At 39.8% G+C, this 71777-nt stretch overlaps 3 protein-coding genes and 1 non-coding gene across 8 annotated transcripts in view; all 4 read right to left on the reverse strand.

Annotated features, from left to right (window-relative positions):
* Positions 1-6851, reverse strand: part of SAXO1 (stabilizer of axonemal microtubules 1) — an 11540-nt gene extending 4689 nt beyond the window's left edge. The window contains exons 1-3 of the mRNA XM_042826963.1: positions 6780-6851; positions 3664-3843; positions 448-650 (exon numbers count right to left, since the gene is read on the reverse strand). Coding sequence (XP_042682897.1) covers positions 448-650; positions 3664-3843; positions 6780-6835 — 439 coding nt within the window. The 5' untranslated portion in view covers positions 6836-6851. The remainder of the gene's footprint in view (positions 1-447; positions 651-3663; positions 3844-6779) is intronic.
* A 15685-nt stretch (positions 6852-22536) lies between these two features.
* Positions 22537-41827, reverse strand: HAUS6 (HAUS augmin like complex subunit 6). 3 transcript variants are annotated; one of them, XM_042826957.1, is made up of 17 exons: positions 41611-41827; positions 41290-41385; positions 40552-40630; positions 39330-39462; positions 38637-38784; positions 35978-36043; positions 35801-35852; positions 35382-35555; positions 34531-34715; positions 33868-33985; positions 33203-33287; positions 32578-32659; positions 31204-31267; positions 30349-30534; positions 29352-29487; positions 27879-28889; positions 22537-24334 (listed from the first exon to the last, which is right to left on the reverse strand). In XM_042826957.1, exons 1-17 carry the CDS (start codon positions 41745-41747, stop codon positions 24270-24272), a joined length of 2817 nt encoding a protein of 938 aa, XP_042682891.1. In that variant the 5' UTR covers positions 41748-41827; the 3' UTR covers positions 22537-24269. The 3 variants fall into 3 exon arrangements, with proteins under 3 accessions (XP_042682891.1, XP_042682889.1, XP_042682892.1); XM_042826955.1 differs by lacking the exon at positions 22537-24334 and having other exon boundaries at positions 27397-28889; XM_042826958.1 differs by lacking the exons at positions 22537-24334; positions 38637-38784; positions 39330-39462; positions 40552-40630 and having other exon boundaries at positions 27397-28889.
* Positions 31360-31489, reverse strand: LOC122164746. The gene has a single exon (XR_006170310.1).
* Positions 41828-43144: 1317 nt separating the features above from the next.
* On the reverse strand, positions 43145-55638 carry PLIN2 (perilipin 2). Of its 3 annotated transcripts, none has more exons than XM_042826871.1 (9): positions 55547-55638; positions 53295-53351; positions 53004-53199; positions 52286-52368; positions 51583-51868; positions 51102-51286; positions 50282-50416; positions 49331-49621; positions 43145-43376 (listed from the first exon to the last, which is right to left on the reverse strand). In XM_042826871.1, the coding sequence occupies exons 2-9, from the start codon at positions 53322-53324 to the stop codon at positions 43242-43244; spliced, it is 1341 nt and encodes a 446-aa protein (XP_042682805.1). In that variant the 5' UTR covers positions 53325-53351; positions 55547-55638; the 3' UTR covers positions 43145-43241. The 3 variants fall into 3 exon arrangements, with proteins under 3 accessions (XP_042682805.1, XP_042682804.1, XP_042682807.1); XM_042826870.1 differs by lacking the exon at positions 43145-43376 and adding an exon at positions 48056-48526; XM_042826873.1 differs by lacking the exon at positions 43145-43376 and having other exon boundaries at positions 48718-49621.
* Positions 55639-71777: the final 16139 nt, after the last annotated feature.

Genomic DNA, 71777 nt, shown 5'->3' on the forward strand with positions numbered 1-71777 from the left:
ACGGAGTCTGAATGTCCGTACTTCCCATACATGTCATATTAACTCTGCAGCACACAAAAAAATTGATGCCACGCTTCATGACCTGCTCAAACCCACTGAATTCTGCACATCTAAAGTGTTTAATCCACTGGCAAAACAACGTTATGTTCAATATATCCTAAAAGCAACACTGATTTATCCACATTCTGGAGTTCAGGGGGCCTGTTTCTACTCAGATGCCTGCAGGCCTGCCAGACATGGAAAAGAGGTGAACTCACAGATACCCAATGTTGTCACTAACATGAGGCCGACAGCCCCACCTTGTATCTCTACGTGAAATTTTTGTGAGTCTGCAGCACATCCAATCTGTTGGTGCACCTGCACAGAACTGCACACTGTTTTTCAACCTGCCTTCTTCAAAAATGAAACTGCTTGTGAAGTCCTGAAAGAAGTTGCAAGAATACATACCTTTATAAGTGGATTTTGTGTTCATCTTGGCAGTGGAGATTTCTCTTGTCTCACAGGGGAGGCAAGGAAGTACTTGACAGATAGGGTAGGAGTTATAGTCTTGTTTATAAACAGAGGTCAAATCCATGCTCTCATCACTCTTGACATACTTTTCAGGTTCTTTAAGTTTCTGTGGCAACACTTCATGAGCTACATAATCTCTCCTGTGAATAGTAACATCATTAAGTCTTGGTTTAAGGACAGAATCATGCTCTTCTCCTGGATACATACAGAAATTAATACTTCCCCTTGTCACCACAGACTAATAACATCTGGATAGCACACAAGCTGTGAAGGAAAAAAAGCAAGCTCTTCAGTTTTGGAAATCTGGACTGTGAAAAAGGAACTTAAGCAGCTTTGGACAGTCCAAAGCAGGCCAGATCTGTCAGATTCCCTCTTCTCTCCACCCAGTGAGGTTAACAGTCTCATACAAATCTCTCTCTGTTCTACACTGGAGTAATAGAAGAAGACATACACTCTTTTCAAAAACCCAGTAATTACTGCAGGCTACCTGGTATGCTTGGCAGAGGGAAAAATAGCCTTCTTAGGCAATGTACTGTACAGCAATTCAGCTGAGGATGGGGAGGTAGTAACAAGTTTAACAGCAAGACAGTTGCTGTTGTTGAGGAGTTGTAGGAGATAAGTATCAGCACAGTCAGGCAGTCAGCTTTTTTTCATGTATCACATAAAAGAACTATTCTAAGATGTTGAGGTATTGTGTTCAAGGATTCTCTAGCAGTGGGAGAAATTTTCCACTCTGAGTATTGCAGTACAACAGAAATTGCAGTGGAGATAACAGAGGACAGATTGATATGCTGATAACTCAGCATTCCTACAACCAAGGCACCATAATGAATGGTACTGGCTGCAACTCCTGCACTTTAATCAGGGAGGCTTGTTGCTTCTATGTGACACCTATCAGCAAAGGCAAGAGTGAGATAGTTCATGAGTGTGTCCATGATGACAAAGAAGGTGACCAATAACATCAGGCAGAAGCTTTTGTTAGGGGAAAGTGAAGCTGTCAGGTTCATGTTAAAGGGTTGGGTTCCTTCTTGATGCATTTTTTAATTTGGGCCAGATCTTAGCAGATCACCCTATTAGAAGCAAGGAAGGGCCTTGAAAGTTCATTCCTTTAGGGAAATGGGCATAGTGCAAGTGCAGGGATTTCTGCTGAACAATACAGTGCAGCGGTGTAGCTGAGAAGCATAAACAGACCAGCACTCACAGCATCACAGAATCACAGTATGGCCAGGATTGAAAGGGACTTCAAGTATCATGAATCTCCAACCCCCCTGCCACATGCAGGGCCACCAAGCTCCCCATTTAATACTAGACCAGGCTGCTGTGGGCCCCATCCAGTCTGGCCTTGAACACCTTAACATGAGCCAGCAATGTGTTCTTGCAGCTCGGAAGGCAAAAGGATGGGGCAGCCTGTTCCAGCACCTCACCACTCTCTCTGTAAAGAATTTCCCCCTGACATCCAACCTAAATCTTCCCTGCCTCAACTTAAAAACATTTCCCCTTGTCCTGCAGTTGTCAACTCTTCCAAAGAGTTGATTTCCCTCCTGTTTGTAGGCTCCCTTTAGGTACTGAAAGGCTGCAATGAGGTCACCCTGCAGCCTTCTCTTCTCCAGGCTGAACAAGCCCAGCACCCTCAGCCTGTCTTCATAGGGGAGGTGCTCCAGACCCTTGATCATCTTTGTGGCCCTCCTCTAAACCCTCTCCAACAGCTCCCTGTCTTTCTTGTGCTGGGGGCTCCAGACCTGGACACAGTTCTGCAGATGGGGCCTCACAAGAGCAGAGTAGAGGGGGACAATCACCTCCCTGTCCCTGCTGGCCAACCCTCTTCTGATGGAGCCCAGGATACCATTTGCTTTCTGAGCTGCAAGGGCACACTGCTGGCTCATGTTAAGTTTTTCATCTATCCAGATCCCCAGGTCCTTCTCTGCAGGGCTGCTCTCAAGGACCGCTCCTTCCAGTCTGTGTGGATGCCTGGGATTCCTCTGGCCCAAGTGCGAAACCTTGCACTTGGCCGTGTTGAACCTCATCAGGTTCACCTGGACCCACCTTTCAAGCCTGCTGAGATCCCTCTGAATGGCATTCCTTTCTTCCACTTTGTCAACCGCACCACTCAGCTTGGTGTCCTCAGCAAACTTGCTGAGGGTGCACTCGATTCCATCATCAGTGTCATTGATAAAGATGTTAAAGAGCACCGGTCCCAGGACAGACTCCTGGGGGACGTCGCTCATTACCAGCCTCTACCTGGACACAGAGCCATTGATGACCACCCTCTGTGTGCAGCCTTTCAACCAGTTTCTTATCCATCTAGTGGTCCACCCATCAGATCCACATCCCTCCAATTTGGAGATAAGGATGTGGTAGGGGGCCATGTCAAAGGCTTTGCTCAAGTCCAGGTAAATGACGTCGGTCGCCTTTCCCTTTTCCACAATGCCGTCATTCCATCACAGAAGGCCATCAGATTGGTCAAGCATGACCTTCTCATGGTGAAGCTGTGCTGGTGGTCTCGGATCACATGCTCATGTGATCAAGCATGTCATCCAGGAGGATCTGTTTTATGATCTTCCCAGGCACAGAGGTGAGACTCACCAGCCTCCTAGTTTCCTCCTTACTAGTCACCAGCCCCTAGATTCCAGGGTCCTCCTTGCTCCCTTTCTTGTAAATGGGAGTGATGTGACCCTTCCTCCAGTCATCCTCCACTCCAGAGAGCTAACCTTGAAGTACACACCATAGCCCCTTTCCAATCATCAGGCTTTACCATGTTCATGCCCTATTGAAAACTACTCATTCAGGTTACACATGCAAAGTCTCATACATAACACAGAACAAAAGAAAAATGCTCCTCTAGTATGATCCATGGTTTCCAAGGCAATATTCGTGTTTGTTTTCCAAAATACAATGTGGACAAACTCCAAGATCATGACTCTACCACTGTGCTCCATGTATTCTCCAGTCAGATCACATCTCAATCTTGGAAAAGTGCAAGAAAAATGATTGCTTGCCTCCACTAGCACAGCTAATTACAGGTGTTTGTACAACACCAGCATGTAAGTCTTCACCTTTTCCTGAAGACAATCATTTTTGTTTTCTCAATTACCCATCTCTCACACACATATTCTCCAATGCACAATCCTTACTCTTATTCACTACTTCTCATACTTTGTCACTGAAGTGCCTTCCATGGGTGTCTTTGCCGTCTTGTATTCTGCTTTTGGTTTGAAAGAGTCTCTGGGAAGAGTGCTGGGATAAAGAGGGTATTTCTCCATGTACTCTGACAGTGCACATGGCTTCTCACTCTTCTCAAAGGGCTTGGTGAGTAGATGTGGACAATGGTGACATCTGCAAGGGAAAAAGTAGAATAGAATTTAGTGTCTTACTTTTTTTTTATGACAGCAAAAATAATGGATTGTTTCTGCTTTCTCCTGTAGCCTGCAGCCACGAAAGACAGTGAAGCCAATAAAAACAACCTAAGAAAAACAAGTTCACCTAGATGAAGAAAAAAGAGCACATTAATCTGAGATAAGCAAAGTACCTCATTTTGTGCTGGACTGGAAATTATATTTAACATTTCTTTTGTTCCATTTCTCATTAGTTTATTCTACTTTGCACTCATATTGAGCTTAGTTGAGTAGATAAGTGATAAAAAAGGGTTACATGTTGGGAATACCTATTCACTCACGTTTGGGCATGACTGCTCTGACAGGCACAAATGCAGAAAAATAGACACATGAATTATAATGATCTGAATATGCTTTCACTATAACGAGGTATATTTGTCCCAGGATCAGCCAGAGTATCATAAAGCTATCTCCTGTGGAATTCTCTCCAAGGTTTGTACTTTGATATGCATGCACTTAGCAGTCTTCTGAACACCTATGGAATTGCACTGAAGGCTAAAATAATGATATGAACAATTCCATCATCTTCTTGCTTTTTACTGTTCTCTCAGTACTTTACAGAATCTTTTTTTTTTTTTTTTTCTCAAAAAAAGCCTGTAGTGAGCAACAGTGAAAGTACTTCCATCAGCTTCAGTAGATCAACATCATAATGCACCAGGACAGTCCTTGCTTCTGGTGAGAGGTCACTTCTAACAGAAGAAGCTGTAGTGCAGCACATATAACACCCTAAGGTGTTAGGGTAGGAGGACAAGGCTTCTATATGAATAAGAGAGTCAACAAAAGGGTGAAGAGAAGAATCTAATCATTTGCCCTCATGAAATCATTTGCACCTTTCCGTCCTTGTGACCCTTCTGAAAAGCATTTGGTGACAAAAACCTTCCTAACACAATTTGCACTGTCTCTTTCTGGCCATATTTTTGGTCTTTCAGAACTCCTAGGAATTATTCTTCAGCCTCCAAGGGAAAATGATCTGCCTGCACTTTCTTCTTCAGGTCTACTGGTTTCACACGCTTCCCATAAGTGCATTTTCCTACGCCTTCTCTCTTAAAGTCTGTGACACAATATACTAGTCTTAAGCTTGGGTTTGCAGAGTGCCCTTATGTCTGCTTTTTATGACGGAATTCACTCAAGCACCTCATTCACCACCTTCCAAGCGCTGTATATGCAGACAGACAGTGTATATGGCCAGTGGTGGCATTTTGCAAATCAAGATTTAATGACACTTCATTAATATAATCAGATAGTATCCCATTATGGCTCATCCACATACACAGGGCTTGGAAGGTCTCTTGCAACACCAGGTTTCCAAATATTTTGGAGCAGAGGCTTTGTGCAGCTCCCTGCCTATGGTAAGCAGGCTGTGCTGTAAGCACTGAATCCTGTGCCCTGAGGGACTGAGCCTGCCCCCTGTTGGTACTGGCAAGACAAAGGATCCTGCAGATCAGCATGATGAGGGTAGGTAACCTAGGTGCCCCTTCAGAAGACCTCTCAGCAGTAGAAAGGGAACAGGTTTGCTGAACCAGCATTTATCCACTTGCAAACACTGCTGGCAATGCAAATGCTGGGGTTCTCCTGAAAAGCCCTGGATGGAATAAATGCCAGGATCTCCAGCAGACACCACAGCTGCCAATCAATTTGTCTTCAGTGGGGCCAGCATAATCTTGCAATACAAATGGCTTTATACCTCAATCGTCCATTCACTTTTTAGATATGTTTCTGCTTTCCCTGCTGAACTTCAAGCATGAAACAGCATGAGATGTTACAGCATCAGAATGAGATGTTACAGAGTTATTTATTAGGAAAAGCAATTTTCCCAGAAATTAATCCTTCATAACATGGCAGAAAAGCAAATCTGAATCTTTTGTCTGCCATTATTTTGTACTAAATTGTGACGCATGCCCACAGATATTAGAGTAACACTAACAGAATACAAGCAGAATATGATAATCTTCGATAACTCACTACCACTATATGATATACATAATGAAAGCTTCAATTATACATTCAGAAATATATTCTTGGAAATATTTTACCAGAGATTGATGTAAATAGCAGAGACTCTTAAGAACAAGGAGTGGAAGAATTCTAGACCTTGGAGTTTGCTAAGCTTTTCTAATCCTGCTGGCATAATAAGTATATATTAAAGAACTACACAGTTCTCCAGTACTGAAATCACTGTTATGTGGCTGAATAAAAGGGACATAGCCTTACAGTTGCTGGTGTTTCGCTTTTGTCAAACTGCACCCTGTCTTTTAAATGCCATTGAGACCGATATTTTAATACTTCTAGTCTTGAGTGTTAAGATTATTTTTCTTCTTTGGCTTTTCTTCTTCTCTGAAGGATCCTGTTGAAATCATTCTTTATTATGGTCTAACATATTGAACTGCACAATATTTGTAATCAAACATGATAAGGAAAGGCATAGGTTTTGTAGGCTAACTAAGAGTTATGGAAGAAACCTGCTTGTTATGTGTGAGGCCTCAACCATGTGAAAGAGCATGGCTTGAGGAATTGTGTTTTTTTTTCCCAAGTCAATAATCAGTGCCCACTTCCCTGTATCTATGAGAGCTCCATTGCTGCAATACATTTTTAGGTACAGTTTTCCCAAGCAAAAACTAACATCAATGTAAGTTCTGTGTTCTCAAGAAAAAATAGCAAACCAAGACTTGAAAGTACATTAATGTAATGATCACTTATGACCTGTGGTAGGCGTGTTGGTTCTCCTACCAATTCTGAAGATCTATCTCAGATTTATCTAGATTTCAAAGGTATTTAACAAAATATATGCAAGCCTGGAGGAAGGATTAAATAAAGACCAAAAAGACAGAAACTGCACTTTAAAAAGCTTAATAAAGAGAAATAAACATAATTGGTTACATCACACACTGAGCTGTTCGCTGTGCTGGCTGAAAAAGGTCTGGAAGGCAAAACATTCGGAACTAAGAAGTTATTTCCACAGGAGATAGTGTAACTTGTTGCCACAGGCTAGCACATGTTTCTGTCCCACAGACAGGATATTTGTAGCTTTCCGGTGTAGCTGTTTCCTCCACGTTTAAGGATGTTGGATTTGGTGGACAGCAGATCATATGTTGATTAGCAATTCATATTTCTCTACAGATTCTTGCAGTGCATAAAAACAGCATCCACTCTTGGCTCACAAAACAGAAATCTTCTGCCCATCCTGCTTGTTTCCATCTCATAAAATGCAGCCAAGCAGTTAACAGCACGTCGTATCTGCATGGCTCAGAGTACCTCTGATAGTCAAAGCAAAATGGAAATCAGATAAAAATACATTTTGAAGCCTTCAAGAGCTACAAAACTTAACTCCCAAATAGGAAAATGAACTTTGCACTACCATGTTTTCAAAGGAGTTGTGTTCATTTAATCAGAAGCTGAGATTCAATACATAAAGAATTTATCAGCTCATGTTAAAATCTTGTTTGTGCTAAGAATGGTTAATAGTTAACCTGAAGCCCAGGACCAGAGCCAAAGTATTTGATTTCAGTTTCACAGGGGTCTCCCCAGTCAGCACAGTTCTTTCTCAGCTGTAGATGAAATACAGCATTCTGCAGAGATGGAGGAGGAAAACTGCGGAACACATGAATTTCTCAAGATTAACTTCTTAGAAACATCTGATTTTTAAATGTCTGTGGTTACCACGGAGGACTGACAGTACAGGTGGAATGGTGATTTCTATTATTAACATCATAATTTTATCAGTTATGGGGATTACTACTGCCACAGAGGTCATGAATGCCATGGTATTACTAGTTAAGAGGAAAACACAGGACTCATAAATGGCTGAACTGTCGTTCAGGACAATATGATTTTCCTTTGCAATCAAATCTGGTGATCAGATCAGCATGTAAGTAGTACATATTATAGCACTCCCTTCTTCGCATAGTCTGCTTCTTGCACCTTCTCTGGCTTCCACAAGTGATCAGATTGAATCAATATCATAGAAATCTCCTGTCTGTGGGGAACTGTAATACTGTCCAAAGAAAAACAGGAATATCAAAATACACCAAAGAAATGGGATATGTTCTGTAGCAAGAACTGATGGCCAACAGCAAAGAAAATCACTGAACACGAGTCTTTATTGGTGCAGATCTCTTCCAAGCAATGGAGATAAATCAGAGGCCTGACTGCATTACAGATGGATGGACAGTAAATAGATGTCTATGAAGGGGAGTATCCATTTGCAAAGTGTGAAAGCATCACATTTAAGTATTGCATATGGTAGTAGTGTCAGAAAAAAATGAAATCATATTGTGGCCAAGGTATATGGAATGCACAAGGTTCTGCTTTTAGACAATGAGCTGTTCCAAAACAAAAAGTAAATGACAGTAAGTACTAGAGATCTTGTGATCATAACAAAACCAAAACTTCATCCTGACACCTTTGGGAGGTTCACTGAATTCCCACACAGCTCACAAGCTTTTTCCTTTCCGTCATAATAGAATGTTGAACTCTCAATCCCAGACTTCACTTGTTTCTCTGCACATACATTTACCCATCCTATGTTAATCCGTTAGGATAGATGGATCAGTGATAACCTACAAATGAATGTAAGTGGAGGAAGAGAGGTTTGACACATTTGCATGTACATTAGTCTTTGATGTGAGTTCAGGTAAAAACTTTAAAAGAAGAGACACACCCATACGTAGATGTTCAGCACTTAACAGTAGGAAAATAATGAAAGATGAGAACTCAGGGTCCACCAAATTCACCTGCATCAGAATGCCACCACTGGAAACTGTCAGTGATGTCAGTAAGCAGGCCAATATGGTGGAAGAGGTCAAAACTTTACTGTTAGCTATTACATGTTGTTGGTTTTGTCCCTTTCAAAATCCACATGCACTAACTGTGGTCATCCTTTTTAATCATAGAATCATAAAATCACTCAAGTTGGAAAAGACCTTAAAGATCATTGTGTCCAACCATGACCTAACGATACTACCCTAACAACCCTTCACTAAATCATGTCCCTGAGCACCACATCCAAATGGATTTGAAGCACATCCAAGGATGGTGACTCAACCACCTCCATGGGGAGCCTATTCCAGTGCTTAACCAGCCTTTCTGTAAAGAAGTGTTTCCTAACCTAAACTTACCCTGGTGCAACCTGAGGCCATTTCTCCTCATCCTGTTACCTGCCATCAGTTAGAAGAGACCGATCCCGCTCTCACTGTAAGCACCTTTCCGATATTGGAAGACAGCAATAAGGTCTCCTCTCAGCCTCCTTTTCCCCAGACTGAACATCCCAGTTCCTTCAGTCTCTCCTCATAGAGCACATTCTCCAAGCCCTAAACAAGCCTTGTAGCCCTTCTTTGGACCTGCTCCAGCACCTCAATGTCCTTTCTGTACTGAGGTGCCCAAAACTGAACACAGTACTCAAGGTGAGGCCTCACCAATGCTGAGTACAGGGGCACGATGACTTCCCTAGTCCTGCTCACCACACCTTTCCTGATACAAGCCAGGATGCCATTGGCCTTCCTGGCCACCTGGGCACATTGCTGGCTCATATTCAGCCGACTCTTCATCAGTACACCAGTCCAGGGAAACCTTCTGTACTGAACTCATTTTAATCCTCATGGTGACTCCTGCCCTTATTCACATTGTTATCTTACTTCCTGCATCTGATACCAAGAAAAAAGCTTTGATACAATCTTCCTGACAATCTCATCTCAAATGTCCTTGATGAGCAAATGCTTTACTGTTTCTTTAATCAATCAATATGATTTTAATAATAATGAATGCAATTTAGAAGGCTTTGTTGATTTACTTTAGTATTTGAACATTCGTAGGAGATAATTTGTTAAATGTATTTCTACTTCTTTCATATATGTGTAACATATATTGTTAAGCATATTGTCATATTTAGAGTAGAAAGGAAGTTTTAAAGATCTTGACTGTCACTATCTGTATGAATCCTTCTTTTTTATTGTTGTTGTTTTTTGGGATTTTTTTGGCTCAAAACTTGCTCTCTGAGGTATTTTTTGTGATAAGACTCTAGGAGATGAGAGATGGGTGTCATGTGGCAATCAACATCACTGTGTGGACGATTCTACTTTTGCAAGCATTTCTTTAGAGCTGTTTGCCTTTGGAAGAGATTGCTCAGGAATGTTTACTGGCAGAATATCTAGCCTGTGACCAAATAACTCCTGTTTGCTATGGGAGACTGGGGGATACCATTGTATCCTGTGAAGGCAAGACACAAGCTGATGGCCTCGCTGCTCCCTTTTATCTGCTGGCAAGGCCCAGAACAAAGGAGTTTCGGCTCCCAGATCCAGAAGCTGCTACTCCAAGGAGAGCTGACTCAACCACTTTGGACTTATAAATAAGTTGGTAATACCACTGAGAAGTTGCCACCATTGCCATGGTCACCATCGTCTTCAATGGAATAACAACAGTTGATGACCCACCACTACTGAAGTCTGAACTATGAACCACGCTGGATCCATGTGGTGACTATCTCCCTCTTGCTTCCCACAAAGACTCCTTGCTTCTTCTTTCATATCTTTTCTATCGCCCTCCTTCCCTTCCCCATTACCCTAATTCATAATAGTGTCCATCCTCCCCTTCCCCATCTCCCTGATTAAGATCTGTAATAAACTTGTTGGACCAACATTTGAACTATTGTTTCTTAATCTCACCCTGGGTATACGGATATCAAAGAACCTCCTCTCCCTCCTATAAATTGGAGTGAGAAACTATCTCAAACAAAATCTGTGCAAATGCAGGAAATATTGTAGACTACATAATTATTATTTTGTCAGAATTCATTCATCCTATCTTGGAGGAAAGAACAGAGAAACCGATGCCAAAATTCAGTTACAAGAGTTCCTGGAGCTGTCATTGTGAGAGCACATACTAAACATTTGTGGCTGCATTACTTTTGGCAGCTGACCCAAGGCATTAGCAAAAGAAAGATCCAACCAGACAAATAATTTCTATAAATTATTTGTGGAAACAGTATTCTTTAAAACTGGAATACTCTCTTGGTAGTAAACAGGTTGATAGCTGTGTCCAGGGGTGCTATATTTGGATGGTAATGGGTTTAACTCTCATAGAACGAATACAATGATCTCAGTGTTCTCCAGCTGGGAATTAAGCTTCTTACCCCTCTCAACCAAGACAGCAGACATAGTGTAATTATATCTGTCATAAAGTACTAAAATGTCATCCTTACTTCATGCCTGAAAGCTCTCAAATTTCAGGACATTAACACAATCACTGCATATCACACTTTACGCAAATTCATCATGATAGGTTTTGTAAGTTTCTACAGCGTGATCTACTGAAGTCCTTCCCTGTGTTTGCACACCCACTGCACCTAATCAGCAGTGATGGAGCACATATCTCATTCACATCTTAGATTGTATAGAACTACCACACATCAAGTAGAGGCATGCACTTGATATTCGTCTGAGACGAGACAGAGAGCAAGAAAGGCATTTCATATAAACTAAAAAATAAGCGATTTAGATATTGGCCCTCACAGAATTAATCCGTAGCCACAAAGATGAACTAGGTTGAGTAGGCAGTGTTAATGCCCCAGATGAAGTAAGCTGCTTGGATGTTTAAAGTCAATACTATTACCACAGATAGTTGCCAACCAGCTGTGTAGGTGTTTAGGATGCAGACCAGCCGAGTGAACTCTAACTAGGGTGACAGAGGCAGAGACAAAAGAAGGACAACTTACCCACTCAGTACCACGCTGCACAACTGCATTTCAGGGCTATCAAGGACCACAAAACAGAAGCTTTAAAAGTGTGATAAGCAAGTATCAGATGACGGCAACTTCCCTTCTAGATTGATGTTAAGAGCCAATTGTACAGATGTAATATTTTATGTTGTCTTCTTGCGTGTTCACACTACAGAGGAACGAAATTCATGCATATAACTATTCTAGCAGTTTGGACTTCATAATTTACAAGGGCTGCTTCAAAAGTAATGTTTCCTATTCTACCACAGTGGCTCATGATGCCAGAGGCAGACACTGGAGATATGGCAGCAGTATTCCCACCAATATTCCATTACATTTTGTTGTTATGTGACAGATGGCAGAAGAGGGGTGGTAGGACAAAATGGTGTCTGACATGGAGGTACATACAAAGCAAAAAGATGTGGGTCACATACACTGGTGCAGATTTTTACACGCACAGCATGCAGGGTCTTGTTCACCTTTTTCATCCTAAACCCAGTAACTCCTTTCCAATGTGGTAAATTAACCATAATTCATGACTGCAGTGGTAATAAACACTGATGTGGCAGACAGAGGGGGAAAAGCAAGAGAGGAGTTCACAGAGAAACAGACACTACACATGAATTCATGAATTAAGATTACTAACAGAAATGAATTAGCCTACTGTGAGTGTTGGAGTTTGATTGCCTTTAAGGTCCCGTCCAACCAAGCCATTCTGTGATTACATGACATTATTATATCTCTGCTCATAGCTTCTTTGTCAGTAAATCTCACTTCACCTCTCAGCCCTACCCCAAAATGAGTTACCACTGTCTTATTTTTACAAGCAGAGGCAGAAAAAAACCAAGTCACACTGCAAAAGCTGCCAAAGACAACTGTATCCAAACCAATGCCTGCTGAATTCTGGTCCCATCATTCTGTTCCATGCCCTTCATGTTGCTTTTCTTTCCCAAACACTACACCAAAAGAGTACCACAACGCTAACTTTTTGACAGTAACAAAATACAATCAGAACAAGCCTAAGGGAGCCAATTTCAGTACTCTTTGTTCAGTCTGCCCTGGACACTCACAGAATCACAGAATCACAGAATCACAGAATCACAGAATCACAGAATCACAGAATCACAGAATCACAGAATCACAGAATCACCCGGGTTGGAAGGGACCTCAAGGATCATGTAGTTCCAACCCCCCTGCCTAGCAGGGCCACCAAACACACACATTCAGATCAGGTTGCCCAGGACCCCGTCCAACCTGGCCTTAAACACATCCAAGGACGGGGCATCCACAACCTCCCTGGGCAGCCCGTTCCAGGGCCTAACCACTCTCCTTGTATAGAACTTCCCCCTAACATCCAACCTAAATCTTCCCTCCTTCAACTTGGATCCATAGATCACTCAGATGTGAAGATCAGCAAGCTATGTTGTCATAGCCTCTGCAGCCATTCTGCCTAAGAAATGCTGCACTCTCCTGCAAGCCAGGAGTCAGAGTCCAGTCACAAAGGCGGTATGACCATTGCTACGTGGGACGGATGCACAGCTCTAAACCAGAACACATCTAACTACACTTAATGGTAGGGATCTCCCTATGCAAAGCTTCAGAAATACTACTTTTCGAAAAAATAATTCCACTGGTCCATTTCTTTTTTATAAAATGGAGAATTAACTTCTTTTTTTCTTGAGAAAATACAGTAATTTTAATGGAGAGGCATCTGGAGAGGTCTTTAAAAACTGTTGTAGACATAGAGGAACTGAAGTTATACCTTTTACAGGTAACTCCCTTTTACATTATTGAAATAAGGAGCTATTCCTCTGCAGTTAGTAGATTTAAACCAGTGTACAAGAGGACTCACTTAAGAGAAAAATAACTTCCTGTGTTCTTTTAACAGGACCTCAGCTTAGTGCCATGGTAAAAATGAATGCTTCTGCAAAACATATTCTAAAAGCATGATTTCACCAACAGATCCAGCACTCAGGAAGCATAAAAAGTGCTGATAAAACCAGATCTCCAACATCTGTTTGCTCTGATCCATGTCATTAGACTAATTCAGTTGGAAGCAACTTACACAGGTCATCTACCCCAAGTGCCTAGGCTCTTTAGAGAGAGAGAGAGAGAGTGAAGTTCAAGAAAATTAATTAAGGCATTATTTAAATGCCACTTGCACGCTGATGCATGGGGCATCAACCACCTCTCCAGGAAGTCTGTTCCAGTGTTTGACCATCCCCATGGTTAAAAAAAAAAAAAAAAAAAAAAAAAAATTCCAAATGTCCAGTCTAAAGCTCCCCTGTGGCAATACTTTGCCAATCCTGTGCATCATGTCATTCGTAACCAAAAGCCAAGCCCAGCACCTTTCTCTGCTTTCTCTCCTCAGGGGGCTGCAGAGAGATGAGATTACTTCTCAGCTTCCTCTTCTCTGGACTGAGCAACTCTAGTGCCCTCAGCTCCCCTCACTGGACAAGCTTTCCTGCCCTGGTGCCTTCCTCTGGATGCTTTCAAGAACACTGACATCCTTTTTATACCGCGGAGCACAGAACTACAAGTTGTACTCAAGGTGAGGTGTGCTGTACTGCACACACCCCAAAATTCGACTTGCCCTCTTGGCTGCAAGGGCATGCTGCTGGCTCTTGCTGAGCCTGATGTCACTGACACCCAGATCCTTCTCTGCTGAGCTGCTCTGAAGCCACTCATCTTCCAGTCTGTGCCTGTGTCTGGCACTGCTCCACCCCAGGTGCAGAACCTGATATTTTCCTTCATTGAACTTCATGCTATTTTTTATTGCTCAGTGCTCCAATCTATCGAGACCCCTCTCCAAGGCTTTGTCACACCAGGGAGTTTTCGAATGCCTAAAGGCAAGCCAAGAATGAAAGGGGTAATGAGAGGAGAAGAAGATTTACAACTCACTCACTCCTGCATTACATTTGTTTCTCACTCTGAGAAGGCAGTTTTCCACCATCTCTACTCTTGCATTAAATTTACAATCTGAAGTAAGGTAAAGCCTGGTTAGCAATACAGCAATAAGTCTGGTAAAACAAATTGTAGAGAATGAAGAAATAGAAGTGCAGGCAAATTTTGGATGTTGAAAGAAACAGTCATCTGCCTTACCAGGACAGAAGATCTTAAGCTATAAAATATTTTGATGGAGGTAAAAAAAAAAAAAAAAAAAAAAATTGAGTAAACTAAGCCTAGGAAATTTTAAGGCTTCTCTCTGAATGAAAAAATTCCAGCCATAAGGAAGCTGTTGGAAATCCTGAAATTCTTAACATGTTTCCATTTCTGGAACTAACAGCCATTTTTTTGCTGTTGGTGGATGAAGAGTTTTCATAGTTTCAAAGAATCAGCCATTTTGGGGAGAGAATAATTTCCTAGTCAATTCTACTCTTTAATAACATGGCTTTTGCATTCTGATCTGTTTGATTAGGCCACTGGAGTTTCACTAGTTCCAAATTAAAACTAAGTCCATAATTACTGAGAGCCTTTCTTGGTCAATGTTCTTTTATCCTAAGAAAAGAGACAAACAAGAAAATATCACGTACATGCCACAAAGAGGGTTTTTTTTTACTTCAACTCAGAAAAGGCCTACATTTCAGGTGGAAACTCCAAGCAGTCTCACTTTCTGCCAACAGATACAAGCACTTGACATCAAAGTGGACCTATTCGTTGTAGGTTCATCACAGGGCCCTCTAAGCAACAATTGAACAGTGGTACCTACCATATCTTGTGTATTTATATACATTTGTTACAAGTACAGAAATGGTAAGTGAAAAAATTAGCAATAATGGACCTCATGTAGGAAAATTTGATTTGGTTTCTGCCATGATTATATTGGGTAACTATATTATTATTGCATGTGCCTATCTGTGCTCTAGTTCTAAAAATACAGATAACAGTTGATAGTCTCTTTATCATGGACGCATGTGGACTAACAAGGTTAGGTCCCAGAGAGAGAACTATGGCACAGAAGAGTTCTTGGAGAGTTACAAGTTTTCCTTGCATCTGTGCCATCAGTAGTACTTCCTAACAACTTCTACCAGGCTGCAGCACAACAGAGTATTCAGTCATGAGGCAGTTGTTTGAACATTTAAACAAAGAGCAGTAAGAATTATGGAGGGATTGGAATTTGCATGAAATACTTGCTCGTATACCTTAAATTTTGCTGAAGGATATATGGCTCTCTAAAGACCAGCCTAACTTCTCTGTATACTTGTCAATTATACATCTGAATAATCATTGATTATACAACGGACGTTTACACAGTTAAAAGATTATGGCTTTGCCTTTGTCTAGCTCTATCAGGGCATACTAAGAGGGCTAATTTTTGCTAATGCATGTGCTAAAATTTGTCACCTTAATTTCCTAAAAGCTTTAGAGAAACATAAGATACTTACAGATCAAACCTGAGATGCTCGTAATAACGGTAAACTTGCACAGCGTGAATTCCACATCCTTTTCAACAGCCTGCTGTAAGAATTTGAGTAGTAGAATCCCTTTACCAGAAAAGCTCTTCTCGGATTGTAAACAGGATTTGTAAGACTGGACAAATTCACCTCTGACAATCTTTAGGCTGATTTAAAAATATGTTCTTTTTTAATAATAACCAAATCAAATAAGAGTCACTGTTATGATTCAATAGGGGAAAAATACATTCTTTTAACTAAAGCTGCCACAGTATTTTCTGGGTTCCCCCACCTGAAAACTGCAGCTTGCATATTTCATTGAAGATTTTAGCTTTTAAAACCTTTTCCTTATGAAAACGCATACTCTCAAGCACAACATACCTAACACAGAAGCCAAAGTATTCCAGGCTTCCCAAAAATATGGCAAGAAGTGCAGTGCCCAGCACCACATTTGGTTTTTTGGCCAGAACAGAGAACAAACTAAAAACATGAGTGCAGGGGAATTACATATGCCTTCAGGCCATGCTCCTGTTCCCTAGGACATACAGCCACCCTTGGGAGCTCAGATCCAGAGCAAAAAAAGAGCAAGGGTGGGCACCACCAGTGCTATTACTTTCCCTTTGGATCAAGGCTTCAGCAGCACCATGGGTCTCTCTGGACTTCTCTCCTGAAAATGTCTCTGAGTGGTGGACCTAGATCATATGATACTGAGGACAGTAAGAACCTCTTAATCTATGTTTGAACAAGACACGATGGGTCTGACCAGGTTTTGTGTGGCATCAACAGTGCATGGATATGGACTGCAGTTTCCTGATTGGCTGTACAGAGGAAAAGGAAAAACAAAAAGAGACTACCACAAGTCTACCAGAAGCAACAGATGCCCACATACCCTCACCTTACTCAGATAAGGAAATTAAATTAGCAGCATTAGGCAATGGTACTTTATGCCTGTTAGACCTGCAAACAAAGACTCAGTGTTGATTCAAAGATGCATAGGAGATGCAAGAAGGAAAAATGACCTCTTGTTCTTTTTCTTTTGCTTTGCCAGATCATTGTCAAAGAAAGAATCAGCACTGGAAATATTGCACCTTCCCAGCTCAAAGATCTAGTCGAGCTGCAAAACATTTCAAATCCTGACTGCAAGTTTGCACCGCTTCCTTGTGGTGGTGTGAAATAGGCCTTGAAGCTCTTCGTGACAGGACAGATCATCCCATACAGCAGTTCCTGCCCCACTGACAGGCCTGGACCAGAAAAGGTAGAGGCCAAACGCTCTGAGGAGGAAGATAAATATTTTCTCTTCATTCTTCATCTTCAGCCCTGTGCAAGATCTGTAGGACAATCCTGTTGTCTCTTTTTCCTGAATAGTCATTAGAGCAAGTGTCTGAAAGTGAAAGTTTCCCTCTCTTCTATTGAAAGAGATGGAGTGCAGTGTTGGCAGCTGTAAATGTGGAATGAGTTCTATTTGAGTTTGAAGTAAAATTATGGTTAACAGGTTGTTCACATCAAATCCTAGTCACTTTTCTCTTCAAAAATGATTAGCTATTACTAAAAATGGAAGTCTAGAAACCTTAGCTAGAAACCTTAGATCATCACAAGTCATTTCATAGACAATAGGTTCACAGCTGTCACAAGGAAAATTAAGCTCACCCAGAAGCGCTCTTTGTAACTCTCTTGACTGCATCCAATGGCACTACAGTTAACTAAACAGAGTTGTCACACTAACCTCATACACCGAATGTGTTACAAGTAAGAGACCAGAAAGGGACAAGCTGGAACATTTGGCAAATATGCCTTGTTCACTGAAGTTGAAAACATGGTTCTGCAGATTTCCCGTCAAAAAGACTTTGCAACAGACAAATAAGAGGAGGGAAAGAAGCTACAAGCTGAAAGCAGATGCTCTCAGATGCACCAAGAGATTGAGAAACATGCTGGGAGCAGAAACAGCAGAGGAGTTACTAAAATCCAGTGGACTTTTATGATGGAGTGACTATATCAGAGGACAAGAGAAAAAAGGAATTGATATCACCTACCTCAACTTCTGTAAGGTTCTGACATCATTCCACAGAACATCCTTGTCTTTAAATTGGAAATAGATGGGTTTGAAGGTTGGACTATTCAGTAGATTAGGAATTGGCTGGATGGCTTTATCACAGGATTCTTGGTGAATGGCTCAACTTCCAAGTGGAGCAATATCCCTTCAGGATCCACCAGTGCTGTTTAACATCTTTATCAACAATCTAGACAGATCAAAGTTCATCCTCAGCAAATTTGTGGTTGACACCAAGCTGAGTACTGCAGTTGAAAGGATAGAAGGAAGGTTGGCATTCAAACGGACCTGGACAGGCTTGAGAAGTGGACCCACATGAACTTCATGAAGTTCAACAAAGCCAAGGGCAAGATGCTGCAGCTGGGTCAGGGTAATCTCAATCAGTACAAGTTGGGTGATGAATGGGTTGAAAGCAGCACTGCAGAGAAGTTGAGGTTGTTCAGGCTGGGGAAGAGAAGGCTCTAGAGATAGCTTTTTGCAGCCTTTCAACACATCAAGGGGGCTTATAAGAAAACTAGAGACAGACATTTTACAAGGACATGTAGGGCAAGCAGTAATGGTTTTAAACTGAAAAAAGGGAGATTTATGTTAGATATAAGAAAGAAGTTTTTTATTCAAAGGGTGACGAGACTCTGAAAAAGGTTGCTATGAAAAAGCTGTGGATGCCCTGCCCTTGGATGTGTTCAAGGCCAGGTTGGATGCCCTGTGATCTAGTGAGAGATGTCTGCCGACGGCAGCAGGATTAGATTGCATGATTGTTAAAGGTCCTTTCCAACCCAAACTATTATGTATCTATGAATATTTACTACAGTAACAATTCATTTATTGCTACAAGCGGAAAAATAACAACAACAAAAAACCCACACCTTTGTTTTTCTGGCCACCATAGCTTACTTTCCACAAAATATCTGCCAGGGCTACTGAACTCCGTATTTTTCAGTCAATATTCACTTAGCCTTCTCATTGAAAACAAAAATTCTTTCTGAACCATACAATAGGAGAAGTGGAGAAAGAACTGGAACTGATGCCTATTGCCACGGAAAATGTCACCCATATTTAACTGAAGTATATTGCCAAGTAAATTAATTCTAGGAAAAGAATGAAACATTTTCCTGAACTAAAAGGCAATATACAATAAATGCAAACTAATTTAAGCATCAGCTCTACCTGCTTTGATTTTTCTTCCAAAATAAATGCTCTTGAAAGGCCACCAAGTGAAACCCTAACACTGAGGTTTAGAAATAAATGCCAACATTTACAGAGGACTGGCAGACCAGGCGCAGCCTGACCTACAAAGCCACAAAACTACTTGGCATGCAGAACTTTGAAATGTCGGTTTTCATGCTGCGGCCTATGGTAAACTAGTTGGTTCCAAATATTTAGCAAAGTATCTCTGTATTTATCCAACAGTAAGCAGTCAAAATATTTGTGACTAACGTTAACCTGCTGCCATCTTCTGGTGGAAAATTCAGAATAATAAGAAACAAGGGGCAAAAACAATCAGCTCTTGCGAGCTGCTGTTATCTTGGGCTTTTACTTTATGGTAAGCAGATGGGTCACGACTCATGCAGTAGAATTACTTTGAGAGAAGCAAGCTGTTTAGAATAGTCTCCTATGAGATCACAAAACAGTGATCTCACAGAATAAGGATCCTTTTCACAAATCCCCTTTTCACTGTGCCAGACCTAGAATAATCTGAACAGTCTGTCAGAGAAACAAAGTGTCTTCAGCAGTAAGTGGTAGCTATTATTCTACCTGTAAAAACAAACCAATCCAGCAACACTAAGATATGCTGCAAAAGACACCTATTTACATTCTCTGTAAGTTGAAGACAAAAAAAATAGAAATAAAAAATAAAAAAATCAGGAATTCAATACTGAACAGTCAAAAGAAGGTTATGTTAACCACGCCAAGAATATAAATGGGTGCACTCTACTCACTTCTCCTAGTCGTGAATCTTGGCAGTTCCTTGCGTTAAATGTATGCAGCACAGAAATGCTCCTGACAGTATGACACATCCTAGGATATGAGAAACCACTGCGTCGTGACTCCAAGGGGAAGTCTAGGATTCACAGCCCCAAGTCATTTCTTTCCACATATGCAATAAGGAGCAGCAAGCACCTCATCATACTATGTCTAAACTGAGAGAGGGGAGATAGGTGGACAGCTGTATCAGACAGAAAGACATCAACAATTTGCAAATCTTTGGACCATTTAAATCCAACCAATCTATCGTAACTAGATCACAGAGATCACAAGCACATCAAACTATAACTTAGAGAGCCACTATTTCAAATATTTACAACAACATGGTTGCAGAAAATATTACTCATAACACACTACTGTCACAATTCAGCTGAGTATCAAATATTGCCAGGGGTACAAAACTCAGGTCTGAAAACTACACTGGCAAACCACGTAACAAAAAGGCAAACACATGATTTGCAGGTGGCTACCAAGTTTCACAAAAAAAAAAAAAAAAATACAGTACTCATATGCAGTGCAGTCATTTTCCTTAAGGGAATACAGACTTCCTGGTGCACTCACAAACATGCTCTGCCATAGCCCTTTCAGACAAAGAACGAATTCTAGAAAGGAAATTGAAAATTGATTAAAGACCGCAAGCTCCTAGCTGACTTAAGAAAGCCAACATACGTACAGTACCTGTCTTCAAAACCCTGCCAAGAGCAGTTATCTGTGCTGCTGTAAACTGAACTTATTTTTAGTAGAAAGACTCAGTCAGTCTGATTGGAGGATTAAGAGGAGAATGACCAACTTCTCTCATTAGAAGGTACAGTTGTTCAATGGCCCACTAATTTATTTTTAAGCAACTTCATGATGCTACTTTTCTTTGATATTCATTCTATCCTCAAAGTTTCCTTCTTCAGAAGCTTAGGGCTTTAATACTATATTCCATTTTCCAGAACGCTATGCTTCTACATTGCCATGTTCTGAAACTATCGGAACGTCTAACACCACAAAAACTCTTCTTGATCCATTTGCTTTACCATTCAGTAAACAGAAATTTTGAAATAACAGATTAATTTTGTTCTCGTACCTACCCACAAAAAGGAAGAAAATTTTGCCAAAATGATAAGCTGTAAATTGATGAAGTGAGGTTTGCTGACAATTAGCAATCCCCATTATTTGAGAAACAATGCTTATAGACATATTTGAGTAAAACTCCTCTTGGTCTTTACTGATAAAACCTTGGTATTTTTAAAAGCCGTGGTCTTTACTGGTAAGACTAGACTTCAGCAGTTCCACTCGCCTACAAGCAAACAGTGAGAAATTCCTTAGATGCAAGGCAGTTTTATTTTTGCTATTTTATATAGAATCACCAAGGTTGGAAAAGACCTCCAACATCATCCAGTCCAACTGTCCACCTATCACCAACATTTCCCATTAACCCACATCCCTCAGTACAACATCTAATTGTTTCTTGAACACCTGCGGGAATGGTGACTCCACCACCTTCCAGGCAGGCCCATTCCGGCACCTGACCACTCTTTCAGACTAGTATTTCCTAAGATCCAGCCTGAATCTCCCCTGGTGTAACTTGAGGCCATTCCCTTTAATCCTATTGCTAGTTACATGGGAGAAGAGGCTGAACCTCACCTCATCACAAACTCTCTTCAGGTTGTTCAAGGGAGAGAAAGGTCACCCCTGAGCCTCCTCCAGTCTGAACAATAACAGTTCCCTCATCTCTTGATATTTGTGTTCCAGACCACTCACCAGCTTCATTGCCTTTCTCTGGACACACTCCAAGATCTCAATGTCTTTCTTGAACTGAGGGGTCCAAAACTGAACATGGTACTCAAGGTGTGGCCTCATCAGTGCTGAGTACTGAGATACTGGAAATTGTTTAATTTCTGTGATGATCTGATTCCATGCGCCATATTCTTAGCCATTACTACTTAATTCAGAACTGCCAATGTGGCAGCAACCCACATTACGGTTGGATTTTTCGTAAGACAGGCCACATATTATCTACATCCTATTTAGCTGCTCTTGCAAAATATCTATCCTAGCAGCTTGTGTAGCTTCTGAAAGATTAAGTGCCTCAAAAGCAAACATATACATTATTTGGATTGAGTAAAGGATCCTTTTCAATCCAGATCCAAAAGCTTTAAGCTTAAGGCCTTCATACCAAAACCAATACCAAAACAGAATAATCAAATCACTGTTGCCTTTCTTTAACACAGGTCTCAAAGTCAAAAACAAAAGCTTATCAAATAAAGGAATACTGCATACAGAATGAAGAATGGAAGGAGCAGAAGCACTTGCATCTTACAAATAAGACAAATAAAAATACTTTTAAAATGCAGCTTGGTAACAAAAAATACTTCTCTTTCTGGAGTACATGTATTTATTATTTATTTGTTATTCATCATGTGTAATACATTCCAATCTGACATGACCTCTGTATCAGCATCTTATACATTCCCTCTTTATAATTTTACAGCTTTAAAACAAAGTTTTGAGTCAATATTTTTCCCCACTTCATCTTTTTTTTTTTTTTTTTTTTTTTTTTTTTTTTTTAAACTTGCAAACATGAGAAAATGGATCTTATGTTAGAGGGCATAAAACTAATTATTGCATTGAATGTCTGCATTTGCAGACATTCAAAAGACACAAGTACTAACAAATCTTGCTGCTTTCAGTAGTCTCATCTATTTGCAGAGTTCTCATCTTTTTCATAATTCGCACATTTACAGAGGAAGGATAACTTTCACTAATTTAAAGCACTCAAAGTTAGTAGTATGTATTTGAAAGATGTATTTGAAACCACACTTGTGGCCAAAAAGTTAAATGCTCTCCTCTTAGAGAGGCAATCCATGTAAAAAGAAAAATGGGAAGTCTCCTTGCCATTTGTATACCTCTATGCTATGAAAAACAAAAAAGAAAACCAAGAATTACATCATTCAGTACATCCCATATGGAAAAAAGTATTTATAATTTTCCATTTGTAACTTAAGAGCAGCGAATAACATCTGTAGCACTAATGAGTAGTGCATCTTGCTAGCAGGGAACTCCCGTTCCAAGTTCCTTTCCCCATATTCTTACATACCCACAGGAGCACAGCTGACAAACGCACGTCTTCATGGATGGCACTGAGTGCAAAGGCACAGGCGACGCTGGATGCATGTTTGGTAAGAAAAAGTTGCGGATCAGGTCTTTCCCAGCAGATGCTCTAAGCAGAAAACCTCTTCAGCAGCAATTTCTTGAAACAATTATGTCAAAAAAAATCTGGGAACTTCGAGAAGCAGATCATACTGTCAGAGCACGTCTGAACTGATCAGCTCCTTCCCTGGCTTGCGTGACCAAGCTCCTTTGCTAGCATCCTGACCAGTGCACTGTGGTTCCTGCTTTCAAGCATTTTCTGACCAGGGCACAAGTACTTGGTCAGTTTCCTAGGAATCCTTTGTAAAGTCACCACCACCAAGCTCTAGAACTCAGGTCTGCAAGCAACACAGCTGCGCCTATTTCAGACAGCTGATAGCTGTAGTCTCGAGCTGTTCAACAACTAGATCAACATGGAAATGCACTGTCATAATGTTATTGTCAGTTACCCTGCAGTGTCATAAACATAAATGTATACATTACACACAGTGTACAGATTTATATAAGTCTACTACGGAATATCTACAATCTGAAAATAAAATAGCATTAACTCTACCAGAAATCATAGTTTGAAACTTCAATTTGAAATTTTAGTACAAAGCCTGAAGGAATTGTACCAAAAATTCCACTTAAATGGGAGAAATTTATTACAGAAAAAGGTCTTTATCAACACTGAAAACTGATGGTAATGCTTGACCATACGTTTCAAGAGGAGAGAATCCAGAATAGGCAGTGCGCAAAAACATTTTCCATTTTAAAGGGGCAGGATAGAGACACCAAATATTTTGCGATTTCTCCTTTGAGACGTTATGTAATTTTAGAAAATGGAAAAACAACATGCTCAACATCTATTTTCAAAGCTGTGTTTACAAAGGAATATATAATTTTGTACATAAGTTTTGAGTTGTTCACAGAAAATTAGTATGGATGACTTGAGACACAAGGGATCAAAGCAAGCAACTGACACTGACAAGAAATCTGGCACACAGGCCTGGCAAGAAATAGGAGTGCAACTTATCATCTAGACAGTGCTTGGAGAAATTACGAAGTACTCAAGTGCACCATAATTTTAATACTACCATTGTTCGTATGTTTTACAAGTTTTTTAACAACGATGGTGATTCCTTTGTGCTCAGCTTCTCATTCAGCTTCTCTTTATCTGGAGAGAAAAAAAAAAAAAAGTATTGGTTAACATTGCATAATGTTCAATTAACTAACAGAAATACTGTCCCTAAAGTATCTGCATGTATTAAAAAAGTAATAAAGTGCTATTTCCAATTTTGATGGCTGTGAAATGTTCAATTAACTGACAGGAAATACTGTTCCAACAACATTTAGCACACAGTGAAAAAATAGGTATAAAAGAGCACTTCAAGTTTAAGTCTGATAAAATCATCTGTTATCAGTACAGTCACAATTTCATGTTACTAAGTTATTTATATAGGAGAATTAAGTGGAAAACATACAGCGTGAGCATTTATGCTCAATTTTAAGAGAAAATTTGGAAGCCTAGTTAAGAAAGTTTGGAAGAAGCAAAGCATTAAGGGTTGCTGCCCTGGACTTCAGGAGAGCTGACTTCAACCTCTTCAAAGATTTACTTGGAGGCATCCTTTGGGCTACAGCATTAGAAGGTAAGGGGCCCATTAAAGCTGGTTGACACTTAAACACCACTTTGTCCAATTTTAAGATCAGAGCATCACCTAGTTTCTTACTGAAGTGCAGAGTAAGAAACTGGGGAAAGGTCGCAAGAGGCCTGTGTGAATGAACAATGAACTCATGGATAAACTAAAAGGAAAGAAGGCCCATGAAATATGAAAAAACAGTCTGTCCATCTAGGAAGAACATAAAAATGTTGCCAGTGCCTGTAGGAATGAAACAAGGAGGGCTAATGCCTGCTTGGAATTAAACCTTGCAAAAGAGGTAAAGGATAACAAGAAAGGTTTTTGCTTTTTAAACATATCAACAGTGTTTAAAAAACTAGGGAAAATGTGGGTCCCCTACAAAATGAGGTAGGTGCCTGGTAACAGGAAACACTGAGAAGATGGAGATTTTCAATGATTTCTTTGCTTCAGCCCTTACAAAGACTGCACCTCAGGAAATTCCAAACCCCGGAGTTAAGAAAGACAGTCCAGGTAAAGAAAGATTCCCTGTTGGTCAAGCATCTGGACAGAGAACACTTAGCCAAAATCAGTGCACACAAATCCATGGGGCATGATGGGATGCACCCATGTGTGCTGAGGGAGCTGGCAGAGGAGGCTGCCGAAGCACTCCCTTATTGATAATCTTTGAAAGCTCTTGGCAAATGGGAGAGGTGCCTGAAGACTGGAGGACAGCCATTGTTGCTCCAGTTTTCAAAAAGGGCAAGAAAGAGAATCCAGGAAACTACAAGCCTCACCTCCAACCCTGGAAAGGTGATGGAACTTGTTCTGGATACCCTCTCCAAGCAATTGGAAGAGAAGTTACTGAGATTAGTCAACATGGATTCACTAAGGGGAAATCATGCTTGACAAACCTGGTAGCCTTCTGTGATATCATCACTGGCTGAGTAGATGCGGAGAGAGCAGTGGATGTAGTCTACCTTGACTTTAGCAAAGTGTTAAACAGCATCTCCCACAGCATCCTTCATATGACACCTAGAAAGCGTGAGATAGATGAGTTGACTGTGAGGCGGACTGAGGACTGGCAGAGGTAAGAGGATTGTCATCAATGACACAGAGTCTGGTTGGAGGCCTGTAACTAGCATAAACCCCCATGAATAGGTGCTGGGTCTGGTCTTGTTCAACATCTTCATCAATGATCAGAATTAAAGGATAGAAACCAATCTCAGCAAGTTTGCTGATGATACAAAGCTGTGAGGAGTGGCTGACACACCAGAAGAAGGTGTTGCCATTCAACTAGACCTGAACAAACTAGAGAGTAGGGAGGGAGGAACCTAATGAGGTTCAGTAAGAGTAATAATAGCCTTGCATGTGGGGAGTAATAACTGCAGATATCAGTACACAGACTGGGGAATGACCTGCCAGAGAGAACATCTGCGGAGAAGGACCCGGGTGTACTTGTGGACAATAGGCTGGCCATGAGCCAGCCGTGTGCCCTTGTGGCAAAGCAGGCCAACAGTACACCAAAGAGCATTAAAGAGCATGGCCAGCAGGTCGAGGGAGGTAATCCTCCTCCTTTACTCTTCCCTGGTGAAGCCACATTTAAAATATTGTACCCAGTTCTGGGCTCCCCAGTATAAAAAAGACAGGAATCTTGTAGAAGGATTCCAACAGAGGGCCACAAAGATGATGAAGTACCAGGAACATCTCCCGTAGGAGTAAAGACTGAGTAACCTGAGTCTGTTCAGCCTGGGGAAAAGATAACTGAGGGGAGATCTAATTCGTGTTAATATATACATATATCTGACCAGATGAGACCAGGCTCTTCCTAGTGTAGCGCAGCAATAGGACAAGGAGTAATGGCCTAAAACTTGAACATAGGAAGTTCCATACAATCATGAAGATGAAGGGTGATGAAGCTATGGCACAGGTCACCAAAAGAGGCTATAGAATCTCCTTGTATGGAGACATTCAAGACCTATCTGGATGCCTACCTGTACAACCTATTGTACGATGCCCGCTTAAGCAGGGAGTTGGACTCGATCTCTTGAGGTCCCTTCCAATCCAGGAATTCTGTGATTCTGTATCAAGTTGCCTTTTACACTGGCAGTAGATTAGACCAAAGTATCATCTACTCAATGCTTTGATATGGAAAAAAGCAAATGGCACTGTCACTGTCACACACTTACAAGATCTCTTCACAAAACACTATGTCAAAACAATACCAAAGTACAAGTCATACAGTACAAAGTGGTTATCAAAGGAAAGATTTTGTCTTCAGTTAAGTTATCCTGAAAAATATCTTACAGAGCAGTATCCAGCAGATGCACTGCAGCAGTTTTGTTTCTCTTACTAAAAGTGAGGTAAACTAAGCAATAACCTAAGCCACTGACGTTTACAAACAATGCGAGTCCCTGCATATAGTAAGTTTTCCTTGTCAAGCATTACTTGAAAAAGCATCACTACCTTTTGTCTGGCTATTTAAAGTGGCAATCCTTCACAAAAAGCATAAATCTCACTGCTCCTGAGACTTCTAGTATGTCACTAAAAGCATAAGTTTTAGTAGTGTATTGCCATTACTAGCCCATCTTTATTCACGTACATAAAAGTTAACTTTGCGTTTCTTAAACCAGTGCACTAGTGGTTAAACAAAAGAGGACACGTAGACTACAGACATGTAACCGAGAACTCCACCAGTTTATATTGCCTACTATATATTTCTAAAGAGCTACACATACACAGGGTAAACGTATTATTTCAAATCAACTTCGTGAATTCTCAAGATATAACTTCAGAGGACTCTGCTGCTAATGCACGTACAGTGGTTTTTTTGTTTGTTTTTGTTGTTGTTGTTTTTAAATAGCTGTAGGTTTCTTTAGAAAATCAGACAAGTATCTTTTTTCATCCTTGAAAGACATACATAAAACAAGAAAAAAAGAACACATATGCTTTGCTTTTGTCCCATCATCTATAAGAAATAAGCATGCAAATAATCTTTTGTCCAACACTTTTACAGGAGGGTTCAGCTATCAGATGACACATGTGGTAGTATAACTGGTGGCAAAATGGACAAAAATCTGGTTGCTAAAGTACATGGGCACTTACCCTTCAATTTATTTATCAGGTCTAATGGGATTTCATTAATTTTTGATGCCATTTCTTCTAGGTGTTTAGAGAAGACCAGCAAAGATGGCAGGGAAGAATTTTTGTCAGGAAGAGATACTGGTGATTTTATCTTGGCAAATTCTTCATCCAAGCTGAAGCGTTCTACAGACATTTGCAAATCGCCTCTTTCTCCTTCATCTGGAGAAAGACTTATGTCTGAGAAATTACTTAAAGATTCATCTCCAATAAACACCTCATGCAGTTCCTGTTCTTCTCCAGATACACTTTTTTTCAGCATTTTGTATCTGCTGAGCAGGGAATCTAGATTTGGCTTTAAATTAAGAATATTCCCTTGATTTACTGTATTATGTGGTATAAATACATTGCCTAAAAAACCTAATCCAGATTCAGACATCACAAATTTATTAGAACTTCTGCTACTAAGCTCTTCTGGAGTAGTCTCATGCAGCATCCCAAAATCATCAACTTCACAGCTCTTAGAACTTAACACTGGAGACGCATTCCACAGCAGATCTTTATCCATTAAACCCAAAAGATGATCTGAGGGTAGAGTTTTCACTTTACTACTGTCTTCTGAAGAAATACATGGAGTATTCAAGCTCTTCTCTACATACATGCACGGTGATTGTTTTGTTTTTCCTATAAAACTTTCTCCAGAAACAGCGTCCTCTAATTCTTCTTCACTGTCCAAATCCTCTAGTATCTCAGATGTTTCTTCCCAAATCATAGGTACATTGATTTGACTTATCATTTGCATTAGAACTGCAAATTCTGCAGAACTTCTTTTGGACTTTTGTTCTGACAATGGATAATCAACGTTAGGTACAGCAGATGAAGAGGAACCCCCATCTAAACTAATGGCTGCCTTATCCTGGATTGCAGGACTAGCATCCACTGGAGCATCTATTATTTCTTCGGTTGAAACCAGCTCTGCATCTGACAAATCTTCAGACTGAATAGCTTTTCTCCATGAGTTTCTAATTTCAGAAACTAATGAAATAAAAACAAATAAAATTTTTAAATTTTTTTCACACTCCCAACCAAACTTTTCTACTGTCCAGTTAATAACATAAGGAAATTAGAAAATATATATATATATTATATAAATATAAAATATAAAAGTATTTTATATATATTATATATAAATTATATAATATATTATATATAAAATAAATATATATATGTAATAACGCCTTTATACTTGTTTATGCTTAGTTTTCCCAAGACACTTACCTCACAACAGAAGGGGATTCTACACAGGAAACATCTATGCTAGCAGAAACATTTATGCAAATTTACAGTACTTGCTGATCCTGAGCTACACAAGTGAGACTTTAGGGTTACATGCAGCTTCAGTGAATTATTCTTCATGTGTGAGACGTCCAATGCCAATGAGCTAGCTACATTTCTTATTAGTGATAGCATATAGTATAAACAGCATTTTAGACTCACGCAGATTTTCTGGAGTTCGGTGAATTTGTTTCCTTGTCAAAAACGGGTTAAAATCCAGAAAGTCAATGAGATCATCTGATGCTATTCCTCTTCCTGCATCACTCTGAGGTGACTCTGATGTTATTATTTTTGCAATCTGTAGAATATTACAGAAGAGCAAATTCTGAGAAAGCATAATTATAACTTCTTTACTTCTGTTAGCTATGACTCCAAGCAAATCACGTTCTCTTAAGTGACTGGATTAGTTTGGAACCTCCTGATTATTCTGCAATTTACTACTCAGGCTTAAAACGCGACCAGTACTCTACAAACACAAAATTAAGTTATGGTAGCAAAATCAGAATTTGATTAGAAGCTCCCACATGAATCTACCTTTAAAATGAAAACACACACACAAAAGATATTTGAGATACTGGTCAAGAATGGTGTAAGTATAAAGGTTAGAGTTCCAAAAATAGAACAGACGACAACTAATTGCCCTCTTTCACTGAAAGATAATTTAATTTTCAAATCAAGATGTGGTGAACATAATAATCAATCTTCTAGAGGAATTCCTTTCCTTTTTTAACTCTTAAAGTGAAAAAAAAAAAAAAGTTAAATATTTGCTAAAATTCCGAAAATCTGTTAAATGTTTGAGCCACAGAATTCAAAAACAAAAAGGACTTTCAAATTCTAAATACATGCAGTGGTTCAGAAACTAAAGTATGAAAGGTGTTAAAAATCACATTATGATTCTTTTGGAAGTGCTATTCATGTTGCAGTGGCTTAGAAACATTCTGTGCTTTGTTCTATGCTTTCAGATTGTAGTTCATTGGGCCATCATCACTCCTAACACTCAGTGGCAACTGTCTAGCAAGGAAAAAAAAAAAACCTTTTATATACACACATGAAAAGAACTACTTTACAAAAAAAACTTCAATTTCTTTTTTTAACATATTTTTTTTAAAAAAAAAAAAAAAAAAAAAAAAAAAAACCACCAACAATAACTTTTCCTAACCTCTTCTGCCAATTCTTCTCTAGCTTTCTCAAGAACAACCTTCTTTTCAAGAGGAGCATCTCTCTGGGTAACATGACCTTCTGAGTTTTCCCATGATTCTGATAAGGTGAGCTCATCTTTTCCATCCTCCGAGATCCTTGGAGGCATGGGCTTTTCTTTCCCACTGTCTGGTTCAATATGCAAGTCCTAGAGGAATATAGAGTAGTTATGAAAAGTTTTAAATTCAAGTCTCAGAAAACTAGCATAAAGGAGATGCTGCACAAATTCTGAGAGCAACGAACTTGGCATTTATATCAGCAAGAATATTTCAAGGTTTTAAATTCTAACTAAATACAAGTTATTGTGACACTCATTTTACTTAAAAACAAAAAAAAAAGTAGGACATAAGCAGAGGCTACAATGAGGTGTCACTACTGAACACAGACAATATCATCTGCAACTACCTTCAAAAAGCTGCAATGAACAACAGTACAATGGACAACTGTACATACAATTTCCCCCTAGGACACATTGTATCTCTTGTTTTTGGACACAACATAAAGGAACTTCCTAGTCTGACAATTGCTCACAACAAAAAAAGTCAGTTCTGTTTTCACAGGCAGGAAATCTGTGATACACTGGATGTTGTACTAGAAGTCATAGTCAAGTTCCCGTATTTCCTACTGCTTGCCTATTTCTTAAGGAAGTTCATGGCAATTAGTTTTCACAGTTTAGGACTGACTCAGAGGAACAGTTGTACTGCTTTAAAAAAAAATTCACAGAAAAACATACTAAGTCCAGGCTTCAAGTAACATCAGAAGTAAATATTAAAGACATTTAAGTTATTGGACAGGCGATAAATCACTTAAGAATAACCTTTTCAGTTAAGAGGTCTTTGTTTTCAGATGTTTCTGACAACTCTGAAGATTTTGAAGAGATCCTTCAACAAAAAAAAAAAAAAAAAAAAAAAAAAGCAATTTTAGAGAAAAACAAAACAAGTAGCATACAAGACTTAGTGCACAGCCACTACACACCTGTGTGCCCCGTATCTGTCCGTTACGATTTCCCTCAATTCGTCCCGGTCATCAGAAGGCAATTTTACTATAGGGAGAACAGGTGACAACTAGAGCAGATTCAGCTCTATTTGTGTATCAGCCTCCCAAACTTGGTAATTATGTAACTTTTTCCCTTAATTAGCAAAGTGAAAGAGAAGGGGTGTTGCAGTATATTTTATAAACAAGTCTTCCATATTCTTCTACCAAAGGCAACTGGAAAACCTTCTGCGGATTTGATGTTCTTGCCCCTAAATATTCATACACACATCACCTGACTACCACATACTCAAGTCTAATCATTTCTGATTACTGCAGTATTAACGGCAAAGCTCTAAAATGTAACATACAGAACTCACTTCTTAGGAAGACAGCCTAAAATTTCAATACTTACTGCTGAATGTCTTTACAATCATAAATAGAAAATAATCCACGCTGTAACAAGTCACTGAGAGAAATTCCATTAAGCAATTGGACAATTTTTGAGATTCATATGCAAATAAGCTGCTGATGTCAATGTATATGATATCAGCACTGTTTTTCTTTGCCAACTCCCTCTTTTCTAGTAGGCAACATTCAAATATTCGTAGGATTTCAATCTTGTGATACCGTTATTCAAGTTTATTAAACTTTCTGGCACTAATGAAATATTGTGTCAAAACCCATTGAAAGACTTCTGAAATTTTGTCTTGTTTTAACCTTTTTTTTTTTTTTTTTTTTTAAATTATAATAAGAGACAGAAAAAAGTTATTTTAGAAGACACAAATCTGGGATTTCTCTTAGATTTGTTTGTTTAGGCTGCTTTATTTGTTTTTAAACACAGAAACAAGGCTCCCAGGAATATCTGTTTTCTTATTCTCAGACTATGATGAAAATACATCTACATCAACCTAATCTGAGAAGAATTATCCAGTCTCCCCCTTGCCTCTTAAAACTTAATTGAATGTAGTTAAAAAGTTGCAGCTAAAATCTTGCCGTTCAGCTGCTGCCCACTATCAGCCAGCAGTTGCTTACCAGTCTCCAGGTGCAGAAAGCCATAGTTACTTCACTTTTTACTTACCCTACCAGGTGGACATAACAAGCAAGGAGAGCACTACTGAAATATTCCACTTATGCTCACAAAATAAGTTTCCATCATTTCCACTGATGTTGGCTGTTAGTTTGTTTTTTTAAAATCAATTTCTTGTTAAAGTCATACCATCTAGTTGGTGTTAACGATGATGAGACACTGATGGTTGATTCACTGTTCCCATAACTTATCTCCCAAAGGTCTAGAATATCTAGAAAAGCAAGTAAGTGTTTTAGTATTGCTTCTTCTTTTGTTGTTGCTGAGCCTTTGTGGGCAATACACGTAACTCACACCACAGACGTAGAATATTCACAGGACAGGCTCCTCCAATACTTAAAGAGAAATTAATCAATATAGCCACTGCAGGTGAATCTTAACCCATTTGCTCATTAAGCTCCTGCAGGCACAGATGCCACTAGCAGCCAGCACCCATTTGTGCTGCTCCTGAATGCCTGTTCGAGAGGGAAGATTCCACATGCTCCCCTGAATGAACTATGTTGACAAAATGAAAGGCAATTATTCTACATATTCATTCACAACTAAATTACCAAAGTCTAACAAGGAAATCTGCAAACAAAAAGCAGGGAGTCTTAATATTGGTGGTAGTCTGATGTAGTAGATGGTTGGGCTGCGTTGGATGATCTTGGAAGTCTTTTGCAACACCTGTGATTCTACAATTCATTGATTCTGGGTTCCATGAAAACTTATAAAAGTTGAGGTGGGGGTGGGGAAGAAGGAAAAGCTTCTCTTTCACCTGAATCTGATCCTGGATTTTGAGAAAAGATATAATCTTCACAATCCTTTTCTGCTTCTGATACAGCCTGTACCACACTCAGATCCTTTCAAAAGAAAAATTACACAAACAATGAGAAAAAACTGTGTAACATCAGCAATTAACAGGCAGTTATTTATAGTAGCTTTTCTGCAAATGATAAGCCAGGCTCAACATGCAGCTTTTGATCACTACTGGGGCAAGGATATAACCTTAGATTTCTGTACAGATGCGAGCATCAGAATGGAATTTCTATTGTTCATCAAGGAGATCCCTTTAAAGGGGAAAATACAATTCAGTAGATGTCCAGTAATAGTACATAAAAGCTCAATTTCTACAGCAGAGGGAAGAAGAAGTATGTATTGTTGATATATAAATTAATCAACTCTTATTTGTGCTGTCAAGGCAGTTCCATCCACTACATTAAATGAAGTCACACTAGCTGTCACTAAGTTGAGCATATTTTCTTTGCAAAGAAAAACTACTTCAGAAAGCAATCTCTGCTATACTGTGCTATACTCTGCTATACTTCACTAACCATGAAGTTCAACAAAGATGTACAGCATCATACGACAACGGAAAACACCAGTACAGATGCACTTCATCACTTCCCTTCCCCAGCATCAGATCAACTGAGCACTACTTACTAAATCCTGATTGCAGAGTGAAGACCAGCCAGGATAGCGTTCCCACTTCATTATCAACTCTTTCTGTCTTCTAGAATTTGATTTATTCAAAATAAAGCACTTATTTTCTATGCTTTGTCTGCAAAGGAAGAAAGATCATTATGTTGGAGTAAAAACTATACTTAAAAACACATCATAATAACAATCAAATGTTCCCCTCATCCTACAAAACCTCTGATATGCAACAACACATTTGTGCTTGCACTAAAATCTAACAGAAATTCACAACCTAAAAAACAGCTGCTGCATTGTCTTTATGTTTCCTTACAGTGGAAGAACTACATTCAAATACATGCTTAAACTCTCCCTGACTCAGTTTCAGATAAAATTTTGCAATCTCAGAACTTATTGATGCAATATTGAAAAAGCAAATCAGCTAATTAACCAGGTCTCCAGAAACAAACCCCTAAAGTATCTATGGAGCAAGGGAAAAAAAACCTGAAGTTACTTAACAACAAATTCCAGTTTAAAAATTATACGGATGGATCAAGACAAATATGAATTTGTCAAACCAAATCTACACGTTCCCACTATAAGCAATTCTTTCAGGAAAGACTCAAGAATAAGATGACACGATTTACACAATAAACAACAGAGAACCAGACAAAAATTCCAGATAATTACCTCACTGCTTCCAAATGCAATAGCATTTTACTTTGTAACGTAGCCATATTCACAATGGGCTGTAAGTGGTTTTTTGAGTCAAACCGATACGATTCATCTCTTAAAATTCTTAGGGCTTCATTTAATAGTTGAATGACTGTTAAAAAGTTCAGCTTTTCACCTTCATATAAATTTCCCGCATACACCTTGAAGTATTGCAAGCAAAAGGAAAACGTGTTACTGAACAGTAACAACACATCAGTAACAGGAAGTTTTGTCTTCTGTATTCACAGCAAGGATAATGTTTGCACTGTGATTCACAGTCCGTACTTTGATTCGGTTCCAACTGTTTCATTTAAAAAAAAATCTGAAAAAAGGAAAAAACTCCACACCCCTGATTTAAGCCTCAGATTGGTTTTCTCAAGCATAATCTGCTTGAAGGCAGCCTAAAAAGCAGTGTGAACTAAAAATGCATAAACTAATGGAACTATTCCATTTAATCACTGCCTCAAAAGATAGAGCAGGCCTAAATACCACCCTGTACTCCATGCTGGAAACAAAATCAATTTAGTACTATAGTTTAAATGACAAACTTATTTTATAGTCTCAGTTGGGCAAAAATTCAAGTACTGACTAGACAAACCTAGCAATGCAGGTCTGCATGTCAAACTTCAAAAGAAAACAATTCAAAAACTGCCAATACAGAACAGCAGCATAATCATACAAGCTTTTACAATCATTTTACATGTTTTGTTTATCCTTGCAACCATTTTTATCATCTGTGAAAGGTATTTAATTCTAAAGTACCTAAGTGCACTCTTGGGGACAAAAAAAAAAAGCAAAACAGTTTAGCATGGACAAAAATTACTTACTTCACGTGTTTCATTTTCAACTTTGTCAACCAACAGACGTGGGATACTGACAACAACATTACTTCCATCGAAAACGATCTGATCAACATGACCTCCACATACAGACTCTACAATTTCCATTTCCTTTTTCAGAGATGAAAAGGTTTCCGTTATCAATGTCCACATACTACGAACCTTAATGATAAAGAAGGACAAAAATTCTATGTTAAAACACCTATCATAATAACACAATACAATAACAAAATAGCATACAGGCAGAAGAGACAGCTAGGTAGCATAACCACAGGTAGACAAGCAGAAATACCAGTATGGCGATAAATATTACACAAATGTTATAAATATGGTGATCATCTGCCACAAAGGGGGGGAAAAGGAGTGGGACAGGGCAGTGGAAGGGGAAGGAAAGGTCAAAAGCTCACCTTTTGAATTCTCTCAGCTCTGTCTTTTTTGTTTAGTTCCTTTGATTCCATCCTACACGCAAACGAAAGAGAAAAGTTCAAGTGGATTACAGTAAAATTGAAGTCAATAATACTTCATATAAATTAATTTTAAAATTGTTTTATTTATCTAGTGTAGTTCCAAGGAGAAATACTTACTTCTGCAACTGTTGCTGGAGGTGTGTATATTCACATTTCATCTGTTTTATTTCTTTAATTAAACACCTAAAGAAAAAAAATTACAGTCACCCCAGATTCTCAAAACTCCAGGCTTTTGTTTTGCTGCTTCCAGAATTTTACTCACTAAATGATTATATTCATTCCAGATCTGAACAATTAAGTTATTTTGGAACAACGTAAAAATTGATATGAAAGATCCTTACCACAACCCTGAGAAGAAAGACAGCCAGAAAAACCACTAAAAATTTGTAAATTAAGCTGTCATATTCCACTGCAGTAGCTTAAATTTTATTAGACCCAAAATGTATTTTTTCTAAAAATTTCTTTGTTGTTTATCAGTATAAACTTTTAAATATATTCATCAACTGTACATGGCCCTGTTAAGACCAGTCTTGAAAACCGTGTAGGAAATTGTACCACCTCTTCAGTGTTTTTAACTGTTTTCACATGAGAAACCTTTTTTCTTTGTATATCCAGAGTTTCCCCCCTGAAGCAGCTTGTGCCTCTTGTTCTGTCATTGTAAATTAATGTGAAGTACCTCCATCTCTTCTTTAGCTACCCTTTAGATAAGGGAAAAGTGTGATTACACCCCAAAACATAGTGATCTATGTGTGATTAAATAGTGATAGTGATTAAATAAACCCAACTACAACCTTTCCTCATGTGTCAAGTTTTCAAAAGTTCTAAGCATGGAGTTTCTGTTCAAGAATCTCCCTAGTTTTCAATGTCTCTCTTCAATTGGAGGTACCAAAACTGAACACAGTATTCCAGGTGCAGTATAAGTAGTGCAAACCAGAATGAAATGAATCCATCCTATGTTCTGCTGCCTGTACTCCTCTTCCATACAGAATGCTATTGGTCACCCCTGCTGCCAGAGCACACTGCAGGCTCACGCTCAGGTTGCAGACCAACGAAATCCTCACTGCTGGCTGCTTTTGGTAGAGCTGCTTCCCCATCAGTAATTCACCAGATCAAATGGCTGCTTTGTTCAATCCCAAATTTCACATTCATCTTCATTAAACCTCATACAGTTCTCGTGAATCAAATCCAGCGTGACCTGTTTTTGTTCTAGCATGACTAACTGTTTTCATAAGGCATCATCTGCAAATCTGACTGCACTCATCCCACTCATCCAGACTCTTTATAAAAGTGAAGAATAACTCAAGATCAACTCCACAGGAACTCCAATCATGATGAGCTGCCAGTTAGCCTTTGAGGTATTACTATCCTTGGGGTGATTTAACTGTATTGCTGCACACTTGAAAGATACTTCTATATCCTTATCTGGAACACAGTCACCTTTTATGCTACTTATTATCTTCTGAATTTTAAAAGTTGTTCACCATTTCAAAAGGTTGGTTTCCTGTAGTGCATGCTTTTTTTACTTCCATTTAACAGGATGGACCATTTCTGAGCTTCAACAATGGTTTCTCTGAGAATATCCTGGAACCTCTCAGCTCCCCTTCCTTCCAAAAAATACCTCATAACAGCTGCCACGTAGAAACCTGCTCTTAACCTCAGTGTCTTTTCAATTCTAGTTGTCTTCCTCTCATTCCCTTGGATCTTAAGTTCTGTGATCTTGGCTGAGCTGATGATAAAGCTCCTGTTCACAGTTATGCCTCCAGACAAGTCTCCCTTAAGTCAGTCAATCCAAAATAATTCCTACTCAGCACACCCAGTGACTGTATTAAAGTCATCCTCAGTGCAGTACAGAAGTTGCCTAGATTGCTTATGCACCACTACATTTTCCAGCATAAACTGAATTCATCAGTATAAATTGGGGTCTGGAGGCGTGAAATGTGTTTCATTTGTCTAAGAAGGCTTTATGAACTTTCCCTAATCAAGGAATGTTATACAACACCTTTCATGATGACATCTCGGATTTTAATCCAAAGGCATGAAACGGACTGATCTCCTTTTATATAATTAAGCTCCATGCACTGAAACTTCTTTTTACCTACACTACAATCCCTCCACCTTTTATGCTCTTTCCTAAAAAGCTTGCAACTGCCCACTACACCTCTCCAATCATGTGAAGTATCTCACCTAAATTATGTAAATTCCAATGAAAATCTACTCTATGCCTGTATACAGAGTTAATTATTATTTCTAACGAAACTGGAAGCAATTCTCACGAGAAAGAATAAATCACTGAATATCCCAAGTTAAAAAGGATCCCCAAGGATCACTGAGTCCAACTCTTGGCTCCACAGAGCCCCACACAAAATTGAAAAAAATATTTCTGACAGTGTTAGACAAAGAAAGAACAGCAAATTTTGGTGAATTAACTAGGAGTTACACAAATAAAATCCTACACCATAAAGCAAAGACTTGACATTATATTCTGAAACTGTTATCTTCTCATGTAAGATCCTTCAAATAGCGCCACACATGCAGAATTCTATATTCTCAGTGACCAGGTAGTTGCATCTTCCAATATACAGCGTCTCCTAACTGAAGAAGTAATTTCCTACAAATAGTACGTTAAAATTAATTAAAGGAGGCAAATGTGGAGCAAAGTAATGAATTCAGCACAACTCACAAAGGGAGTGAGATACACCCTGCTCAGATCCTTTCAAAAGTACACACAAAAAGTAAGCTTTTATGAAAATACTGTTTCTTTAAAGACATTACTCACTGGGATGTTTTCTTATATTTTCGGATGATATAATCCTTCCTCAGTAAAATCTGCAGAAGTTCATTACGTGCCACTCTGCATCTTTCATCTGCCTTACACAAATCCTCAGGACTGAAGCACACAGCTTTAACAAAAGGTATTTTGCTGTCTAAAAGAAAATTAATATTTGGATTGCATGATTCACTTTTAGGAAACAGGTAACTTCCTAGTCTCCCTAATTTTAATTAAGAGAACTATATGTAAGGTTGCCCATTTTACCTGGACTGAAGCAGGTTATGCAGTATACTATCTTTTCTGACAGCTTTCTCCATTCCCTCCTTCCCTCTCACACCTTTTTCCTGTTCTTTATGCCAAGAAAACACAAAATGTCTACAACAGGTAGTCTACATCCTTCAGAATCCTCGCATTGTGAAAAAGAGCATATAATAAAAAAACACTTTTGGAGTAAATCATCATGTGGATGCACAGTCAACATTATGTACATGAACCTAGGACCAAGATCTGCAAAGTAACAGTAAGCCACGCAGTCTGCATTGTTCTATGAGTTCTATGCAAGCACACAGCAACTCTGTGAGAGATTTTGAGCTAAGCAACCGATACAGACCTACTTTCAGCTTTTGGCATGCATTCAGAACTTCAGACATTAATTGACAGTGATAAATGAAATAACATTACTGTTCCATAACAGCTTACCTGCAGAGCTCTTTTTCAGATCTTTAACTACTACATATCTTGCAAACCGGTACATTAAGTGAATAAATTTATGACCAGTAGAATAAAGAAAAAAAGAAGCTGCAGCTTGAGGAATACCACTTCCCTCTTCATTCTAGATGTGAAATTGATTTTAAATATACAATTAGTCAAAAAAATAATAGCTATAAACAGCCACCAAACATTCTTGTGCAAAGAACACAGAAGCACTGCATCCTATTTGCTTGCAAGTCCAATGAAAACCTAATCTGCTTTGTCACTATATCTGATGGTTATTCTACTCCAAGAAAGAAACTAATATTTTCTGAACATTCTTCTATGACCCATAGTTCCATACAAAAAAAATTAGTTTCAAGATAAAGTCTAGTGTAAAGTAAACTTCAGAAATTTCTACCCTCCTCATTCCTACTAGCAATCTCTACCTTACAATAACATTCAGGCTTTCCTTCTCACTTTCTGCTGAGATAACTTAACTCTGTAATTTGTTCTTCTTTGACCTTACTAAGGTTTTTTTTTTGTAGGCAGGTTTCATCTTGTCCACTATTACTCAAAATGCCCGAGTACATAAAGATTTCTAGATCTCCTATTTAAACAAATGCAGCACCAGAAGGCTTAAGAAGTCAATGATACCTAAAACAAGAAATTTTGTTTTGTCTCTTTAGAACAATGCCCTTAAACTTTATAGTCAAATTTCCCTATACGTAAAGAGCAATCTTAAGTTTTTAAAGTATTTGAAATCACTTCTAAATAATAAATACCTTTTCATTTAACTTTACCAAGTATCTTCCAAGTTAGAGCAAATTACAAGGCTGCTCTGAAATTATTAGCTCCTTTTATCTGTTCTATTTCCAAGGAAATAAGCAAGAGGCAGTACTTTCAGAGCAACCTCTGTAGTTCCATCCATACAAGCATCATACAGGCTTTTGGATCTCTTCTTACACAGGATATTCTGTGATTCCATAACCACCAAATATGATCAACCAGAAGAAATACATAGCAGCTTTTGCATCCGAGATTCAACCTCTGTCGTAACACAGCTTTTACTGAGGAAGGATATGATACACTACACAAAATAAGGCATTAACTAAAACCTATTCCTTTGATTTAAAACTCAGTTATGTTCTTTCAGAGCAAACAACAACAAAGAAAGAATGACGTCAGAGAAACCAACAGACAATCAGTTTCCACTCCTCTTAACACTTACCGAAATTTCTTTCAGCCATGAGCTGCACAGTTTCCTGAATTCAAGATCTGAAGGTTTTACATCTGGAAACATACAGTTTCTTTCCATTTTAAAGAGGCAACAGGAGAGGAGAGAGGAAAAAATATATTTTAATATATCTTCAAGTATTCAGTTACATCGTTCATACACTGTAAACAAAGTTTTGTCTGTGATGCCATCTGAGAATGATGCATGATGCCCAGACCAAAAACAGCAAGAAGCATATTAAAACAAGATTTCTCTTGATGTGAGAATTATGGACTTATTCAGAGAGAGATTTGTCTGTACTTGCTTTAGACTCAGAAAAAGCAGCCTGAATGCTTACAGCTTTTGTACCCTTCCCCCCACAGTTTATTTAATCGGTAAGCTACTAAAGCAATTCTGTCATACCAGAAAACATGAAGACAGGATTCTTATCACACTGAAAATTTTCAGCAGCAATATCTAAACTGGGAGAAATCATTCAGTGTTTGGTGCGGAAAACAAAAGGCAGAGACAGATTACTTTGCTTCTGCAGAAACACTAAGTTTATCAAAGTACAGCCGCTGTGTCTAAAATAAGTTTCCAAACTACAGATAAAGGGGAAACAAATCCACTGAAAGAATGCCATTTTCCCACAGTACTCCTCAAGAGACCGCTTTTTCCCTTCACTAATTGCTACACCATATTCTTTACGACGCGCACAGCACTGAACAAAACAACACTGAACAAATCACTCACCTGAAAGTGTTTACTGCCCGCTGCTTGTCCAGCTTAGTGAACAAAAACAGGGCAATAACGTGGAAAGTGCTGTAGCTCGGCATGTCAAAGGCAGTCCTAAAAACACACACACAGCCACATGACAAGGAGCAAAGCAGCCAAGCTTACAGAGCGTTTAACCCATCACTTAAGAGTAACACAGAACGTTACTTTATATTGAAGTATTACGAACTGTAACTTAAATTCTGAAGCAATCCTGATGCCTCCACGCCACACACCATCCACGCCCTCCTTGGAGGCCCCCCCGCGCCCTCCTCCGCCCCGGCGCTCCCTCGGCCTTACGGTCCCAGCAGCAGGTTTGTGCCCGAAGCCCCTTCGGCAGCCTTCGGATCGAAGCCCAGAGCCAAAAGGTAGAGCCAGAGATGCTCCTTCTCCCAATTCCACTCCGCGCCCACGGCGCCTGGACGCCGCCGGAACATCTTTCTCTTAAGGAGCAAACAGAACTGGAAGCCGGGCCACGGCCGCCTACCCCAACGGCAGCCACGCCGCCATCTCCCGCTTCCCGCCCGAACTCGCCGCGCCGCGGAGCCGCGAGACCACGCGCGGGCGCTGATTGGACAGGATCGAGCCGCGTCCTGCCGGTGGTGACACCGCCCTCCGAGTCCGTTAGGCGCGCTGCATGCTGGGAACTGGAGTCCGGGCACAGCCGGGACGGACGGCGCATGCCTAGAAGAGCCGAGCTGCCACCGTCCTGCGGGCCCACCGAGGGCCTGCCGCGGGGGTAGCAGCGCCAGGCCTGCACGGCCGGGCTGGCCTGTCGGGGCCTCCCTGGCTTAGGTGATCGTATAACCTCACCGCGAAAACCAAGTAAAACTCGCACCGACAGCAGGCTGTGCAGTTCAGTCTTTTATTTCAAGGCATTTCTGTGGCCGGACGCGGCCGGGGAGGCGGTGCCGGGCCCATCCCCAGGCGCGCTGCCCCTGCCGACGCGCGGCCCCGCGCCCGAGCGCGGTTGTGATCCCCAGAGAAACGCAGCGAGCGGCGTCCGCCCGGCACCGCTCACTCAGAAAGCGCTGTGTGCTCTCTAGCGCGGCTTCGGCATTTCCTAGCAAGCAGTTAACCCAGTGTTTGTTTAATTGTGAGAAGGTTACTGCTGACAACAGAAACACCCCTACCTTCAATTCGCTTCTTGACTTTTTTAAACCTTTTTCTTATCATAAATCTGCTTCTACCTTACCCTTCTCTATTCCCTTTCATTTCCTAGTATCTTCCCCCTCCATTTCCAGCTGCCATCCTTACTTCTGCTCCACTTCCTTTTCAAGCATTTAGCCTCTCCTGCTGAGGCCTCACAACAGTCAGCATCGGGATGGCCAGCAATTTTGCATGCAGGAGGTAAAGCGGAAAGAAGGAACATCCTGTTGTACACAAAGCACCCATGCCAAAGGGACCCATCTCTATGCTGTTAGGGCATAGAGCCCAGAAAAATCAACCTGAGAGAATCTGAGATGGCCCAAGTCTCCTGCCCCTCCCAGCAGCAAAGAGGTAGATGCAGAAGAGCTTTTTTTGGGAAGACTGGAAGGAGAAGTTGTGGGGCAAATCCTCATAAACTCCTTTTGTTGGCAGCCCTTTATGCAAAGCACTGGGGTGTTCTCTTGGCTGTTGCCAACTGGAAAACAAACAGCTATACAAATAATTAGCAAATACTAGAACATTGGATATGCTCGTTAGGCTATACCTGGCTTGTAGAACAGGAGCTTGACACAAAAGCTAATAAATTAATTTAGCATGTAGTCCTTGGAAAGAATAGTCAGTTTTGATGCAGCTAGAAGAAACAGCTCTGATTTAAAAAAAAAAAAAAAAAAAAAAAAAAAAAAAAAAGTCCAAAGCTAGGTAGATTTGACTTTTAAAAGGAGAAATATAAGTTAAACGTGGCAAGAATACAATGTATCAAAAATACATTTTCCTCTTTCTCTTCATTCAGCTCTTTGTCCTGTAGTATATGGGCCATTTGTGCGTGAAAAGTCTTGCTGATCTTCTTCGTCCAAATCCAAGATGTCTGGGATATCATCTGACTCTGAAGACAGGTCTGTAATAGTGAAATCTGGAACCTGTGTAGGAACAAAATTTAAAAAAATTCAAAAGTAGAATTAAATAAATGTTGTACTCCTGACTGAAATCAAGAGATGAACATGCTCAGCATTTCTTGAAATCAGACTCAAAATACTAAATACAGAGTTAAATATGTTCAGTCACAAACGTGGTATGAAGGCCAAATATTATGTAAGCTATAAATCAGTTGCTTAGAAGAAAGGATTTTATAGTAGGCATAGAATAGAATAGGCATGGAATAGAGCTAAACAGGCTGGATGGGGCCTTGGGCAGTCTGATTCTAGTAGGAAATGTTCTGCCCACAGCAAGGGTTGAAACTGGATGTCCCTCCCATCCAAACTACTCCACAATTCTGTATTTGGAATGAGTAGGGCACGTCACCATGCTCAGTAACTGTCTGATCAGTGATAATTTTCTCTGTAAGTTAGGAACAGGATATTTCTATTATTTCTGACCATGTTGATCCTATTGATCATAGGGTGATCAACCTCTCTGACTGAAGTTGGTGTTTTCTTAATTTCCTTAGCACATATGCTGTAAGTTAATGTAGTTAACCCCATTAACGTAAGATGTTCACATCCACAAAGCAATTTTGAACTGGAATGTACTGGTGCACCTGAGCAAAACAGGGTTTGTCTCAGTATTATTCATCTAAGTTTTGAACATGCTACATTCTTTTAAAAGAAAACACATTACTACCTGCATCAGTGTAGCCAAAGCGGTGCAAATTCCTGATGTTTTAGGCTTGCTTAGGTAAAAGACCTTCACTTTTATATCACTTTTGTGTTTAGTTATACTCTCATTTCATAGTTGATAAGAAGTTGGAACAAACTAGTAAGTCAATGTATGCAACAGAGAATGAGATCAGATAGGACCCTTCTTCATACCACTCCTCCATAAGGTTGTTAGATCTTCTTATATGGACTAGCACAAAGCTTACAGAAAACTTGTATGAAATTATGCAAAACATACATCAGCAGTTTTGCTCTCTTACAAACCAAAAGTTAATGTCAACATTAACTTAATTTTGAACTCATATCTCCTTTTTCTTGCTATTTTTTTTTTTTTTTTTAGAGCTGAGTCACAAGCAATTTGAGAGGTAATTCTTACTTTGTTTGCTTTCAAAACAAGAACTTGTCTTTAGTCATCAGAGATTGTAGTATTCAAAAGAGATCTATTTTCAGTCCAAGTAACTTAACAAAACTTGAACAAAGCACTGCACAACACCACCAACAAGCCATACGTTGAATATTTGCTGATTATGCAAATAAAGAACATATCATGCTCAAAAACTAACAAAATTAAGTTCAACTTTCTGTTTTTATTTCTCTTTTTAAAAATCAGCTGCCTTAGAGGAACGTTATCTTGGATGGTTTGAGATTTTTTTTTTCTTTTGACTGAAGAGCTGTTTATTTTTAAAATGCAGAAATGATCTATCAGTTGTTCCTAAATTCTTTCACTATTTCACTAGCTCCATAGTATTACGGTAAGCTTCAGTTTAGAAAATACTAGTCATATCTACAGAATTAAAGAGATTTCAAGAGCTTTCCACTTTTTTTTTTTTTTTTTTAATTTCCTCCAGTTTGAGGCAAACTAGCTGGGGCCCAGCAGCAAGTCTTTTGCTTACACAAATCTTTTAATGTGGTTTTTGCCAATATGTGTGCTGCTATGGACATGCTTGTGAAGCTTTCATACTATGGGGAGTTTTTTTTTATGAATGTTTGTATTTAATACTTTTCAGCCAATGATGATAAGCAACAATGGCAAGTGAAAAGGGAAGTTTCAACTAGCATGAATGGAACAAGATTCCAAGGTCTCTTCCAACTCAAGCAATTCCATGGTTCTGTAAAATGTCAGAGCTCTGTAGCCCAAACAAAACCCTCGTGTTTTTTGAACTAAAAGTATACTAAGTTGATGATTCTAAGTTTCTGTGTAGTGTATCTGAACTGTTTGATATATGCAATAATTAAGAAACTAGTAAAATTACAGGGAAAATTTACGAGCAGGCTCTTGTTCATATTTTAGGCTTTTCTCCTTCCATTTGAGTTTTCAGCAGTTATTAGAACGTTAATCATTTTCAGTCCATAGGTTTTCATATACTGCTGCAAAAAACCTATGACTTTGGAAGATATCGAAGTCATCCTTAACTCTAGTGGGCATTTTAGCAGACATTCTTTCAGGCTGTGCTAGAAAAAGGCAGAAAATTTTATTGAGTATTGTAATTAATATAGTCCAAGGATAAACCATCTAAGATTACCAGCAAGAACATATCCACACAAGTTAGTGTTGCAGTTCAGTTCAAGCATCCAGTGCATTCCTCATTAGGAAAAATCTAGTAATTTAAATCCAAGGACTTGCATTTGATATAATAAATCAGGATCATATTAATTCACCATTACTTAGCCTTCTCTTCCACCAACCAAGGTTCCTAATTCCTTAATATTCTGTACACTTGCTTTGTAAGCAGGTTAAAAAAGAAACCACAGTAGAATGATATCAAGTTTTTGTGCAGTGTTTTGGCACAACATACTGTCAGCTCAGCCGTTACATAAATATTTAACCAGTCATTCCTCTGTTTGTGGACACTAGCTGTAGCTCAGCTGTAAAAAGTCAAAATAACTTACACAGAAGCCACACAATAATACACAGTGAGATGAACGTTTCTCAGGACTTGACAGGGAAATTATTTCTTTGCTTTCTATTTTTGTCTTCTTGCTGGTCATTAGTAAGGCTAGATAACCCTCTAAAAGAGTACGATCCTGAGTGCAACTTAAGGCAGACAGAAAGCTCTTACTGTTGCAGTAATATCAATTACTGCTGTTTATTTCTCACTCTTCAGACAGTGAGCCATTTATATATCTTATTTGATTCCTCTTTTCAGTTTGAAGGTCCGTAGCAATACCTGAGCTTTAAAAAATATGCATAAAAATGGAGATTCCCTTCATTGAATAAACAGCTGCTTGCAAACCTGATCAGCCCTGCTCTCCTTCAAAGCATTGCTACAAAGGGTGCATCCTATAACTCTTATTACAGAGATTAAAAAGAACTTGGTCAGTACTTAAAACAGAATTAATTGCTGAAAGAATTACAAGAGGCTTAACTCAGGTTCTAGATGGAAAGATATTTTGCTGCCTCATATTAACTTACACTTAAAAACCCCTTATGCAAAAAACAAGTATTTAAGGCTGAAAATTCTAGAATCCTGATCTATAGTCCTCTATCATTACAATTTTATTATATTTTTTTAAAATTCCAAAAGTTTTAATCCACTCCCATAAGAAGGCCAGAATGTATATAACTTGTTCTAGTGCTCACAACCATACCAGGAAGGAGGCACTGGTCCATGTATAAACATGCCACCTAACTGCGTCTTTGACTAGGGGACAGGCTTCCCTTTGACAGGGAACTCCAGCTTTGCATCACTCTACTTGATGACCTCTTCGAAACCAAGACCATTGCTGCTACATTAAATGATTGCAATGCACAGAGCGCTAGATTTATCTGGAGAGCTCTAAACCATGGCATCTTATTTCTGAGTTACAGTAATTCCCTTGCAGAGCAAGGAATCACAAGACTTACTGGTGAACAACTCCAAAATCTGGAGTGTTAAATTCGTATCAGTCAAGTTCAAAAGAGCATACATAAAATTAAAGAAATAATTTATACTGGCTACAGGGAGCCAGCAGCCAAAGCAGGTAGCTGGGAGTTTCATACTCAGAGAACACTTAAAGGGAAGAGAATGTTGACTTTTGCCTATATCCTTTTTAGTCAGTGTAAGACCATCTGCAAGTTCACAGCTGAGATCATTAACAGTAAACACCAAAAAAAAGCAACAATAAAGCAAAGACTGAATGGAAGGGTACACAAGAACTCAAAAGGAGGAAGGAAGATGTTACTTATCTATACACACAGACACACACAAACACATTTTTAATGTCTACTTTTGCATTGCAAGCTTGCTTTCTCTCAGACCCAGCTTGAAAGAGTCACAGAACAGCAAGTTACAAGTTTTGCACACCATTCAAATGGAGACAGACTTTGGCTGCTGAAGCATTTATTACTAAAGTACAAAATGAATTACAAAAAGTTGGCTACAAAAAAAACATACAACAGCAGGCAGCTGGGTACAAACAGCATGAATCTTGTCTTTATACTATGTTATGAAAAATACACTTTGATAATGATTTAGTCAAGTTGCTGTGTAATACAATTGTACTGTTAGTAAGAACAATGGCACAGCATTTAAGTAACTCAAGCTGACTCAGTCAGAAACCCCACTTCCTGCTATGGATTTCTGCACGTATTTTCATGAATTAGGTAGCAGTTCATTTAAGATAGCCAGATACAAAATAATAATCAAACGCATAATCTGCAGCAAATACAGAATTTAAGTACACTTAGCTAAAATGCAAAGCTTTTAAATGCATTTCATAGCACGTAAGGCTATTACATGCTGGGTTTCTTTCTTTCCCAGCACATCCTTATCTCTAAATTTTGAAGGATGGACTATTTGGTAGATAAGGACTCGGGTGGAAGGCCACAGCTAGAAGGTTATGGTCAATGGCTCTGTGTCCAGGTGGAGGCCAGCAATGAGTGGCATTCCCCAGGGGTCTGTCTTGGGACAAGTACCTATTAAAGACTTTATCAGTGACACAGATGACTGGATGTAGTGCACCCTCAGCAAGTTTGCAGATGGCACCAAGCTGAGTGGTGCAGTTGATATGGTAGAATGAAGGGATGCCATCCAGAGGGACTTTGATAAACTTGAAAGGCAAGCCCCTGTGAACTTAAAGTATAATAAAGCAATCCCAGATATGAGTACAGTCCGGGAGAACTTCTTGAGAGTAACCCTGCCAAGAAAGATTGAGGGGTCCTGGTAGATGAGAAATTTGATGTGAGCCAACAGCAAGCACTTGAAGGCCAACAGTACCCTGGGCTACATCAGAAGAGAAGCCAGCTGGTTGAGGGAGGTGAGCATCCCTCTCTACTCCACCCTTACGAGGTCCCATCTGGAATACTGCATCCAGGTCCGGGGCCACCAGCACAGAGAAGATACTGAGCTTTTGGAGAGGGTCTGGAGGAGAGCCACAAGGATGATCAGAAGGTGTACCTCTAATATGGAGACAGGCTGAAGGAGCTGGGCCTGCAGCTGTGGGGAGACTTTGTTATACTTAAAGGGGAATTACAAACAGAAGAGATATTTTAACTCTTTTTTTTTAAAAAAAAAAAAAAAAAAAAAAAACATTGGCAGATAGTGATAGGAGAAGGGGGAATGGTTTCAAACTAAAGGAAGGAAGACTTAGATTAGATGTCAGGGGAAGTTTTTCTGCTTAGAGGGTAGGTGAGGCCCTGGAACAGGCTGTCCAGAGGTTGTGGGTGGCCCGTCCCTGCAGGCATTCAAGGCCAGGCTGGATAGGACCCTGCAACCTCACCTGGTGCTTGACCTAACTGTTGGCAACCCTTCCAGCAGCAAGGGGCTTGCAACCTGATGATCCTTGAAGACCTTTCCAACCCAAGCCATTCTGAGATTATTCTGATAAGAAATTAAACAACAAATGAAATGCTTTTAATTGCAATTTATCTAATTTAGAATAAAACGATTAGTACCATTAATAAGCAAGGTGAGGTTTCTTGACTTTACAGACAAACAAGGCATCCTGACAACTGTAAGCTGCCAATTTTTAGGCACTTAATCATGTCTGTTTTAGAATAGCTTTACAACTCATTTGTGGGAGAGTCTCTTCTCACCACTCCATGTTTTTTCTCCAAGACTTTTTGACAGCTACAGTTGTTAAACATCACTTGTTTGGCCAGTCTGCAGGGTACACACATGCTGTGCAATTTATTCAATATTGCGTTCAAGCTGTTTGTCTTTCTGGCTGGAATTTTTCTCCCCTTCACCTTCGTTCTCAGCATGCTGAGGGCCAGGCAGTTGTGGGTAAAAGGGACCTACCAGCCAGTTGAGCGGTGTGTTGTTAACAAGATAATCCATCACATCATCCAGAGACTCCTTCATTTTCTTCAGCTGTCCTTTGCTAGTAGTAAGAAAGCTGTCTGATAGTTCCTGGAAGGAGGATGCTGATCGGAAGATTTCGTAGACATCACCAGCCATTGAGCGAACACTGTAAACCTGATCCTGCACACTCTGTGGCAGCCCCTGTATGCTCGTAACCAGTGTGAGGCAGGTGGTCTGAAGCTGCTGAGTGAGACTCTGCGCAATAGCTAGAGTTCTTGACTCAATGTGCTAGAAATAAAAGCATGACAGCCCATCAGTATATTTTTAACGACTATAACTAGCTTCATGTTGCTCAAGAGACAAGGGAGAACAAAAAGGGCAAAAGATGTAGAAGATAATGTAATAATGTTTAAGAACAAAGAGTCAGAGATAACTTGAAAGTACTTGATTTTTTAATGTTCAAGTACTTTGTGGAACAGAAACACTGACAGCTTCTTCCTAGCAAAGATAAGCAATCTCTTGTTTCATCTCTGGATAAGAAGTGATAGCAAGTAAATATATTCTAGTCAATGAGCCACTGTTCAAAGCTACATATGACTATTCCTCAAACCGCTTTATACTTACAAACTGCTATTTCTGGTCTGGCCATATAAGGGAATCCCAGCTATCTAGGTACAGATATCTAAACAAGCTCATATGTTGAGCAGGATGACTACTCTTTTGAAAAGACAATGAATCCAGTAGTGCTTGCAGAAAAGTAGGCTAGTTTATGAATCAGGATGTCTCCTACATTTCATAGTAATCACTAGCAGTTGTCCTGGGCTTCAGCACTCAGAGTCCACATTTGCTCATAAGTATTCTGTGCACTACACAGACTGTTATCTTGCCCAATATCACCTTGACAATATGCAATGCATTTATTTCTAGTTTAGATTTACATCTATTTACCTCAGCACTATGCGATTCATCACCATCATTTTGACCTGTATTTTTCTTCCATTCTACCCAGGATTGATAAAGCTTTTCCTGAGCACCAAGAAGTTTCTGATTGGCACTATTCATGTTCTTTCTGGCATACTCGATCTGAAATACAGTCAAACAAGGAAGTAAAGAAAGAGTCCAAAACAGTTTCATTAGGGCTTTGTAACCCTTTAAGCATCTGAAGTTTAGGATAAGTGACTTTGGGGAATGTAGCACATTGCTTATCTTCAAAGAGAAAACTAGAAGCAGTTTACTTCTCTATCTACCTGAACTATTTTACACTCCCCCAACTAGCTTCCTACACAAAGGAATTGGAAGTACATAGAAGGCCACAACTTTATGTACAATTCCTGTTGTACATAAGGTATGTATATCAGATTACTGAAGTACCCAGAAATGCTTAAACACCCACAGCAAGAAAAGCAAGTGAAGCATCCTACTTTTTTTTTTAGCATAGAAGAATTAGTTAAAGCACACTAAAGTGTTTCCAAATTGCAAGACATTATCTTCGCTAAGTTGTATCAGAACATTAATACCTTTTTTAACATGTTATTTCTATTTCTGCAGTGTTCAAAATTAAAAGGAACTGGTAGTTTGTTTGCAGATCACTTTGACGTAGGATCTCTCCTATCTGGTTGTGAAAAGCACCAAGTATGATGTTCTTAATATTTTGAAAATGCATTTAATCAGGGAGCAATCCTATTTTCCCATGTCACTTTTTCTCAGTACTCTAACCCTATACCAACATTTGCAGCATTTCACACTTAAAGCAAAAGCTTAAACTTACCAGACTAACAGTGTTGTGCAGCTGAGAAATTGTCTCCTGGCCTTTTTGTTTAGCATCTCTCACTTTGTTTAAGGCTTGTTGGTAGGCACGTGCACGGAACTTTGAAGACAGAGATCCTAGTCGAACATAATAACTTGGCTTTTGGACTCCAACTTCAAAACCTTCAACTTTCGCAGCTTCTCTTTCTGGTAATTGGAAAGGAAGCAGATTGATCAGTGGAAGAAAGCTTTAGATTAGCAAGATAAAGTGTTTGCTTAGTAACAACTGATTACTGGACTTGCTCACAGTCTTAACTAGAGGTTTAGTTGATAGAATTCTGAAGTATAGGGACCTAACATCCATTCTACTTGACTATCTATCAACAAGGCAGTTTGGGAAGCACATGCCCCATCTCCATTACAAACAACTAGTAAGCAGATGATTGCTTACTGTTTCTCCAGTATAAGTATACTAACAAAATTAAATCTTGAAATGGTCTTACCTAGTTCTGCTTCTGTTAGTGGGAGATACTGGTCTACAAGGGTCTCTGATTTAGTGAGAGCACTGTCCATTCCACTGCTCATCATTTGCACCACACGACTTCCCAAGACAGTGTTGATGCCACCATTGACAACAGACTTAGTCATTTCTACACTGTCTTGCACTGCTTCTTTAGTCTTGCCCACAACTCCAGTGATTTTGTGAGCAACAGTTTCCTTGGCACCAGTCATGGTGGTTGTTACAGCTTCTCTGGCTCCAACAACTACACCCTTAGCATTGGCAACAACCTGCCAAAGAAAATATGTTAGTTCACAGAAATAAATAAAATTTGCTAGGGAGAGCTACATAACCCTAGAAACAATTATACTAAAACTAACAGTAACATAAATCACACATCCTCTTCATACTGCACAGGAAAAAGATACTTAAAAAAAATAGATGTCCACCAGTGAAGAGTAGCTACACCTATGTTAAATAGTGGGCTAACTTCTTTTAAGGAAAAGAAAAAAATAAAAACAGGGCTCAGTGACCTTCAAAAAGCAAGAAGGTGTTCTATAGAAACATCCTTTATCTCCTCATGGCTTCTAATCTGTGAAGCAAGTGTGGTTTATAGAAACTCTCCTCCTCGCATTTTTAGAGATAGCAGAAACTACAATCAGTATACATGCTCTTCTGCTTAATATATGTACATGGAAAGGACTTACCTTATCAGTGGGTTGATTCAGTATAGGAAGTCTCTCTTCAATTTTATCAAGACCTATACAAGCATAGTTGTTGGCAACCACAACTATAGAAAAAAAAAACAATGATTGATTTAAGATGTGTTTGTCTTAATTCCAGCTGATACTTCTTAGAATGGCGCTCAACACAACAGCACACACAAAAAAGCTTCTCCCCCCTTCTCATTGAGATTTGAGGCAACTAAGCCTCAAAAAGAAGACAGCTTTTATCACGCCCTAAGCAAGCTCACTAGCTGACACAGTCTTTTCTTAGACCTTACAAGCAGCTGTTGTAACAAGCTGAGGCTTCTGCCAGAATTAGGAAACTGGTTGCAAAAGTCTTGTGTTTAAATTTGGCAACTGTGTCACAAGTCGTTCTCTTGAGAGAAAGTACAAAGTAGAACTTGAAAACAGGTGAAAGGTGAGGAAGGTGTTGAGCAAGAGACTACTTAACCACCCTGCAACTTAAGAGGAGCCAGTCAGTTCAGTGTTACAAAAGCTTGAATTTGCTTAGCATTTGGAATTCCCCCTCCCGAAATCATACCCATCATGTAATCAGTTACATCAGTTACTCAACAAGCAATGCAACAGGTTCAGTCAGCACCAAACCAGCACTACCATGTTTAATTGTAAGCACATCTGGATATAAAAAAAAAACCAATCAGCTGAATTAAAGTTATCAGCAACCCCATATTAGCCTTACTCTGTGGTTCCAGTTTCTGGATGATAGGCATAGCACTAGTCATGGCTACTGAAGTAATTGTCTTCACTCCTTTCTCTGCTATCTCACATACTGACTTCAAATAGGGATGGTTATCCTTTGTGGTTATGTAGGCTGTAGACACCATATCGTAAGTGGAGCTCACCAAAGGAAGGTTTGCTACCCTCGATACAATGTTCTGTTTAAAAAGAAAGAAGCTAGTTTACTCATTTTTCTAAGCTCGACAGTTAAAAACAAACAAACAAACAAACTACTGGGCTAACTTGAACTTACCTGTTGTGGATCAATTGCTGCTAATGCCATTTTTTCAGGTCTTGAATCTTACAGAGCCTATGACAGGAGCATATCAGAGTTAGCATATCCTCATAAGCAACTTTATCTAAACACCAGGCTTTCAAACTGACAAAATTCCTTTGTAATCAATCCCAAAGATAAAGAGGATTAAAGATGTGAACTTTCTTGCAAGCAAGAGCTATGTTTTACTGTATCACTTTGAAGTTCAAAAACCTTTGTTTCTTAAGTGCTTTCTTCGGGTTAGGCAATACAAGTAAGACACAGGCTTGGTGCAGAGTCACTGGAGGACTGTATGGAAGAAATGGACCCACGGTGTTGGTGGACGCATGGCAAAACATGAGCCAGTGTGAGACGCCACACAAAAAGCTTTTGTCTCAAAGATTACTGTGGAATGCAAGGACAACTGGAGGTATCTCTGCCTACACCAGGGTGTCAGGAACAAGGAAGATAAAGGGAATGTCTTCAAACCAGTCACATTCCAGACTACGCCCAAGATGTGGAGGCACAGCCTTGTGTGGAGCCCTTGGCTTATCTGATGTTGATAAGCCTGCACCAGACTATACAGTATACATAAGGATTCCACAAAAACAAAAACTTCTTTTTCCTATATTGTATGTTCCCAGAATCACGGAACATCGCAACACTGGTGGGAGTTATCGCTGCATTCATATGATGAGCCCTTGCTTTTATTTGTGACCTTTTTACTATCACTTTCTTCATCCTTCTTCCCATTCCCAGGCTTAAATAACCAAGAATTTAATAACAAACTGGTTGGGCAAATATTTGACTTCATTTTGAGTCTTAATTTCATGTTGGATATACATATCATGAATCTTCTTGTTTCTGATGGTTGAAACAAGACAGCCAGTAGTGTGCCCAGATAGCCAAAAAGGCCAATGGCACCCTGGCGCGTATCAGAAACAGTGCTGCCAGCAGAAGCAGTGAAGTGATCATTCCCCTGTCAGCTCTCATGAGACTGCACCTCAAGTACCATGCTGTTTGGGACCCCTCACTACACGAAAGATACTGCAGCCACGAAGCACGCCCAAAGAAAGGTAATGAAGCTGGGGAAGGGTCTGGAGAACAAGTCTTATGGGGAACAGCTGAGAGAACTGGGAACGTTTAGTCTGGAGAAGAGGTGGCTCAGGGAAGATCTTGTAGCTCTCTACATAATACATGAAAGAAGGTTGTGGCAAGGAGGGAGTCAGCCTTTTCTCCTGTGTAACTAGCAGTAGGACTAGAAGGAATGGGCACAAGTTGCACCACAGGGGTTCAGGTTGGACATTCATAGCATTTCTTCTCAAGAAGAGTAGCCAGACCCTGGAATGGGCTTCCCAGGGATGTGGTCAAATCACTGTCCCTAGAGGCATTCAAGAACTTAGATGTTCTACTAAGGGGCATGGCAGAGTGGGGAATTATAGGTCATAGGTGGATGGTTGGACTGGATGATCTTTGAGGCCTTTTCCAGCCCTGACAAATCTGTGATTTTATGACACACAAGAAACAGCAACTTAAGTACAGCAGTTCACCAGAGAATTACAAAAAAAAATTATGACACATGGATTCATTTATTTTTCTAGAGAAATGCACATAATTGGTCCTAACTGTAGAACCAGTTAGGAAGAAAAGCCACACAGTTGTTCTTAAGCTAACAGTTCACTAAACCTGTAATTTAGGATGCCTGAAGGAGGGATGAAGAATCTGCCATGAGTAGTTTTACTCATTACTCACTCCAGTTAGCGTAATTGAGTCAAGCTTGAAACGTGAGCCATCACTGTGGCCCAGATCTTGAGAACACTTGGACGACTGCAAAAAGCACCAATAACGTCAGTACAGTTCTCACTCAAGTTACACCAATAGAGGCTCACACTGTTCACAAGCTGCCTCGCTATAACGTGCAGAATGAATGCAGAGAGGTTGAACTAAATCTGCAGAGACACACCCGGCAAGCCCGGGACCCGCACATCTCCACAGCAGCAGGTCCGGGTCGCCCTCACCGAGCAGGCAGGACGCAGCCAGCAGCGGACGGGCACCCGCCGCCCGCGGGGGCAGCAGAGCGGCCGATGCGATGACGGAGGCAGGGGGGCGGCCCCGCGAAGCGGGAAGCCGCAGCCCCCGGCGAGGCCGGCAGGCAGGCGGCCACCGAGCTCAGCCATGTTGCGGAACCGGCCTCGAGGTCGCCGAGGGCTCCCGCAGCCCCGGACGGCCGATGAGAACCGGGCGGTACTCACCCGGAGAAGAAACGCGCCGTCACAGCCACCGCCGCCTCGAAGCTCGAGCGCCGCCGCACAGTATGGAGGCCAGGCCGCGTCCCTCTTTTTATGGGGAGCGGCCGCCGCTGGCCGCGCGCTGCCGCGCTCTCGCGAGAGCAACGCCTCCCCGAGCCGCGCGTCACCGCCGCCTTGCGCCCCGCCCCGCGAACGCGCGGTGCCGCGGCGCCAGCCAGCCGCCCCCGTTGGCCTTGCAGCGCCCGCAGCGAGGCCGGTCGGTTGTTTGACTGCTGGAAGTCACCAGCAGGCGTGGGGTGCGGAATTACCAGTGTTGCGATCGAGCGTCTCAGCAGGAGGGTAGATTCTAAACCAGAACGTAAATAAGTACGTTTTATTAAAGGAAACTCTTGTTCAGCCGATCTTTCAGAAAAATAAGATCTTTGTACCTTAATGCACAAAAGGAACGGAAGAAGCAGCCCTTCAGACCCTTGGCCAGGCACAAGATCCACAGAGAGCAGAGCCAGGAGAGGACGAGTCACGCATGAAATGCGCACTCTCTTGTCACGTGAAATCTTTCAGTTTGTACATTTGGGCAAGGAATACAGCAAAAGATTGGGCTGCACTAGTCTGAAATCAGGAACTAATGTCCACCCAGCGCCTCTAGCCCAGGACCACCCTTCCTGGAAGCGGGAACAACGGCAGGCCAGCCAGATTGCAGGAAATGGCTGCAAACTCAAGCACATTCTTGGTGTGCTGAAACTTCTAGCAGTGCTTCACTTTTAACCGATAAACAAATCTCCAGGCCACAGCACAGCTGTGGGACACCAAGCAGGCACAGAAAAGCATTCCAGGCAGCGATCCAAAAGCATATGTACCGTTAAAGTTGCATTGGGCTGGTTGTTGTGATAGCAACGGGGAGTCGGATCTGCATGACACAGTAGATTCGGGTCTCCACTGCCTAACAGTGCTACATGTGATACAAATATGTATCACATATATGAACAATATCAAATCAAATATGTATCACATATGAACAATAACACATGTCACTCTTGCACTGATATTTTTCCTACATTAAATTTTAGCTTCCTTGCTGGAAAGCCTTAATTTTTAAGGTGAAACTTTTTAATTTTTAAAGGTAAAAAATGATGAAAACTGGTTTATCTCTAAGACATAAATACCAGCTTTCCATTATGCTCTTTCTGATCCCTTTTGCTGCATCCTAAACATAACTCAGCCAAACAAATTCTGATTTAACAGCTACTGCTCGAAACAAGTAGACCTCTCCTTCTTCTCGCCAGTGTTGGGGCAGCAAGTCCTTCCAACACAGAGCATTACAGTAAGAAGTGACATTATCTGCCCAGAATGGAGAAAGGTGGCACCTTTGCTCATTGGACTGACTAGCAAGATCCAAGCTCTCTACATAAGGAAAAGAACACCTCTTGCAAAACCTTGCAGCAAAATATGTGGATCATCTCTCCCTCTTATTTGCCTATTACTCATGTTAGAATATTATAAAATATTCATTGTCCCAGCTAACAATACAACTACTCACCAACTCATGCCCCACTAGCCACATCTCACACCTGCCAACCAAAGACCAGCAATCCCCAAGCAGCAGTTGCACCCCAGCCAACGCCCTACAGCTTGATAGGCCTCCACATGAAGGCTAGAAGGCTATCACAGAATCACAGAAAGACTAGGGATCTTGAAGACTATCTAGTTCCTGTGCATTGCACAGGACACCACCCAGCAGATCAGGTTGTGCAGAGCCTCATGCAACCTGGCCTTGAATGTCTCCAGGGATGAGGCATCCACAGCTTCTCTGGGCAGACTGTGCCATTGCCTCACCACTTTCTGAGTCAAGAACTTCCTTCCAGTAACTAATCTAAACCTTCTTTTTTTTAGTTTAAAACCTTTCACCCTTGCCCTATCACTATCTGCCCTTGTAAAAAGTCAGTCTCCTTCCTGTTCATAAACTACTTTCAAGTAATGGAAGGCTGCAGTGAGGTGTCTCCAGAGGCTTTCCTTCTTCAGACTAAGCAAGCCCAGCTCCCTCAGCCTTGCTTAGTAGGAGAGGTGCTCCTGCCTTCTCATCATCTTCGTGGCCCTCATCTGGACCTTCTTCAATGGCTTCATGTCTGTCTTGTGCTGGAAGCCCCCAGACCTGGACAGAGTACTCTACGTGGTGCCTCATATGGGCAGAACGTAGGAGAACAGTCACTTCTCTCATCCTGCTAGCTACCCTTCTATTGTATAAACTGCACCACTCAGTGTTGTATCATCAGCAAACTTGCTGAGGGTACACTCAATCCTGCTATCTAGGTAATGTATAAAGGTGTGAAAAGCACTGGTCCAAAGATGGACCCCTGGGGAACACCACTCATGACCAGCCTCCTCTTGCATTGTCACTGACTACAAACCATCCAACTAATTCATTATCCACTGAACAATCCACTGTTTGAATCCAAATGGTGAAGATAAAGACATGATGTGGGACCGTGACAAAGGCCTTCACAAGTCCAGGTAGATGACATCAGTTGCTCTTCCTTAGTCTTACTAATATCCACGGTAGGAAGCCACCACTATATTGGTCAGGCACAATATGCCATTGGTAAAGCTGTGCTGGCTGTCACAGATTGGTTCCTCATCATGCATGTGCTTTAACAGAGCTTCCAGGAGGATCAGCCTGTAGTTCCCTTGGTCTTCCTTTCTACGTTTCTTAAAACTGTGAGTGATGTTTCCCTTTTTCCTGTCACTGGGAACATTGCCTGACAGCCATGAATATCTGAATATGATGGAGAGTGGCTTGGCAACTATGTTGGCCGCTTCCTTTAGAATCCTGGAATGTATGTCATTGGGCCTCATAGACTCATACACACTATAATTCATTTCTAAGCTTAGCAATCCTGCCTTGCACAGTTCAGTCTCTACATTTGCAACTACTTCCTTACCCACTTAAGTTGTCGGTCTACTTTACATTTCAGTTTCTTGGTTAAGTCTTTTGTATATCCATGTATGAAAACCTTTCCCCTGGTCTTGGTTAATTATGTCAGTAGCTTCCCTGACTTTTCCCTCCTGTGGAGGGGATATCAGATCTATGAAGCATGATACTCCTTTTGTAAGCCCACACTGATTGTCTTTATAAGAGTGTTAACCTTATTCTGCTCAGTCTGGGAGTGGAGTCTACTCCAACCTTTTGTTTCTGAGAAGTATGACCTGCAGGCTTTCCCTATTACATGCTCCTTTTCCTTTTGGAATGTACTGGTCTTCCAATGTGTCTTATTTTTGCTGTTCTAAGATCATTACCTCCTACCTCTTCAGATGTGACTCAGTTAACCTGACAGCTGATTCAAAAGAGAAGAACTGGGTGAAAGGTAGCCCTGCTATGACAGGCTTTTATTATCTTACTTGAGGTTAGACAAAGGAAAGCAGAAGTGTAGCAGGCATACAGTAAGTACAATACCACCTCCACAGCACATCTGGGATGCTTAAGATGGGAGAGGAGAAAGCACATTATGGACTATGCTGTGAAGGCATTACTCAGTCAGTTTAGTTGCTTTAATACTTTTACTCATTTCACCAGCATGCCTCTGTTTTACATTGTATGCTATGTCTGTGAATAGCATCTTTACTTAGAGGTGACGTTCTCTTCTCGAATTTATAGCATAATCAAAGAACGCTGTTGGGTATATTTTCAAGGAATTCTGATGTGGAAGTAATTTTTAAGAGTGGCACTGTCATTTCAGTGTGTATTAGGAAAGGATAGGGAGTCGATTAATAATTTAATACTGATAATTGCCCTGCTAAGGATGTATTATCATCTCAAAAGTTGGTACATTCTAGCCAATAGACAGGTAAGAAATATCTCTGATGTTTTTACTTGACAACTCATGGTCTGGCAACAACAGAAAGGGGGTAGTAACAAAATATAAGTAACATTCAGTGATCATCATGTTCACTCAAGAAGTTTCATAAAACCCTTCATGATGACGAAGCCTGCATTAGTCAGAAGTCAGACAGCAACACTTAGAAATTTTGATACATCAGAACAGCAGCATATTACTGGTAGTTGCTGGTCTGTCAGGATTTCATTTGAGAAATTATTTTGGTGCAGAACTGGGATATTTCTGCTGGTTATGACTTTCAATGCCATGAAACAACATGTGCCAGGTTACTTTTGAGGATAGAGAGCTGTGAATCAAGCATGACCCCAGAACAATCAGTGCTCTCAGTGGCAGCATAAAGTCCCACTGGGTTTAAACAGGGTCCCTGGGCAGGGAGAGTTTGGTGATGCTGGCAGATCCCATCAGGAGTCCAATAGTCATCAGATAAGGCAAAGTAAATAATCATGTATTAGGTGAAGGCAGGAAATGGAAGCAATTCAAGAGCAGTAGAAAACATGAATGAAGAAAGGCACATCAACAGCACATCTCAAGCCTGAATTTAAATGGGATGCCTGGCCATGGTGATGGTCTCCAGTGCATAGATTTTTTGACATCAGGAAACATTTTGCACTCAGCTTCAGTAAAATTCACTCTTTTAATTTAGATAATATTTCCAATAACTCTAATAAGCCAAGTCCATTTAAAAAGCTGATATTTCAGATTTAGGTTTATATATCGAGAAACATATTTCTCTATATCAAGAGGATGAATGTCAGGGTAACATAACACTTCCAATAGCCAGAGTAACGTATTTCAGACAGCCAGAGTAACATTCAAATGCCCTTCATAAGTGTGCAGTGAGTTACTGGGGTTTTCCACAAGATCTGTTACCATTCCTTAGATAACTCCTGACCTTTGCAATATGATAAGGTGTGGCTGAGGTTACTCATTACATATCTTACTCTATTTCCTTAAGGAAAATTAAGTATTTTTTATTTTTCACTTATCACTGCAATAATTTAACTATATTCTAGGCCCACACAGCAAAACTTAGTGCAAGCCAAAATAGTACAACAAAGTTCTCTACTAGCTAGAGGATTAAATCCTAAATAAAAAATTAACTTGACAAAGATATTTTTAAGATAAGGCTTAAAAAATCTCTGGAATATTCTAGGAGAAAGCTGTTCATCTGAAGCTTAATCTGCTACCCTTCTTCAAAGGAAGATCAAGAAAGAACAGCCCTGCTCAGAGGAGAAGCCTTTCCCCCCTTCTTGTCTTCTACACTCTCAAGTGAAGACTTCCCTACTGCAAAAGCTAAGATATCTTCTATAATTCTCCACCTACCACAATTACTATTTTTTTTTCCATAAACTAGCTAAGTATTAGCTAAAGCATACTAGTGGAGCAGACTGGATACTGTCCTTTTGATAAAACATTGTCTTTAAATATGAGTTACTGATGTGTAACTTATGCATAGAAACATTAACTTACTCTGGTTGAACTCCATTTGGCTGCTTTGATACAATCTATAAATAATGACTCGCCTGTAGCAAAGAGTTCAGAGTTCACCAATCTGCTAAATCAAACGCTTTTACTAAAGCTTGCTGAACTGTATTGCACAGAGCTGGCATGAACTCTCAGAATTATTCCACGTGTGCAAAATATGATGTATTCTGGCCAGTGATGCAGCGGAGTGAGAATCATCAGACCAGAGTTCAAAATCCACTGGTAATGAAGAGGGCCTATTCCAGGCTTTTTACTGGCTAAATTCAAAACTGATTTAGAATTTTTATCACAATATTTGCATGGTGTTCCTCTCAAATTCCTTAGCTCCTCTGAGAGGCATGGAATATAAGCTTGGGCATCCCAATTTCATTAACACATTTACATGACTTCCAAGCTGCAGATATTTGTCTCTCAGTAAGAAAGGAGCATAAGGCTGTTGAACTGCAATCCATCTGTGTTGACCTAACCTAATTCAATAGAATTTGGGACTTGCTAATTTGCTTCTCTTTATCGTATCTAGAAATTCTTTACAGGAAAGTTGTGAAATTTGTTCACTTCCAAATGCTATTCTGACGTTCAGAAACACAGCCCCTCACTAACCATGCTCAAAAATGGCAGCAAAGCATCTCATTATGCTGATGTAACTGTTTTAGATTTAGGTCCTACTGTGTTTTGTAATATAGTGTTGCCTTTTATCAAATGGGAAAACCTGGAACAGGAGATAATATGACCTTTTCTCAGTGCTCAGTTGGAGTTTCTGGTTATTCAGCATTTCTGAAAAGCATCCCAAATTAGACATTTAGTATCTGAGGCTATCTCAATAGCTGATTTCTAGCTTTCAGTGTCTCAATCTTAGAAACCATAAGAGAAAAATGTTCAGTTCAATTTCTTATCAATATATCAATATGAAATGTTCTCAATGAGAGTCAATTTCTGGGAAAGTTTTGATCATTTGTTCATTGCAGTGGATGTCCCTTCCAATTAATATGATTCTATGACTCTTTGTCCAACAAATTCATAAGAGGCTCAGGAGTATCAAGAAGCCAAGGAAGACCTAAAAAAGCAGATCCTGGACACTGATAGCACCTCAGATGAAAAAGGAGTGAATGAAAAGAGGAGTAAGGGAACAATGGACAGCCTCAGGCTTACCAACCATAGACAACTAGACAATGACTTCTGACTAGAGAAACAGGATTCAATCAAGAATGGCTCACATCTAATGAAAGCTGATGTGTATAAACATTGTGAGCCTTGCTTCCTGGCTATGTGCATATGGGCAACAGATTTTATTAAAGAACAGAGAACACAGGCCTGCCAGGAGACAATAACAGTGCAGCTGGAATACAAGCTCGGGACTGCCTGAAGTATTTGTCAGAGGAATACCACACTTCCTGTAATCTGTTTGTTGAGAAAAAAAAATGTTTTTCACAACAAATCTGGTTTATTAAGGGACAGTAAATAACAGATGTCTTGGCAATGATCTTAAATTCTTTTTAAATATTTTAATCTAGTTTTTAATAGTCCCCAGGTCCTAAATTTCTCCTTGACTGAAGTGTTCACTAGAGAAAATAATCCAAACATCTGTTCTGTGCTCTTCTGTGGTTGAAATGGGCTAGAGAGCTGCAGAAGAGATGCTTTGTAGCAGGTGTTTTATCTCTGGACTTCGGTAGTGTACAATTCCACTTTTAATTGCCACAGAAGTCATGTGGGTCATTCTACAAGTGCAAGACACCATGGATGTCCCTCTAGCAATCTTGACAGTGCAAGTGCTGCTCTGAAATGTTGTTTTCCTGGGCATTAGTTCTATACTGACTCCGTTGTAAAAGACTCCTATGTAGGTAGGTGGTGAATTACAGAGCTTCACATTCACATTAAACTGATTTCTGATTCATTAGTGATTTCTGTCTTTGCATTTTTTGTTTCTTAACATTGCACAAGGGATCTTATTTCATCAAGAGCAAACCGCTGGATAACTCCTTGCTTAGGAGTTGCATCATCTGAAATAAATGGGAAAGCTCCTGTTAGTTTAAGAGACTCCTGTATCTAAACTACTACTCTTGTAGCTTTGTCTTTTTCATCGTAGCAGGGAACGTTTTCTTAATCTGAGCAGCAAAACATTCTTCATATGGACTAACTAAATAAAAATGAATCATAATGATGAAAAGGTTTTTAGATTTTCAGCAGTGAGAGACTGAAAAACCTTGTTCTTAATTGGTTGGTTTGTGTGAATCCTGCACCTTCAGTGATTTTACAAATTGTTTTTAGAATGGTTTTTTTTTTTTTTTTTGCTTGTTGGTTTATGGGTTTCTTTGTTGTTGTTTTGTTCTGTTTGTTTTAAGTGAAGGCTAAGAGACTTCAGCCAGCATCCTTCTCTTTGAAGTGGAAGAAGATATTTTCCTTTGCTTGCCTTCCTCTAGCTTTTGTCCTTAGATTTATTGGCAAAGTACTCCCTGGGAGTATTTCTTAATTCACTTCTGGTAAAATCAGTTAAGCTAGCTTACACAGGTTCAAGGCAGACAACAAGAAACTCAGGCTGTGAGAAGGTGCTTCTCAATGTTCTCTGTCCTGAAGTTCAAGGAAAGCTAGCAAGACAGATGGACACTGAAGGCTGTTTCTTGCTAACTCTTGCTTCTACTTAAAGCAAAAGGAATACAGAAACAGGAATTCCATGACAGTCCAAGACTGTAAGAGAAAACATAATGAAACACTGAAGAAGAAACAAACAGAATTTAAAAAATTATATTTCCATAAGCTTAGTTGAATTTATGAAAGTGAAAGCAGTTCTGCCCTTATGCAGATTTTGTGAAGTTCATTCTAATAGTTTAAGGTATGCAGTATTCTCTCCTGGATGCCTTACTATTATTCTATCATCTAGCAATCCATAACACCAGTGTGAAAATCATCCTTTATTATTTTTTGTTCATAGCTCAGTAATTATCTAACTTGATGCATCCGTTTGTATTAATTTCACACATAATTAATGGATAAACTGTATTAATAGCCTATTTGTTATGGAGGGGAGCAGCCACACGTTTGTTTCAGAGTGTTATGACCCAGCATTCTGAAACGTGTAAAAATTCACTGGAACTGAAAGGCATTTTAGCTGATGAAACTATCAAGGTCGTATTTCTCTGATGCATACAAAGTAAGAGAAAAACTGCTTCTTCATAGCAGCTGTTCACTGTTCCTTGCCACATCAGTCAGTACCCCCTCAGGTCTGCCCAACGAGCCAATTGTGTAATACCTCCCAATCCATTTCCACCAAAGTAAAGCAGGCTATTTCTGATAGCTTGATAACTTTGTTAACTTATCTCATCCAAATCCTATGAGTTAATGAATGAATATTCACACAACTCAACTGCTGGATCTGAAACTGCTGCAACCTTTAATAAGGATGACAATCTCTTGCCCACGCACTGAAATAGATTGTGTCTTTCTCATTCAAAACAGTAATCACCATGGAACAAAACCTGATAGAATAACTTTGTCACCAAAGTAAAACTTCAGATGTGGTTAGTTTTTTCCCAGGTTTTCAGTTTAAAGCAGATATTTCAAATCAAAACTTTGAATGAAAGCTTTACATAGCACCTGATATTCTACTTCTAAAGCTCTGTTGTATAATCAAATGAACAATAGATGCTGGCTTGTACCTGTCAGTAAGCCTGTGTAACAGCTCTCATGCAAGATTTCAGGTCAAGGGTAAAAGCAGCTTGAATTACAAGAACAAGAACAAAGCACAGTTGTTGGAATTGCATATTTCAGTCATATATAATGTAAATAATAGCAGTTTGAGAACAAAAAAGACAGATGTAATGGAATGCTCAGTCTCTGCTGGACAGTAAAGGCATCACACTCAGCTGATGCTGGCATGGACTTTTGTGTGCAGATGAACTCCTGATGGTATATTTGAAAATACAGTGTATCTGTAAAAGCCAGGCACAGCACCCCCTTCTAGGTCAGCAGTTTGCTATAAGTAGATTTACTTTTGGCTTCCAGTATCCTGAGTCCTTGGGTTCGGGTAGTCACTGTTTATTGTTCTATCAGTCATACTTACAGCCACAGTTCTCTGCCAGGTTACCTAGCATTCTGACTGCTTTAAATATCAAAATAAGTGCCCAAATGTCCACACGTGCATGTATACTAATGCAAACAAAACTGGCAAGAACTACTTTTAATCCAGTAGTCCATGAAGGAAGAAGTCATAGCCCTTAGAAAATGTAAGCACTGTGTGAGAATCCCTGCACCTGGAGGTCTGGCTGTCCAGGCCCAGGACTGCAGCTATCTACAGCTGTGCAGCATGGGACATGTGCTCTGTAAGGGAGGGAGCTGAGTGCTGAGGGAAATCCCAAAAGCTTGCCAGCCAAAAAGCTGTCTCACAGCCCCTGAATAAGGTGAGTTCACAGGAGTGCCAGTGACAACCTCGAGCCCCAGCCACTGAGCAATATCAGGTGGTGAGATGGGGCCAACCTCAGGACAGGAATGCAAATCAGCAAATCAGGGTCATGATCAGGCTCTGTAAAGGTTTCCACTGATCATCAAGCAAGTCCACAGCAATGAGAAAAGTCCAACACAAGGCTAGGGTGTCATGGGTCAGCATCTGAGCCTAGATTATTAGGTCCACAGCCAGGCATAGGCAGGGCTGCAAGGTAATGGCAGCTGTAGTTCAGGTTGAAGCCATGCTCTGAACATTGTAAACCAGCCTCCACGGGAAGCTTGAGCTTCCCAGCAGTGGTCTCCAGGCAACAGCTGCACCATCTCCAAGCTGACCCTGAGCCCTTCTGCTTCTGCCAGATACTTGAGATTTCTACAGCTAAAAAACTTAGCTTAAAACCAGAAGGATGTTACAAAAGGAAACAGGACTAAATTATGACATGCTAGCTAAAAAGAGGTAACAGGATATCTCCTTTTTTTTTTCGTTAGAAAAGTTGGGCCAATAGATTGAGAAATCCATCTCAGTTTAGCTGCTTGGTAAGTAAACAGCCTTAAGGTCATGACTGTTCTGTTGGTTTTTTTTTCCAAATAAGAATTAAGGCTGATGTCCAATAACGATGTACTTGTTCAAAGTAGTGATAAAATCTAACAAGAATAAACAAACCAAATCCTCTGAGAGTGTTTGTTCTTTTTTTCATACAAAGCTCAGCAAACATTCACTGAATCCAAGGTCCATACAGATTCATTTGAATATCTCTGTCCTTCCCAAGCCAGCAAAGGGGAGGATTCCAGCAGGCTCACTTTCTGTAAATATTTTCTAAATATCTGCTAAGTATTCTGTGGCAGCATTTTCCCTTGTTATTTTAGCAGGTCAAACCCCCATTAGTCATTCTTTACCAAGATATTATTCGTATTTCTTCTGTCACCTAACAAAATCCCAGGCTTCCCCACCTTTTTTATTTTTGGTAGTTTTCTTGTTGTTGTTTTTGCCATCACTGATGTAACTCTTCTAACTAAACTAACATTAAAATAGACAAAAACTGCATATCGTGTACGGTTAAAACCCATACTCTTCCTATAGCTTACAACTACAAATAAATCTGCTTTTTCAATGACATTTTTCAGCTATTCAGCAATTTCTAGAGTTCTCTTTTCCTAAGGAGCCACTTTTTCTGTGTGTGAAAGAACAGTGAGTCAGAGAGTCAGCAGGCTTCCTGAGTGAGTCAGCAGACCCTATCCCCTCCTACTCTGTGGCATTATAATTCAGTAACACCATTGGATGTGTCAGACCAGCACTGCAAGGCTGCTAATATATTTACCAGGAGTGCCTTGGGCTTCATCCTTGACCTTTCCCCGAGTTTCTTTTTCTTTCTTTCTTTTTTTTTTTTTTTTCTTTTTCGAACTTCCCAGTCTTTTGTGTAACAACCAATCCCTCTAGGCTGTAAAAAAAAAAAAAAAATCAGATTCACAAATCAGGGTGATCTTCCTAACAGTGCTGCATTACTTAATCAGCCCTCTGATCAGTAACTACATTTAGGTAAATATTAAAGGTAGAACTATTAACATAGCAGAAATACAGTAATTTCTTCCACTAGATAATTATTGCCTGTACCAAATTTTTGCTAAATCCCTTCAGAGACTTTAAAGATGTCTTTTTGATAAACTGGAAGATCACAGAACTTCTAGCAGAAACAAATGCTTTCTTTACAGGCATGCAATGCTTCTTTAGAACGGGTGTAACTAAGAACAGCAAAACGAAACGGCACAGCACGTATTTCTTCCACATTTCAGTTTCATAAGTACTTACATATTTTGGAACCACAGACAGTGATATTTGTAAATGTCATTTTGAATAAAAAACAAACTTCTCAATAATAAAAGGATGACCAAGTGATCTGCTTAACATATGTCAAGAAGAAAATAGAGATTCCAAAAGGCATTGCACAAATCTGTCAGAATTTGAAGGCCATTCTGTTTCTGTGACAGTTATTCTGTGTTTTCTTAGATTACTGGAGATAATGATTGCTTTAGATCTGAATAAAAACATGAAAATATTGTGCTGTAAGATGGCTGGTATTCATGAGCTGAGAGACCGAACTGTAGTATGATAGCATATTTTTGATGTAAAAGGTGTGTTAACCCAGGTGAAACAGCCCCACTTGTTTTGATTTGTTTTTTAGAATGACTTTCATGCTCACATTTCAAATAATTTTTTCAAAATATCACCAGAGCGAGGTTGGTCTGTTCTCAATGGTGACAGGTGACAGGATGAAGGGAAATGGCCTCAAGCTGCTTCAGGGTAAGTTTAGGTTCTATATAAGGAAACACTTATTTAAAGAAAGAGGTGTTAAGCACTGGAATAGGCTCCTCAGAGAGGTGGTTGAGTCACCATCCCTGGATGTGTTTAAAAACTGTGGGACATGATAGGGGGTAGTTAGAGTTAGGGTAGTATGGTTAGGTTGTGGTTGGACTTGATGATCTTTAAGGTCTTTTCCAACCTGAATGATTCTATGATTCTATAGTTCTATGATTATATGATTATGAATTTCTTAAGTCTGCTGTCTTTCAGGCATACACTAGTGCAGATGGTATTTGAATAAAAAACTGAGCAGAGCCATCCTATTCTTGTGTTTTTGGCTGGGACATAATTATTTTTTTCATAGAGGCTCATACGATGAGAGGTTTAGAGTTTTTGATGAAAGTACTGATGATAACATGGTTGAATTATTACAGAGCAGTGTTTACACAAAACCAAAGACTCTTTTGCTCCTCATGCAGCTCTGCCAGTGATGGGCTGGGGGTTTATAAGGATTTAGGAACGGACACAGCCAGGACAGCTGACCTAGACTGGCCAAAGGGATATTCCATACCATATGGTATCATGCTGAACATTAAAATCTGGAGGAAAGAACAAAAGAAAGGGTGGATATTTGGTTTGAAGGCATTTGTCTTCCCAAGAAACCATTATCATAGAACGGCCTGGGTTGAAAAGGACCACAATGATCATTTAGTTTCAACCCCAAAAAGCAGCTCTGAGATGCTTGGAAGTTGAGCAAATTATGTGTGAGGACTGCTTTCCTCAAAGGGGACGAATATCTGCCTGCTGGCGGGAAGTATCAGGTGAAGTGCTTGTTTTGTTTTGCTAGTGCACGTTGCTTTTGCTTAACCCAGTAAACTGTCCGTTTCAACCCTCTCTCCCTGGGAGATTCTCTCCTTGTAGGAGATGAGTAACTGGCTTTATGGTGCTGAGCTTCCTGCCAGGGTTTAACCACAACATATGCGGGTTGCTGCAATAGGTGAGTACAGAATGCATAAGCCCACTGCCCTTTTTCCTTGTTAGCAACTATGACTTTAGCAGCTTTTCAGCATTTTTTACAGATACTTCTAATCCAGCATTCACCTGTCTAGGTTTTTTTCACAAAGCTTCAATCAATACATACAAATAACCAAGAATAAGTACATTTTTTTCCTCTATCTTTGAAGTGGATTACTGTGTGGAAATTATATTATTTATTTCATAATAGTGTTATTTGCAGATGCACATAATACTTACCAGTATCAGTGAAGTACAGAAAGCATGGAAAGTACACAGCTGTATCATGACTAAAACACATTTAATGCTCCAGTTAAATGAATTAAAGTAACTATTCAACAGATTCTGAAACGTATTACAAAGTTAATGTTTGTTTTTATGTAGAAGGAGAGATACAATAAAGAGAACGGTAAACAGTTTTTTCACCTTCTTCTGAGAACGATAGATATTTCATGGTGATGGCGACACACTGGAACAGGTTGCCCAAGGAGGTTGTGGATGCCCCATCCCTGGAGGTATTCAAGGCCAGGCTGGATGTGGCTCTGGGCAGCCTGGTCTTTTGGTTGGCAGCCCTGCACATGGCAGAGTGGTCCTTTTCAACCCAGGCCATTCTATGATTCTATAAGATTCTATGATTCGTACAAGCTCTCTTCCATGCTCTGCTTGCTCCTTAAAGCTCCTATAAGCCCTTACATTAGCATACTATTGCTCTGAACCCTTGTGTAAAAATATTCTTTATAGCTGTATGGCTTTAAGAAAAATTTCAATAATAACTTTAAGAAAGATTCATGTTCTATTTCTCTTTACTGACATCTTATACACAAGTAGTATGAAACTAGCCTCTTGGTAGTTTCTAGATATCTAGATACCATTTTAATATCCTGCAACACTTATGTGGTTTTGTAATAGCATGAAATATAATGTATTTTGATCATATGAACTTACTGATATTTTCTCTCTGTATCAAGCACCTATGGAAATTACAAAAAAAAAAAAAAAAAAAAATCTAGGTTTTTTTTTTTTCTTCGTTACAGGTCCAACAAATGCTAACAAAATGTTTACTGTAGATATCAACTGGAAAGAGCCTTTAAGGAAAAAAGTGACTGAAAACAAGACAATGAAAAGACATCTCACCTTACATTTGCAAGTTAGTTACTGAATGAAAGCTGTTATGAATACCCCATTTGTTTTCTCTTTTTTTTTTTTTTTTTTTTGTTAAGCCGTATGGCAAGTTAACCATGCTTCAAAAGAGTATGCCACATAGAATCATAGAATCATAGAATCACAAGGTTGGAAACAACCTATAAGATCATCTAGTCCAAGGACCACATTCTGGTCATGTGTATTCTACAAGACATACGTAAGTAACAGTTAAGAATACAACAGGCAATATGACTTTTGCAACATTACTAAATACTGTGTACCTAAATACTACCTAAATCCATGATGCTTTCCAGAACTGCTAAGGCTCAAATCATTGTGAGAGTCTCTATTCCAACTCCATGCTTGGAACAGCCACAACAACTTGCCAAGGACTGCATAGTTAATATATCCGAAGATGAACAGTTTTTCTGGGCAATCTGTTCCAGGGTTTGACCACCATCACAATGAAGAAGCACTTTCTTTTGTTAAAGTGGAATTTCCAAAGTATCAGATTGTCTCGTTATCTCCTAACACTGAGAAGTTGGACTTCATTTTCTCTACTCACATCCCTCATTAAGTATTTATAGCTGCTGGTGATACACCTCCAACAGTTCTCCATGCTAAAAAGTCCATCCTTCCGTTTAGGGTATCTTAGCCTTTCCCAAATAGCAAAGAGGCTGCAATCTCTTAAGCATTCTTGTGAGCACCTTGGTGGAATCTGCCCAGTAGCTACTTGTTTTTCTTGTACTGGGGAGACCAGACTTAGACAAAAAAATCCAGATATCTCACCGACACTGAGTGAAATGATCACCGCTTTCAACCAATTGACAATACTCTACCTAGTACATCTTAGGATACTACTGGCCTTTCCTGGGGCAATTACACACTGATGGCTAGCTCATGGACAACTTGATGTCTATCTGGATCCCAACCTCTGTTTCTGCTGATCAGCTCCTCAGCGTATAGTGCCTAGGTTAATTCAACTGCAGACACAGATCTCGGAAATTCACTTTGTTGAATTTCATGAAGTTCTTGTCAACACATTTCTCCAGGCAATTGAGATTTCTACAAAAGCACAGCACTGACGTCTACATTTAAAAGCGTATCTCTGAAGTTCTAAAAGGGCTTGGAAATTAACTGAGTCGGCACAACTACTAAAATATATGATCTTCTCCTCCTCCTGAAATTGACTTTTTGTTTCTGTCCCTACCTCTGCACTTGCCTGCAAAATAATCTGGGTAGCTGATTATTTAGTTAGTTTAAAGAATTAATTCTTGTGATTTTAAATCAAATATTAATTACTGTGAAGTTACAATCACCACAAACCAATATGAACACTGTACTCACAGTACAGGTCAAGACAGCTGGAACAGAATGAAGCAGTCGGGAATATAATATTATCCACCTAGCCTGACTCAGATTAGAGCACTCATGAAATTTCAGCAATAATTCTTGCATTTAAAATTTTAAGTGAACAAATTAAACAAGCTTGATTCGGCTTGTAGACTAAGTTCAGCAAAGCTCTCAGAGAGTTAAGAGTATAATTCACGGATTAGGTGAAGTGCACTATAAAAAGAATGCTTACATAAAAAGAGAACATCAGCATTTTACATAGAACTATGAATGAATTACATAGAATTACACAGAACTATGGAATGGGGCAATGATTCCATTATGCTGCAGTAACTCCTTGATAGGTGGCAGGAATGCTACATATGCACACGAAATATACATGAGTTTCCTAAAAGCCTCTAGCTGCACTGACTAGCCCTGAAAAAGTTTTCTCCTCAGTTTTCTTCTGTTGCACTGAACAGGAGGTTTAGTTGTCTTTATTCAAGATCTGCTCTATTCAACGTGACTGCACAGCCTTGGAAGAGACAATTGTGAAATGCTGAGAGAAAGAGCTGTGAGGAATACAATCAAAGAGCCTGCACACGTTCACCATCTATGCATTAGCTCAAGAACTAGATTT

Source organism: Centrocercus urophasianus, unplaced genomic scaffold, assembly GCF_019232065.1.
Source record: "Centrocercus urophasianus isolate 14NV4802_14NV808 unplaced genomic scaffold, USGS_Curo_1.0 seq_27, whole genome shotgun sequence".
Lineage (NCBI taxonomy): Eukaryota > Metazoa > Chordata > Aves > Galliformes > Phasianidae > Centrocercus > Centrocercus urophasianus.

Bases quoted from the DNA above. Each gene is read 5' to 3' on its own strand.
- HAUS6 (XM_042826955.1), bottom strand. From the start codon at position 41,747: ATGTTCCGGCGGCGTCCAGGCGCCGTGGGCGCGGAGTGGAATTGGGAG. The intron at 40,631-41,289 runs GTGAGTGATTTG...TAAAATGGAAAG, and splicing joins CGGGCAGTAAACACTTTCAG to AAACTGTATGTTTCCAGATG. The intron at 38,785-39,329 runs GTAAGCTGTTAT...ATTTTCTTTTAG, and splicing joins TCTGAAAAAGAGCTCTGCAG to ACAGCAAAATACCTTTTGTT.
- PLIN2 (XM_042826870.1), bottom strand. From the start codon at position 53,324: ATGGCATTAGCAGCAATTGATCCACAACAG. The intron at 51,869-52,285 runs GTAAGTCCTTTC...TTTCTTTGGCAG, and splicing joins TGAATCAACCCACTGATAAG to GTTGTTGCCAATGCTAAGGG. The intron at 50,417-51,101 runs GTAAGTTTAAGC...ACTGTATTTCAG, and splicing joins TGCACAACACTGTTAGTCTG to ATCGAGTATGCCAGAAAGAA.